The 72,089-nt window shown below is 41.8% G+C and overlaps 3 protein-coding genes across 3 annotated transcripts; 1 reads left to right on the forward strand and 2 right to left on the reverse strand.

Annotated features, from left to right (window-relative positions):
• Positions 1–1,121: 1,121 nt before the first annotated feature.
• LOC106587464 (toll-interacting protein-like) lies at positions 1,122–12,359 on the forward strand. Its single transcript, XM_014175875.2, has 6 exons — positions 1,122–1,360; positions 8,336–8,485; positions 8,612–8,794; positions 8,964–9,116; positions 9,241–9,328; positions 10,182–12,359. The coding sequence occupies exons 1-6, from the start codon at positions 1,328–1,330 to the stop codon at positions 10,400–10,402; spliced, it is 828 nt and encodes a 275-aa protein (XP_014031350.1). The 5' UTR covers positions 1,122–1,327; the 3' UTR covers positions 10,403–12,359.
• A 1,490-nt stretch (positions 12,360–13,849) lies between these two features.
• LOC106597983 (intestinal mucin-like protein) lies at positions 13,850–23,383 on the reverse strand. The gene is given in 23 exon segments (XM_045709129.1): positions 13,850–14,311; positions 14,499–14,622; positions 14,823–14,862; positions 15,071–15,199; positions 15,293–15,391; positions 15,532–15,654; positions 15,863–15,903; positions 16,049–16,153; positions 16,307–16,475; positions 16,809–16,840; positions 17,050–17,171; positions 17,261–17,330; positions 17,459–17,631; positions 17,855–18,056; positions 18,216–18,399; positions 18,607–18,854; positions 18,975–19,146; positions 19,277–19,482; positions 19,599–19,757; positions 19,760–19,816; positions 20,373–20,489; positions 22,768–22,834; positions 23,288–23,383. Coding segments are annotated over 23 exon segments (2,949 nt in total). The 3' UTR covers positions 13,850–14,097.
• A 1,830-nt stretch (positions 23,384–25,213) lies between these two features.
• On the reverse strand, positions 25,214–33,429 carry LOC106587440 (mucin-5AC). The gene is made up of 19 exons (XM_014175836.2): positions 33,306–33,429; positions 32,927–32,989; positions 31,645–31,906; positions 31,261–31,375; positions 30,886–30,976; positions 30,682–30,788; positions 29,344–29,560; positions 29,123–29,248; positions 28,591–28,708; positions 28,354–28,492; positions 27,738–27,848; positions 27,528–27,597; positions 27,171–27,308; positions 26,903–27,067; positions 26,698–26,792; positions 26,342–26,468; positions 25,978–26,233; positions 25,752–25,804; positions 25,214–25,470 (listed from the first exon to the last, which is right to left on the reverse strand). Exons 1-19 carry the CDS (start codon positions 33,385–33,387, stop codon positions 25,319–25,321), a joined length of 2,487 nt encoding a protein of 828 aa, XP_014031311.2. The 5' UTR covers positions 33,388–33,429; the 3' UTR covers positions 25,214–25,318.
• Between the last annotated feature and the right edge of the window lie 38,660 nt (positions 33,430–72,089).

Below are 72,089 nucleotides of genomic sequence, written 5' to 3' on the forward strand. Positions count from 1 at the left end.
TACGAACACACCCATTGTCTTATTAATGTTTCGGCCGTAGGCCTATATATCACAGTGGCAAGGCATATGAACTAACAGGTTATAGAGCAAACAACACAGTTATCACAACACATGTAATATGGCTGTAATATGGCTTTTTGGGGGGGGCTTGGCTTCCCCAGTGATTTTACCCATGCACCGCTACTGAGTCTGAACAGCCAAAAAGCACATGGAATCAGACATATCAAACCACATTAAGGTGGTTTGAAGTCAGATACAAATCTGATTCCTGGCCATATACCTTGTGTTTGAATGGTCAGATCTAATTTATTTTCCCTTAATGGTTTTTAGACTTATTTGGCATATCTTGTTGCTTGCTAGCTGCTTTGTTGACAGTTTACCAAGAACATGTGGTAGCTAACTAGCTTGTTAAATGTTTACAAACTAATTAGTGAATGTGCTAGAAAGCTAAACGGCTAGCTAGCTAGTTGACGACTGTGGCCAAAAATGGTTTGTTTTGAATGTTGGATCATCTTATCCTTCGAAGGTTTTAAAGTGTTCTTACACTATGATTTTGACCATTCAAAGCAACTGGGAAACGTACATGGCATGCATTGTTGTCACCTTAGCTTGCTACATAACTTCTGAGCGATAGAAAGAAGTAAGAGCACCACCACCAATCAGCCAACACCACTGCCAGTGCGCACACCAATCGTTACTATGACAACTAGCTTGGCCAAGTCAACTAATGACTGCTGTCTGAAATTCGATTTGGTCACTTGTAACTTGCTGTTTGGACAGTCAGTATTCCAAAATGGATTTGAAAAACGAAACTGACTTGAGCATTAAGGCCTGCAGTGTGAACAAGATTTGATACTCACAACTCACGTCAATCTAATAGGAGGAAAATAATGGATTTGATGGATGAACTCGGGACCATGAGTGAATAGCCTATGCCTTCCTGTCCTCATCTGCTTTTCCTCTATGCACATGTTGGGAAATAAATAAAACAGATTAAAGCAAATGCTGGCTGTCCTGTTTTTCTGTGAAAATTAAGGAGAAGAGCTATTGGCTATTATGGATAATTGAGTTGCACTATATTTTTCTCTCGCCCAAATCAGACTGAAATTGCGACTGCACGCTTACTGATGTCCTGAAACGCACCAATCAGAAGCGGAACGAAGTCAAGTCAGCTGATTAGTCTGGATTCTTGGCGTGACACGATTGGATAGCTGGCGAGCTTGAGTTGTTTACTTTTTTTGCTAGTCATATTTCCTCTCTTCTTTCTAACTGTACACGGTCACAGTAGGCTTTCGTTATTTGTGAAACTGACACACTTCAAAACGGAATGAGTACTACCATTAGCACCCAACGAGGACAGGTAAATATAACAACTAACGTCAGATAACAAGCTATAGTAGCTAGCTAGCGTTAAATTAGCTTACGAACACGGATAAACACCATTTTAGCTAACGTTAGCTTCAATAATCACTAGCTGTAGCTTGCAGCAATGTTTTAATGCAAACAACACCGTAGCGTTAGTTAATTTAACAAAGTTAACTAGTTACCGTAGCTAATTAACTTCCAGGTAGATACATTAGCTTCAACAAGCTAGCTTGCTGGGTGGGTCGTTTTTACGTCAGCCAGCAAATTTACAAGCCTAAAGTTTGGCAAGTCTCTGGATATAGCTAACGTTAGCTAGCTTACGCTCCTTAGCTAGAGCTTGCCAGGAGCAATAACCATAATGGCGTGGTTAACACTAGGCTAACTAGCTACGAAAATTAGCACGCTGCTGGTTAAATCTAAACTCAACTAGCCAGTTATCTAGCTAACTAACATTACTTGTTCTTCGATAGGGTTTAACGGCGGTTGGTATCCAATGTCAATGGTGTATTACCGCCACCAGCTGGACGGGGTATTGAATAAGAAACTAAAAAGAAAACATTTCGGGAAAGGGGGAAAGGACATACAAAATAAAACACGTCAACTAAAAAAATACATAAATCATCATATCGCAGTCCACATCAATCACAATCCACATAAAATACATCCCTACCTGTGATGGGGCTACTTTCACCGACAGGATTTATTGCACTGCCTCTGCTGTGAAATCACAAAGACAAAAAACACGTTCAGCGGCATTCACAATGATTCCAATTTTCTTAGACTTCTCCGCTTGTGCTGGACAGTTTATGACCATTGCAATAAATAATACAAAGTCCACATTTTTAACATGTAGCATTTCACTATCCCTCAGTTGATGAGAAACCTTCACTGGTCGTGGTGGCTCTACCATTGCTTCTTCCCTGCCACTTGTTCCTTCCAATTTTCTCACCGCCTCCAGATAGGAGACAGCTGGACACTACCCTTTCCACCTCTTTCTCCTTCACCCTAACAGGGCACTCCAAGAATTCAGGTGCATGTTCACCTCCACAGGTGCATAATTTCCCTTCATCTGGCATATGATATTCATCCCTTCTGCACACACTTGACACATGACACAATATTTTATATTCATGACACTGAAGGGGCTTGTACACAAAAGCTCTTACAGGGTATCTAGGGAGAGACTCTTCATCAAAGAACAGTAGGGAACTTATGTTCTCCGTACACTATACAGGTCAATCGACGTGCACCAACCACTCCATCGATGTCTTCAGTTATATCCTCAGCCTTTATTTCTTGCGCCACACCAGAAATAACCCCCTTGATAGGCGGTCTGCTACGAAAATCCATGCAGGAGACATTCCACTCTATCTTTTTGAGTCTTAACACGCGCTTCTTCTGCTCAGCAGACACACAAAAAATCTAAATAAGACCACTTCTTGTGATTCACTGATTCCACACTTTTTCCAACACATTCCAGATTTCATGGAGACGTTAAATGGATTTCCCAAGTAGTATTGATCCAGAACTGATCCAAAACCCTGACTCGGACCAAAAACCGAGTCTAGTGGTTTCCTATTTTCCAACATAGCTTTACTTCTCTTGTTGCCCTTTTTCTTCGCCGGTGTCACCCACTCATTCTCACTTTCTGTACTATTAGCTTCACTCGACTCACTAACAGTATCAAACAAAACCTCCGTTTCTGCCATCTTTCGTCTAGCTTACATGCTGACCAGACCGCACGCATGTTGATTTTGTCCCCACTCCCCAGACGCGATCAAGACACGCAGATTGAAATATCAAAACAAACTCTGAACCAACTATATTAATTTGGGGACAGGTCGAAAAGCATTGAAGATTTATGGCAATTTAGCTAGCTAGCTTCCTAGGATAGCTAGCTAGCTTCCTGGGATATAAACATTGGGTTGTTTTTTGTTGTTTTACCCCCTTTTTCATGGTATCCAATTGTTAGTAGTTACTGTCTTGTCTCATCACTACAACACAGACTCGGGAGAGGCAAAGGTCGAGAGCCATGCGTCCTCCGAAACACAACCCAACCAAGCCGCACTGCTTCTTAACACAGCACGCAACCGACCCGGAAGTCAGCTACACCAATGTGTCAGAGGAAACACTGTACACCTAGCAACCTGGTCAGCGTGCACTGCGCCCGGCCCACCACAGGAGTCGCTAGTGCGCAATGAGACAAGGATATCCCTGCCGGCCAAACCCTCCCTAACCCGGACGACGCTAGGCCAATTGTGCGCCGCCCCATGGGCCTCCCGGTCACGACCAGCTGCGACAGAGCCTGGGCTCGAACCCAGAGTCTCTGGTGGCACAGCTAACACTGCAATGCAGTGCCTTACATTTACATTTAAGTCATTTAGCAGACACTCTTATCCAGAGCGACTTACAAATTGGTGCATTCACCTTATGATATCCAGTGGAACAACCACTTTACAATAGTGCATCTAAATCTTTTAGGGGGGGGGTTAGAAGGATTACTTTATCCTATCCCAGGTATTCCTTAAAGAGGTGGGGTTTCAGGTGTCTCCGGAAGGTGGTGATTGACTCCGCTGTCCTGGCGTCGTGAGGGAGCTTGCTCCACCATTGGGGTGCCAGAGCAGCGAACAGTTTTAACTGGGCTGAGCGGGAACTGTGCTTCCTCAGAGGTAGGGAGGCGAGCAGACCACTGCGCCACCCGGGAGGTCGTATTGGGTTGTTATTTTACCTGAAATTCACAAGGTCCTCTAATCCACTGATAAAAGGGTAAAAGTTTGTTTTCTAGTAATCTCTCCTCCTCCAGGCTGCTGCTTCTTCTGACTTTATATGGCGGTTGGCAACTAACTTTAAGGTGCATTGCCACTACCGACTGGAGTGTGGACCTCAGTTAATCTTTCAATCACCCATGTGGGTATATGCTCCTAAAAACCAATGAGGAGATGGGAGAGGTGGGACTTGCAGCGTGTTAAGCTTCACAAAGTGCCTGGCTACGCAGACGCTCGCGGGCAGTGTGTGTGCAATGATTGAATAGCATGTACAGTTGAAGTCTGAAGTTTACATACACCTTAGCCAAATACATTTAAAGTCAGTTTTTCACAATTCCTGACATTTCATCCAAATTAAAATTCCCTTTCTTAGGCCAGTTAGGATCACCACTTTATTTTAAGATTTAGTTCAGCTTTTATTTCTTTCATCACATTCCCAGTGGGTCAGACGTTTATATACACTCAAACTGTATTTGGTAGCATTGCCTTTAAATTGTTTAACTTGGGTGAAACGTTTCGGGTAGCCTTCCACAAGCTTCCCACAATAAGTTGGGTGAATTTTGGCCCATTCCTCCTGACAGAGCTGGTGTAACTGAGTCAGGTTTGTAGGCCTTCTTTGTAGGCTCGCACACGCTTTTTCAGTTCTGCCCACAAATGTTCTATATGATTGAGGTCAGGGCTTTGTGATGGCCACTCCAATACCTGACTTTGTTGTCCTTAAGCCATTTTGCCACAACATTGGAAGTATGCTTGGGGTCATTGTCCATTTGGAAGACCCATTTGCCATCTATTTTGTGAAGTGCCCCAGTCCCTCCTGCAGCAAAGCACCCCCACAACTTGATGCTGCCACCCCCGTGCTTCACGTTGGGATGTTGTTCTTCGGCTTGCAAGCCTCCCCCTTTTTCCTCCTAACATAACGATGGTCATTATGTCCAAAAAGTTATATTTTTGTTTCATCAGACCAAAGGACATTTCTCCAAAAAGTACGATATTTTTCCCCATGTGCAGTTGCAAACCATAGTCTGGCTTTTTTATGCCAGTTTTGGAGCAGTGGCTTCTTCCTTGCTGAGTGGCCTTTCAGGTTATGTCGATATAGGACTCGTTTTACTGTGGATATTGATACTTTTGTACCTGTTTCCTCCAGTATCTTCACAAGGTCGTTTGCTGTTGTTCTGGGATTGATTTGCACTTTTCGCACCAAAGTACGTCCATCTCTAGGAGACAGAATCCGTCTCCTTACTGAGCGGTTTGACGGCTGCGTGGTTCCATGGTGTTTATACTTGCGTACTATTGTTTGTACAGATGAGCGTGGTGCATTCAGGCATTTGGAAATTGCTCCCAAGGATGAACCAGACTTGTGTAGGTCTACATTTTTTTATTTTTTCGGTCTTTACTGATTTCTTTTGATTTTCCAATGATGTCAAGCAAAGAGGCACTGAGTTTGAAGGTAGTACACCTACAATTGACTCATGATGTCAATTAGCCAGAAGCTTCTGAGGCCAAACTATAGTTTGTTAACAAGACATTTGTGGAGTGGTTGAAAAACGAGTTTAAATGACTCCAACCTAGGTGTATGTAAACTTCCGACTTCAACTGTATGTGTACATTTATTTTGCAACGCACGTGACGTGAGTGGTGTGGTCAGCATGTGAGGCAAATGGCTGTAGCTAGTGTCTATATGGCCAGCTTAGCTAATGTTACTCGCCCAGATTTAAACTTGCTTGAGTTTATCCGGACACAGCTAAACCACTGTCGTCTGTTAGCCAATTTGAGCTGAAGTCTAGGCAAGAGATATTAATCATAATTTTACTGAACCACCTCCAATAGGGCAGTGATGGAGAGGCATGGCCAAGCTAGATCTGATGATGTTAGACTGGTTTCCCAGACTGATTGAACCCTGGACTGAAAAGCCTTCTCAGTATAAGGGACCAAGTCACCTGACACTTTTTGTCCAATAACTAAAGATAGGGTGGTCATATTGTTATGCCATTTTCAGGGTTTATGTAGAACAGAGATGATTCAAATAAAATTACATGTATGAAATTAAAATGCCATATTATGAAAATTAGGCACTTAATACACAAATGAGTCAGTATGGAAAACACAATTACAGTAATTAAAGCCCAATAATTAAAAGTAGGGATGGTCATATTATTAGCAAATCTTAATGTTTTATGCAAAACTGAGAGTTTGTAACAATTTTAAACAATTTATGAAATTAGAATAATTTTTTGTACAATTTATAAAAATGTGATACAGATCAATTAGCATATTAAAGTATGGAATAAACACAAAATACAGCAAGTTAAGACCATTCATTTAAACTAAGGTGGTCATTGTTAACATATATTGATGTTTTATGCAGAACTGGTAGATTACACTGAGGAGTAAGGTGGAGCCCATGCCCGTGTACAAACACACACCAGGGGTGTTAAGAGTACATATGATTGGGATTAATTACATAATTATGAACAAAAAGCAGGCTTACAATTTAGTATTTACCAATTAGCAACTGTTAGGCAGTATATATCACAGTTATGTTGTATTTAGTTGTCCAACTGAATAGGCCTAGAGTGCCAAATAATAGGCCCAACCCTGTGCCACCTGCATACACACTCTGCATATCCCACACACACAGCATCCCCACACACTCAAACAGCACCCCCACCAACACACACACACACACAGTGCTAAACACAGACACACATTTCTCTGAATCCTCACACAGCACCCACCAACAAACACACACACACACACCACATCACACATAGCCTAACACAGACACACTTCTCACTAAGTCTGAACTGTTACACAGAAGTCTACTAGTCTAATAACATAGCTTACTTCTAAGGTAGGCCTACGCCTGAGTTTTGTTACATTGTAATGTTATTTGTTGGTGTTGATGAATTTTTCTGGTGAAGGGAGTATAAACTGCACCATTTCCAGCAAATAATTAGCCTAGGCTCAGAAGAGACAGTGAGCTGCCTGCTAGCCAGCTGCACAGAAGGATAGATGGGACACATTTTCAATTCACTTAGCTATGTTGTTATCGATTGTGAGCCTGTCGCCACTGAATTCTTGTAGTTTTTACTTGAAAGAATAAAACCATTAATCACACAAAGTGGCATAATACTGCCAATGCTGCACAGTGCTCCCTCTCGCCCCAGTTGCCTCAGGGAACAGTGTCAAGCACTCCCACACAGCTGGCAAGCTAGCACTCATCATGGAAATGTGAGTGGGGGAACAAGAATTTGGAGCAACCCCTGACAACCCCTACATCAAATTGTAGCTACGATGCTATGTTGCCAATTTAGTGACTTTGTCGCTATATTTAGCAAGTTTTCAGACCCCTCCAGTGACTTTTATTGGTCAAATATTCTAGCGACAAATTCAGCTACTTTTCAGGCTGCCTTTTGGGGAGTTTTGACACGGTGGGTTTCTACATTTTTGATAGCCTTTAGTGACTTTTCCAAATCAATTCTGCAGAAAACAAAAGTGGGAGAAGAAAATGCTTCGTCGGGGACCGCAGCTGTGCCGCAAGGCAAAACGTAATCTAGCGACAAATCAAGGAGCCAATAGTTGGTCTCACTGAAAAATAGTTGGCAACACTGGCTATGAAGCTCTACTTTGTAACCAGCTATGTGTTATTGTGTCTCTGAAGAAAAAATGTAATGATAGAGCCGAAAGAATATAGTTTTACCTTATAGTTCAGTCCAAGGATGTCCAATACCCATGAAACACCCTCAGGACTTTCCAATACTTCTTAGCAATACAATGTCACACAGATCTTACTCTGGTAGGTTGAGGAATACCTTACGCCAAAAGCAAATATGAACACACTGATTTCGCGGGTTTCACAAAAAGGGCTGTCCCAGAGAATTCTTAGCACTTGCTTTAGTTTGTCTCATATTGCGTAAATATCATAACATTACAGTATTGGGAGTTTTAGACATGGGTAACAACTGCCACATTAATGTTTTCAAATGATTAATGTATTTTGACGACCATATTATTGACATTTAGTGAAAATAGATTTGTTTACTCCTGTTCTTTGTAGAATTCTCACATAGCGTCCGTTTGTCGCGTCACCTAACATGCTATCAATGGTGTGTCCGAGAAATCGCTGCATATTGTGACCCTTTTCTTCCTCTAGTGTGGTTTGCCTGTCCTCACTCACAATTCCTCCACTCCTTTTGTCTTTTTAGGTATACATTGGGGAGTTGCCCCAAGACTTCCTGCGTATTACTCCCACCCAGCAGCAGCAACAAGTTCAGTTGGATGCCCAAGCAGCGCAGCAGTTGCAGTATGGGGGATCCCTGGGCACTGTAGGACGGCTTAGCATCACTGTAGTGCAGGTAGGGTGCTTTTAACTGCATCTGCTTGGTCTTTCCCTAGAATCAAGACTTATTGTGGAACACAAGTATATTAATGCAGTGGGAATGTTTTCCTCTGAATCACTGTTATGTCCCTGTTCTCTCCAGGCCAAGCTAGCTAAAAACTATGGTATGACACGCATGGACCCTTACTGCAGGGTCCGACTAGGGTATGCTGTTTATGAAACACCCACAGCCCATAATGGTGCCAAGAATCCACGATGGAACAAAGTTATCCAGTGCACTGTCCCACCTGGAGTAGACTCCTTCTACCTGGAGATCTTTGATGAGGTGAGAAAGAAGGAATTAGGGGGCGGTGGGTGAGGAGAAGATCATAACTTGTTATTGGCTCGACAACTAGGCCTGTCTAGAGTTATTGATAGCAATCTACTTTGAGTATTTCTTCTCGATGATCATCCTTGTTACTGATTTGAGGTGTTTGTGCTGGTCACTTTTCCAGAGGGCATTCTCCATGGATGACAGAATTGCATGGACACACGTCACCATCCCAGAAGGCCTGAGAGAGGGCAGTGTGGTTGATGAGTGGTACAGCCTCAGTGGCAGACAAGGCGATGACAAGGAGGGCATGATCAACCTGGTCATGTCTTATGCTGTGAGTTCATAAAACACACATGCTCACATTGTACATTGTCATTGTAGTACAGTTTGAAAGTGATTGATTGATGTTATCTAACAACTTGCCCCTTATCTCTTCCTCTTGGCTCTCATGCTTTCAGAACATGACAGCAGGTATGCATATGTCTCCACCCGTTGTCCTCATGCCCACAGTCTATCAGCAAGGGGTAGGATACGTACCCATTGCAGGTGAGTAGAACCAAACTCTCCACTGTAATGTAGTGTTAGGTTTAATTTTTGATACAATAATCCAAACGGACTCCAAGAAAACTCAAGTTAGATTAATTCACCACACTGGGTGTTGCAGCTGCAAAAGCACACATACAGGTCATAACACGACTACAGGCTACTGCAATCCACTAGATAATTACACTCCTCATACACAAAGAGCCTAAATCTAACACTACTTTTGATCACTAAGAATATATAAAAACTGTATATTCATATTCAGAGTATATAAAACAGTAAAGATACAAGACAGTGTTATAGAACAGTAATTATGATCTATCAGCTCAAACTCCATCAGCTCTATTCCACCCTTATGGAATCATTCTTGCCCTCAGAGACAGGCCCCCTTTCCCTCTTTCCAAATACAATGCACATAGATCTTTCCATCTAACCCATAACATAATAATTACTACTGCTAGGCTAATTATACAATTATAAACAGATTAAAAAGGGCTCAAGTCAGTCTTCAACTGTTGGCAATCTTGGACAGAGACACTGCAGCCATCTAAGGCCCAGTTCTATTTTGATTGCTAGTCTACTTTCCAAATGGAAGTGGTCATAACTTGCCTTATGTAAGTGAAACTAAAGGACGAAACAAACCACGCCTCTGATTGACCACAGAACATTGTCATTTTCTGTTCATTTTCCCGACTATTCTACATGTTGAATTGCCACTGCTCATCGGCACCCAGCAGATGATCTACTTACTGTGCAAGGCTGATGTTTATTAGTGTGTGTTGCCCTTAAGAACTGTTGACCTGTTTAAATTATACATTTAATAGGAGATTGATGCTCTCTGGTTTGCTCTTCTCAGGAGTGCCCACTGTATACAACCAGGGAATGGTGCCCATGGGTATGCCTGCAGCACCCACAGTCGCCCCACAAGAAGCTCCCTGTAGTGAGGAGGATCTTAAGGCACTGCAGGACATGTTCCCCAATCTGGACAGGGAAGTGATCCGCACTGTAATTGAGGCCCAGCAAGGTAACAAGGATGCCGCCATCAACTCTCTGCTGCAGATGACAGAAGAGCTGTAACAGTGGAGCCACAAATAGAGCCACTGTGGCGGCCAGAACATTGCCCATTCACAGCAACAGCACCCTGCACAGTTTGTAAATATGCACTCAGGCCTCCGAGCTCTCAACTGTCACTCACACTAAATAAAATCCAGCCGTTTTCAACCATAAGCAGATGTCCATATCTGAGGTGTCACACATGTATACATCTGTATACATTACCATCCGTATTATGAACCAATGTATAGCTTTGTTCCCAGTCCACATCTGGGATTGGGACAAATTGGTTTCCCTACTGATAAGTGCTGTGATGGCTGGTTGGCTTCTCAATTTTACATTCCACTTTACTCAGAATTATGTACAATTAATGTTGATGCAGTGCGATGTAGGGGTAATGAAAGGAATTGATCCTCCAGAAGCTTTAGATCTTTGAGATAGCAGTTGTTGTGAGACATTGTTGAGAGCTCCCTAGCCAGTCTTCTCTGTATATGTGTATTCACCAGTACTGTCTTGAGCTTATCTGTGTTTGATAGATTGATATATAGATATATCTCAATCAATCTGTATAAATATAGTTATATATATTCAAAAGATGATACATTATGAAGACAAGAGATTTAGGTATGCAGCGGTTCAGAGCAGAAAGAGGACTTATCACAATATAACAAACCGCGATGACTTAGATGTCCAAATCCTCACATAGCCACACAGCCAATGCCTATCAACCTCTCAAATGTTAAGGTTAATTTGTCACCATTCCACTACTCTAGATAATGCCAGATGATTTTGTACTTCTCCTACCAAAAATGCCTCTCCAAATGTTTCTATATCACTGGTCAGTGGTTGTTAACTATGATGGAAGAATATATCATGGTAATCCAATATCAAATAATGACATGGTAATATAAAGTTATTGAAATCAGTGAAGAAATAAACATATTACTGATATCATCCTTTCCCTTCAACCTATCTGAATTCACTGGCTTTATTGCAAATTGTTATAGGCTGTGAAAATCCCTGCTGGATTAATAAATACAATGGTGTGCAGAACCAAGTAACATGATATTCAGAAAATTGATATACGTTGGTATGATTATCATACAGATAAAATGTAATGTCCTCCCACCACCTTATATAGGCCCACACATAAAGTGGAGACTTGTAAAGATCCATTGACATGAGGAATTGAATGTTTGCGTCCACACAAAAAGGTCTGATTTTAACATGGGGTTTTCATTTTATATTTGTATTCCCTTAATCTTCAAAGATGTGCATATATTTTTCCAAGGAAAGATCCTCTGTTTTGGTGTGATTCATTAAAGAATATATATAGTTATTTTCCTTTATGCCTAGGCCATACTCCATGAGTGTCATACAATATGTCAAAATTCTTCAGGTTTAAATTTCAAATATATATTTTTCAGTGATCCCAATTCTGTGTGCACTTATGTTTGATTGATTGCTCTATCCCCTCTTGATTTAACAAGTTCCTGTTTACCTTCCACTTTCGTGAAGACACAGCAAATACTTTCATTTTAAATGTTAGGTTTTCTTCTCTGTTTTCCCCCGTACTTGTCCCATTCTCATAGACCTATTTTGAACATGATTGTGTCATGTTTAGCCAGGCATCTGTATAACTCCTAACACTTCCAACGTTTAGCCATGCTACTTATTTGTTGGTGGTAGTCCATAAGTAAATGTACCTTCCTAAGCTAAAGAGACCATAACATTTCTTTCACTTTTACAGTGCTTTTAGATCAATGTGCACAAGGATGTTTGAAGGCACTCTAGCGGAAGTTAGGAAGGTTGTTCTGATTCTGTTGCAATGGAATGGCAAGGCTACGTGCTACAGCAGTTTAATGGGTTATTTGGTTTGAATGTACAAAACTTTTTTGCCATCAAATTATGTTTCCAATTTGACATTTGCTGTTGTTTCTTTTACTCATGACACATTATGGAAATAAATGTTTTATCTGCATTTGTTTGGTCTTGTAGTGTAGATCTCAACCTGGTTTGTTTGCCATGCCATTTTTGAAATATACCCATTGACTTTTGAAGAATATAACTTAAAAATGACTCATGAGCTTAGTTCAACTGTTATAACCCAAAATATAAACTTGTTTTACTTCTTTGTAAACGATGTAATTGTAAACAAACACATGATTTAAGGCCAACATTCAATTTGGACTGTGGAAGATCTGTGTTACAGCGCAATTGACATATCAAGGTCATTTCCGATTGAGCCGACGTGCTGCGTTTACCGTTAATGTGGTCTCTGCTATCACTGGAACATTGCCTTTAAAATGTGCATATAGTGGACAAAATGCGATTGGATTGAATCATTTTGATCTCATGGATGGTCGGTCCTTACATCAATAGAGATAGAGACTGGGTGACACTGTCTGATCCGCAGATTGCCCCATTAAACCCCACCATGTTGTCAATGACACAAGAACGTCACTACCCTATTCTAGCTACATATTTTATTATACCTTTACTAACTTGTGATTGCTTGGCAGGTTTTGTTGAGTCAATATATTTTCAAAAGCCACTAGTAGCTAGCTACAGGTAACTGCCAGAATAATAGAAAATCTTGAGTAAATGAGGGTTCTGAGGGCTCTGTTATGGTGTGTGGTGCATTTTCCTGCCATGGTTTATGACCACTCAACCCATAGAGTAGTGGTATTCAAACTTGTTTCAGCCAGATTTTTACATCAACAAATAACCTTTAATTCATTGCATTTTCGTCTCTTATCAAAATGAAAAGAAACCAATAAATACATTTACTCAAAATGTAATCTTTCTAATGATCTTTCTCCAAAAAGTTTGTATATTGTCCCATACAACAATCAGTACCCTATTTTTTTATTATTTTGGCGACCCCACTGCAGTTACGCCGCAACGCCGACTGAATACCACTGCCCTAGAGGGCAAGATAAACACCAGTACTGTACATACAGAACCATTCTGAGTGATCGCCTTCAACTTATGGTGAATCATTTCTATCCTGATGGGAGTGGATGACAATGCCCCCATTCACAGGGCACGAGTGATCCCTGAATGGTTTGATGAGCATAAAAACTATTTAAACCATATGCCATGTCTGTTTCAGTCACCAGATCTCAACCCAATTGAACACCTACGTATGGGAGATTCTGAAGCAGCACCTGAGACAGCATTTTCCACCACCATCAACAAAACACCAAATTATGGAATTTCTCTTGGAAGAATTGTGTCGCATCCCTCCAGTAGAATTTCAGACACTTTGAGAATCTATGCCAAGGTGCATTGAAGCTCTTCTGATGACTCTTGTTGGCCCAACGCCCTATTAGGACACTTTGTTGTAACTGTTATTTTGGCAGTTACCTGTACATACTTCTAAGTAGCATAATGTTACTGTTATAGTGGTCACTGAATAGCTTGAAGGATTGTGAGAATTCCTCAAAGAGCAAAAGGAACATGCAGATGCACATGATGCTGCTGTTGTTTATTAATTACTACAAATGAGAAAAGAGATTCTCCACTACATTTATCATAGAAAATACATTCATTTTACAATGAAGGTATAAGAACATAATGCTAAGTGCTGCCGATTGTAGAAATACACTGGCATGACAGATTTAATTAAAACGTAACAAGAAAACACATTTGGACTAAAACATTCCTTGTCATGAGGATAATTCCTATATCAGTGTGCATGTTGTCTCCCTAGACGTTTAGCGCCTCCTCCTGCGCGGTTTCGTCGTCCCCGGGGCGGCGGTCGTGCCTGCATCACAGTCTGTGACATGGCATCCGCACGACTCAACGTGGATGTAGGAGTGCTTGACCTTTGACCCATCAGGGCACATCAGCTCCACCTCTTTCTGGCTAGTGGTCGCCTCTTGGCAGCAGGAGCAGTAGTGCATCATGGTGTTCGCCTCTGCTGAGTACCTGCACATTCACATAAACACAAGATAAGTTGAAAAGAGGGCTTGAATTCCCTGGGTTGTCTTGACAAGATTAAATAAGTCAAATTGTTTCCTTGTTCATAAAGGGCACACTAGACAGTGAATAGGTGATCACTGACTGGGCCTGCATGACATTGACTAGTGCTGCATTCAGCATCTGTAGTACTTACATAGAAGAGGTTCCACAGTTTCCTGAGCAGGAATTGATCTCCACAGGCTCAGCAGTCGCACAGCCACTGATGACAATGCTAGTGGTGGTGTACTTCATCTCACAGACATTGCTGCGTTCTGTGCCTGGTCAGGGAAGATGCATCAAGAGTTAGGCTATTGTTTGGTATGACACAGATGAAGCAGAAACAGCCAACATATACATTTTTGTCCAGTATGTAGTCACACAATGTTTCCGGTTGGTATTGTTTAGGTGACATAGCATGCTATTATTAACCAGTAGATAGGTGGTTATTAGGAATGTTTTGGCTGGACGTGTTACTTACAGGTCTTGCAACATCCATTTGCGTCTGTCTTTTCTGTGCCCTGGGGTGAAAAATATGAGAGATGATTTATAAGTGGCAGATTGTATACATTATGTGAGCTCCCTTCCATTCTAAATGTTACTGAAACATCTATCGTTATGACCCAAGAGTGCTAGGATTGATAGTAACATTCTGAGAGAGAATGGAAAACAGTGTAACTGCAGTGTTGATTGTCCCCACGATGGAGGTGAGATAGGACAGAAACTCACTGGGACACAGTTCTCTGGGCTGAATGCAGGGCACACAGTCTTCACCTCCACTGGTATATATTGGCCACCAGGTTTCTCACATGTGTACTTCACACATTTGTCACCAGGTGGTGACCATGTTTCGTTCACCTATCGCACAAGGACAAGATGATGAAGAATTATGATGGAGTTTCAGATCATGTAGACAGATTATGCATCCTCATACACTCTTGTTGTACTCACCTGAATAGTGTGTTTGGTCTCATCTGGCATAGTAACCACACAGCTTGTCTGTACACACTTCCCACAACACTGACCAGGTATGGCCTGATACTGGAAGCCCTAAGATGAGGATGGAGAGCCATCATTGAATCATTGTTCACTTATTGTATAAGCATGCAGTAGCCTCCAGAGTAGGCTACTGCACGTTTCTTATAAATATGTAAATGAATTGATCATCTTTGTAAGAGAGACATATTTACCTGTGAACATGTAGTGTCGCAGGAGATATTTGTGCACACAATGTTGTTGAGCTTGGTGCTAGGATCCATGATCGAGCTGCAGGTGCAATTCTCGCATGTTCCTTTAGGAATTTCAGCACCAGGCTGGAGTGAAAGAGAGAGACAAAAGTTATCATCCACTATAACAGACTGTTTGAATGGAGGAGGTTCAGAGTGCAAAGGTAGCAGTTCTGTAGTAGAATGTGACCAATTATGAGGGCAGCAAACACAATATAGCTTATCTTAAGCTATTTGTGGTTGTATATTTCAGAAGCTTTTTTAATATAATTTATTTTAAATTATTTATTCTTACCTGGTACTCAATGTTATTGTAGACACATACACCCTTAGGAACTGAACAGACACACATTGAGAAGAAATCAGTCAGTGATACCAGTGACTCATGTCAGAGTTAACACAAATGTAACCAGTGATACCTGGGAATTACAAAGTCAATGAACTAACTAAACCACTGATGAAGTAAATCAAGGGGACTTACCACAGGTATACTCTGGACAGCAGCTTGAGATGGACGTGCTTATAATTGCCTCCCACCCTGGCTGGCAGTCCATCATGACTTTGGGGCAAAGCAGTGCATCGCACTCTGTTACAGAGGTAACCAATGAGAAGTGATTAAAAGACAAGCCGATAGAGGGTCAAATAACCTCTATGACCCTACAGATAATCTTGGTCTAGTACTGTATGAATAAGAGTTGGCTTTCTAATGATTTACTGAAGGGTCTGCTCCATCACTCACCACATGTATATTTCTGGCAGCAGCCTTCTGTCTTGTTCACCAATCTGTATCCAGTCTCATTGCAGATGGGTATGGCTGGTGTGGGGCAAGTGATAGGCTGGCACTGGACAATCATGGAGTCCATGTCACAGGTGCACTGCTGGCAACCACTCTCCCATGTATCACCAGGCTTAAGAAAAAAACAGGGCAATGTCAGGTCAATACAGAAACAGAAAAGAGTAACTCAACTGTTTTTGTTCTGCAATGAACTGGATTTAACCATGGCAGTTAATATGAACCATCATTAGCTGAGAAGAAATGGTTTGGAGGCAGTTATTCAGAGATTTAACGTTTTCTTCTGGTCAGTTCATTGGAAGGAATAAAGAGGTCAAGACCTATACTATGTCAATGAAAAGTATCCATCCAAGTATGTAAGTTTCCCTGACTCATGTGAAATGCATCTCATGATATGTCTATGTGAGATTGAATATCTGGAGAATATTTAGATGGAGGAAATTCTTACCATTTTGGGGTTGCCATCAGGTCCGGTGCAGCCTGAAAAATAAGGGTGTGTTTAAAAGTTTTGTCTCACATGGTTGGCGTCAAATTCTTAACACCTCCACATCAACACATTTTGTTAACTGTACCATTACAAATAAAGCCTGTAAACCATGATTCATGATTCATTTAAGGTTTAAAGGTACAGAAAGGGCTAATTTTCATATTGATAGCTACCTGCAAAATGACCCATAACCCATTCTTACCACAGGAGACCACACAAGTATCAGAGTAGGTGCTGAACAGGACGGTTTTAGATGGACAGAAGCAACCCTCCTTCGTCTTATTGGTCATTTGGGTTTGGTTGTTCAAATACTTCTCATTATATCTGCGTACAAAAGAGGTTTGGGATTATTTATTTAAAAAAAGGCTCAAATTAAGGAAATTCATATAACATCCAGTCAGACTAAAGCTTACCTGGTATTACATGTTGGTTCAACTGCTGGACCACATGGCATGTACACCTTAGTGGCTGGGCATGTATGCTCTGCAGGACAAAAATAGGTCACAGTTATGCTAAACACCAGCAAAAACATTTTTTAAGTAGCTGCCTATGACAAAAGTAGCTTCCTATGAATTTGTGGCATGACTACTATGCTTGGATTCATAGCTCACCACATTTTCCATCGGTGGACTTCCTCCAGTCAATGCAGATCCCTTTATTTGCACATTCAGATGCATACGCCTCCAGACTAGAGCAGCTAGAATTAGCATTGTTGCAGACATCTGATCTACAGGCCTGAATGAAGGCATCAGGAGAAACCGCTTTATGGCATTCCTCAAAGACCCTTTGAAATAAAATAACATAGAGAGTGATTTAAAGAGATGCATGGAGTGCAACCTTTAACTAGAAATGCCAATGGAACAGTACCTGTATTATGATAAACCAGGTGAAATGACAAGCAAATTAACATTACAATTGATAAAACTCATTAGGAAGTGAATTGTCATTTAGGCATTCCTATTGTGTGCTTGTTCCCTTTTTCAAACTTAGTTTGATATGTTCCTTACTTGCTGTTCATGATTTCACAAATGACTGTCTTGCAGGGGGTAGGGGATGTACTTGGGGTTGCTGTGGTGGTAGTGGGTGGTGCTGTTGGAGGAGTTGGACAGTCCTGGTTTGGAATCAGCCACTGGCTAGCTGCGACTGAGCAGCTCTGTATCTGACCATTAGGTGACTGGCAGTCATTCTTCTGGGAATTATCACAGGTACCTTGAAAAATATGGATATTAAGTAGGGTGAAACCTAGTAAGCAAGGACAAGTCATAGTTGTCTTGTTGTAAGCAATTTCTATAGGGTGGTGTAGATAGGAGCATATACTGAAAGTTTGAAACTGTGAAATGTATATTGACCCTCTTTAATAATACTCACCACACTGGCCCTCTGTGCTGCTTTGGAAGAGGGAGTAAGGAAGGTTTATGCTAAATGATGACCCCTTGTAAGACACCTGAACCTTAAGATCAGTGATCTCCAGCACGACCTCCACACCAGTACTTGTTAGAGCAATGTCACCCATTCTGTAAGCTGGGTAGATTCGTTTACTGTTGACATATACCTGTGTTTGTGTAGAAATGAATACACATTTAGATGGTTGAGTCACGTGTTATCTTGAAAGTAGTAACATGACAATGTTAACCCCATAATTGGTTTTCATTTAAAGTTATGGGATTTAAGTAAAGCATGATAACGCAGCAACATACATAAAACAATTATGGATATTAAAAAAAAAAAGCAATGAGAATTATATTTTTTAAATAGTTACCACATTTTCTGTTGTTTCACCAGATCTCTGCTGGGTTAGAATCACTTCATTGGATTTGTAATGAATGATAAGGGACTGAGGACAGAATCCACTGTCAGCGTTTCCACAGTAGTGATTATCAACAATAATAGTAAGGTTGTATTTGAAGTTGATTTCTTTCACTAAGGTGTATGAGCAGTTCTCCTGGAAATTGTAATATACTCCATCAAATGTCATGTAGTGAGATCCACCCCATCCACTGCATACACCTGCAACATGTTAAAATATGAGTTGATAATAATCTAAGCTATTGACAGAGGACATTGAAAACTAATGAGCAATAATGTCTTATTTTCATTCAGATTGTTGGGTTGTATGTTGTCACTTACATTCACATTCATATGTAAAGCAGCATCCAGTTGAATCATAGACCTTGACAGGTGGACGGCCATTCTCACACTGTAGTGGCTCCACTGGCTTGCATTTTACTGGTAGCTGGACAACAATGCCGTCCTGGCAAATTGCTGTGGTACAGCTATTCAGCTGCCAAGATTCTCCATTCTGCCATTGATTTGATAAGGGAAAGCAATTGCTCAAACATGCACACACAGGGTTGAACATACAAGCATTATACCACAAAGACAAATATACCCATTCACCCATTGTATTATTAGAAACCTTATTAAATTACCTTTCTTGGTGGCTGAACGCTAGTGCAGTCTGGCGAGGATTGAGTTGTTGGTTGTGTGGTCGTGGTCTCTTCTGATGTTGTGGTTGATACAGTGGGTGGTGTGGAGGAAGGACATGGATTTGATTCCACTTCAACTTGACATGTTGCTTTGCAGTAAGCGGTAAAGCACCACCCTGAAGCATCAGTCACATTATACACTAGGTTCCCTGATTGTTGAGAAAGGCAAGTGTTAGAACATTTCATTTCGCAAATGAAAGTTAATTGAAAGATTAGTGAAATGTAAGTTATTTTGATTGTCTGAATGACATTTATAACATGTTACCTGGTAGATACTGTGTCCCATTAACATTGCAAATACACTGGCTGGTGGTAACTGCTTGTGATGTAGGTGTAATAATCACTTGTGGCGATGCTGAAGGAGTTCTTGTTGTTTCTAATGGGCCTGTGATGACAACTGGGTAGTTGATACTTCTTGTTGTTAAGGCTGTGATGTTGAAGTTGAAGTTGGAGTTGTATAAGTTGTAGAAGATTGTAGTTGTGCTTCGAGGGTTAAGATTGTAGTAGTGGGTGTAGGTGTAGTGGTCGATGGAACTGTTGTTGATGTGGTAGCTGGAGCAGTCGATGTCAATATTGAAGTAGGTGGTTTTGTAGTGTTGGTAAGAGTTGTAGTTGTGGTCAGAGGTTGAGTTGAGGTTGGAGGAATAGTGATTGTCATTGGTTTACTTGTTATTGTAGTTAATGTGGATGTTGACATTGTTGTAGTTGTGACAGTAGGTGTAGTTGTAGTTTCTGGTGTTGTTGTGTGACATTTCACAGTCTTACAACATTTGACCTTAATTTCATAGTCAAGGCATATTGGAGGAATACTTTGATCTTTGTTCTGGCATATTAATCCAACCTTCGTATTACATTCTACCTTCTGTCCTAATTCAGACAATGGGACCCCTGGATATCGCACTGCTTGGCATTTGACATCTACTGGTTTTTCACAAATATCTTTCCCAGATTCTCTAATCTTTTTAATTGATTCATTGTCGCCACCCCCAGGACCAAATTGAGGATAGTCCACATTATACCAAGGTGACCACTCACAAACTGTGCAGGTAGGGGTTTTTGTATTCAATGTGGTCGTTGATATAGTGGAGGTGATTGCTGTTGTAGTTGTTGTTGTCGTCGTAACAGGTGGTCTTGTTGTTGGTGAAATGGTTGTAGGCTTAGATGTGCAAAGATTTTCATCACAGCAGAGGACTCGAACTTGGTAGTTAAAGCACAGTGGGAATGGGCCTGACTGGTCTTCATTTCTGCAAGTCAAACCTTCTGCTACATTACACTGCACCACTTGACCCACTTGGCTTATGCTAACATTTGGGTACTTCTCGGCTCTGCATTGGATCTTGCTTGGCATCTCACATATATCGTGTCCCTTTGCTCTTATGTTTTTGTAGGTTTCAGAGTCTCCTCCTGGAGTTCCAAGTGTAGGGAATGTGGTATCAAACCATTGTGACCACACACATGGATATCCACATGTAGTAGTAAAGGTTGTTGGAGACGCTGTTGTCTCTGTTGAAGATGTGGCTGGCTCTATAGAATCAGGGTATACATTACAGTTAGTCAGTTAAATACAAAAATATAAAAATACCTTTTCTTCTTTTAGATTGGTGGTAATGTAACACAATCTAAGGAAGGTGCCTAGTTAGCAATGTCTTCAGCCAATTTGATCATAAGAGATACTTGCTTTAGTGTTTACACTTCATATGCAACAATGTTGGCTGGTGGCACTTTAAACAGAGAGGATGGGCTCATAGTAATAACTGGAATGGAATGGTCTCAAACACAAACACTTGGTTTCCTTGTGTTTGACACCATTCCATTCACTCTTTTCCACTCATTATTATGAGCCGTCCTCCCCTCCTCAGCCTACTCTGATATATAACCAAGTCATACTAGTCACTAGTCCCTCAAGCCTCAGTCTCAGGTACCCACCAGTTGGCGTTGGTGTTGAGAAAGTGAAAACATTTGTTGTCACTGTAGAGAATGATGTAGAGGTAGGAACATTCGTAGATGGAGTTGGGTGAGATGGAATAGAAGTTATTGGCGTTGTAGTTGAACAAGGGTACATGTCCCTTTGAATGGTTCCATTCTTCCCACAAACTGCTGTCATACAGCTGCTATGTCCATCCGTTGTATCGTATATGATATGCCCATAGGGGTATTTGTTCCCATTGTAGGTGCAAGTGCAAGCTGAAATGATAAGATATATTTTAGGGTACTGGAAAGTTGAAAACATTATTAATGTGTTTTTGTTTTTGTTGAGGGATGCATTCATACCTTGTACATCGTATTTGCAGTCCACTGTCACGGAATTACAATAGCTTTGGAAAAAGAAACATTTACAATTCTACTTAGTTTCATTCTTGATATTCAAACAAAGTTACGGTGTTCACAATTTTAGCCAAGACCAAGATTCTCTGTATTACTAAAGACATACCATGTCTGGCAGTTTTCTGTGGTCGGTACTTTTTCTCCATTATTGTAGTGTTTTCCATCTCTGCCATAGCAGCCACACTGCTCCTTCTCCACACACTTCATTATATCTTCATCAAAGAAGGGTTGAGCAGGAGGACATTTTGGATAGCAACCTAAAGAAGAAGAAAAATATTCAAATATTAATGATCAAAAAGCAACTGATTGATAGAGGTAATTTAAAGCTAGAATCTTTTGTTGCTACAGCAATTTTTTTAACCTATAAATGAATAATATATACCCATTCATTCTTGAAGAATATAACTTATAAATGCTTCCTGAGCTTAGTTCAACTGTCGTACCCCATAAGAACCCAAAATATACGTTTGTTTTACCACAATGTTTGTAAACAATACAAATTAAGTCAAACACTGTGTAGCCTCAAAACATGGTTAAAACAATCATTTTTATATTATAAATGGTCAGCCCTTGCATCCATAGCCCTCTATGAATTTGAGAGTGGTTACAATTATCCTGGGCCTTCCCTCAGCTTTTTACCGAAACAGTGGCGGGGTGACGACTTTGTTACTGTTTCAATTAAGGACTCTAGCTTTAACATTAAAGAAATACTAAGTACCTGTTATGGAAAATTGTTTTTGCCCAAAATAGATCCTAAATGAATGTCTACTGTACCTTCAAGAGGTGGTATCTGAGTGGAGCAGCTCCCGGAGGGATTCCTGCAGGTCTTCATACACTGAGCTCCACATGCCTTGTAGTGCCACTCACATTCTCCAGGGGAGTTGTAGTAATCACAGAACAGTGCTGTATGTGGTGGACAAAAGCTCTCTGTAAGTATTATCTTCAATTCGGTTTATACCGACTGAATTAAGCCTGTTTTTATGTCAGCACTTAAATGAATTGAACATTTAGAAACTCACGGCATATTTGTGGGCTTCTCCAGGCTATGCAGGCTCCAGCCTCATTACAGGCCTCTGCATAAGCTGCCACAGCGGTACAGAAACACTCACAGTCTCCACCACTGTCGCAAGCACATGAGTCTGTTACACAAGCATCATAGAAAGGAGAGGGGTCCACCTAGTTGGAGAACATAATTTAGTCAACATGATCATATAAAATTCCAAAACATTCAGTGAACGACTAAAGTCTAAACCTACTTTAGAATGGCAGTCTGTAAAAACTTTGCTCTGTATGATGCTGCACTGCTTCTGCGACCAAGACTGCCTGTAAGGGTTGGCAGTACAGGGGCTCCTTTTGCTCTTTGCATCGGGGCAGCTTGCAGAGACTTTCCAGCTGTTTCCAAAGTCTAGAGGATTGACAACAACTGCCTGGCTCCTGGTAGTGAAGTCATTGTTTGCGTTGCCATCATAGTTTCCACACAGACCACAGACATGTCCCTGAAGAGGACATAGCATTAGATTCAGTTGAGTGATAAAAATGGGTCATAACAGACTTGTGAATATCAGTTGATGGAATACTAGAAACATATTTTAATATCTAATTTGTCATCCAATCAAAGTTGAAATGTACCTTGAACTGTGGGTTAAGTTTGATGAACATGCTTGTTTTCCTGTCCCACATGAGAATCAAACCATTATTGGCTTCAATCACAAGGTAGATGCCCATTGTGCGAATCTGGTAAGGAACCACCTCCCCTGTATTTCTCTCAATGACTTGGTAGTTCCCTTCTGTCAGGATTAATTCATTGTTCTGAAAGAGATTTTAAAAAATATGAATTTATCTAATTACTTATTATGTTATAATCTCTGCTATAATGTTTGTTTTTTTGCCTAGCCTCATGAAGCTAGTATGTATGTATGTATGTATGTATGTATGTATGTATGTATGTATGTATGTATGTATGTATGTATGTATGTATGTATGTATGTATGTATGTATGTATGTATGTATGACTAAATAGTAGTAGTCTTTGCTTCAATAATGGTATGTTCCAGGCAGGATGCAGGAATCTAGTTACCCCCAGGAAGAGCTTGATGGCCTTGGAGCAGGTGGTGCCTGTTGTTCCACAGGGAATGTTCTCAGTGATGACTCTGAAGCTGCCATTGGCATTGTTGTTTCCACAGTAGTCCTGTTTAAGGTAGACTCAATTTCAGTCATGAATGAAACAACAGCCAACACAGTATTATGGTGGATGGTACATTATCTCCAACCATACATGTGGTAAGTCAATCATTGAAATAATGAAAAGGTTCATCTCGTTGGGAATGCTACAGCAGCATTCACAAAGCAACAGCAGATAATGTCCAAACAGTTTCAAATATTGCTTTTCAGACTCCCCAGAAACACCTACAGTATATACCTTAAAAGAATGAACACAAACCCTTATTGGTCATCATGTATTAATACTTAATAAAACAAATAATACTGCTGTTGATCACTTAGACTATCATGTTACCCTGCAAGCATACCTTTGTAAGAGTGTATTCACAGTCTCCTTCGAAAGTGAATCGTTTCCCGTCAAAAGTAATGTAGTGTCCATCTCCATAAATGGCACAGGTTCCATGGCACAGGTTAGTTGTGCACTGCCATTTTCTGTCTTTACAAGTGCTGAAAGTGGCAAAAACAGATATCAGACTGAAGTCTTAATTGGTTTAAAACCCCAAATGAGGCAAGATGAGCTTACCAGGTATTGCAGTCGACCTTGATTCTGTCTCCTGGTTGGTAAGTAGCTGCATTGTGAGAACAAGGACAAAGGTCTGGCTTGATGCAGCCTCCTTTTCCATCGGATACCAGTCCAGAGGGACACATACAGCCTGAAATGCACTCTGTGCTGATCTGTAAAATGAAAATTATTTATTTGAAAATATGTTGTGTAAAAATGGTGTTAACTATAAGTTCATCTGGTTCCCAGAAAGTTCAGCCCAAATGCGTGAAGAGTCTTGTGGACCAAAAGGTCAAACTTGGCCTTCGTTAGCCATTAGTCAATACAGAGAGACCAGGAGAAACTCCCAGCGCATAGATATTGGTTTATTCGGCTTAATCTACCAAACAATCATCTCCCACAAAACCTTCCCAATAACCCTCCCCCATACACTAGCACACCACAAGCACAGAGCCACGCCTCGCAGTCGTGTGATTCGCTCAAATTAAATGATGACAAATACTATACTCAATAAGGAAACTACCATAGAATTATATGATCACTCCCACTAAGGACAAAATTGAATCGTTGATGTACCAGGCTTATATACGCTGTGCACAATAGCTTGGAGACTATGTTAACTTTATCAATATATAAAAAACTGAAAGTTTATATTTTACACTCGATTTTTTATTCACAATCCTTTGGGCATTAGATGACTATACACTGAGTGTAGAAACAATAAGAACACCTGCTCTTTCCATAACATAGACTGACCAGGGGAATCTAGCTGAAAACATTGATCCCTTATTGATGTCATTTGTTAAATCCACTTCAATAAGTGTAGATGAAGAGGAGGAGACAGGTTAAAGAAGGATTTTCAAGCCATGAGACAATTGAGACAGATTGTGTATTAATATCAATATTAGGAAGGTGTTCTTAATGTTTTGTACACAGGTTTATATCCGCTGTGTGGAACGGTCTGGAGACGAAGTAAATAGGGGACCTACACAGGCCATATCCAGAATATTGCAGCTCTTCTGACACTCTAACCCTCTCACTCCTGGGCTTGCATTGGAGCAGTTGAAGAAAACCATTGGTGCAACACATGCTGTGGAAATAAAGGGAATTCATGTATCATGACTCTGTTGTGTCTTTCACAAAATCAATATGCTCTATAAAGTGTGTACTAGGATGGAGAGATGATAATTCAACATGCACATTGCCTGGTTCTGTTGCCAATAGCATACTACTACCACACACCACATGTGTATATAGGATTGGACAGAGTGCCATTAAAAGAATAGACTTGTTTCAAATTCAGTGTTGCCTAGCACAGTACAATATCTAAAAATTGTGAGATGCTTTGACAATTTATATACATGAACTTACATGGATGATCAGATGAATCTCCAATACAATGGAGTTTGCCCTCCTTGCAGGTGCTGAAATAAAATGGTGTTAATGGTACTTGAATGTCCCTATGCTCACTACAGGAAAGCAAGGCCCAAGGCCCTTGGTTCATAAAGTCCCAAAAATATACCTTTAAAATAAAATGTGTTGTGAATTACATTGATATACAGTTTGACTATAGGTAAGTAAATAACTCGGTCCATACCACATGGTTCCATCCTTGCTGATGACCTCTCCAGGGGACACCACTGAGCCCTTGTAATAACAAGGGCAGCTGGCTGGTGGAACACACTTGCCCTCATCATCCAGGTAGGTTCCCTCAGAACAGACACACCCATCCACAGACTCGAAGGTGATTGAACAGGTAAAGTCAGAGTCGCTGTAGCAGCGGCAGGAGCGATCACTGTTTTTTATGCTGTAGCTGTAGACCATGGTGCTAGGGCACGAGGTGGAGTATTTGTCTGGGGATGGCAACAATTACTATTAGATGTAAATATTTATCATATTTGTATCTTATTCTCCCACAATTGACACATCTTCTTAGGTATTATGGTGTGATTGTCACTTACTGCAGATAGTGTCTCTCCAGCCGCTGAGCTGGATACCCTCGGCAGCACAAGCGTGGACATAAGAGGAGACGGCAGCACACATGCAGTCCTCACTCTTCTCACAGTTACAGCTGTCATACATGCAGTTCTGAATAGAAAACCACAGTCAGAACAGCATCCATATTATACTGTACAATAGTTTTAATTAATTGTGTGTGCATAATATGCACGAACACTGCGCAGAAAACAATATTTAACAGCAAGCAAAATGATTCTCAATTGCCCCATAACAGCTGTAATCACATGATACATACATCTGTGTATTAGCTATGCTCATGAAATATTCAGAAATGAATAGTATGATGATGGAGTCTCACGTCTTTGTACATGTCTGGGCTTATCGCTGCGTGGCATGGAGCAAACAACCCTTTAGGATCAGCCAGCTGAGAGCACCAGTGCTGGGCATACTTCTCTGAAATAGTGAAAACCACAGGAATTAGTTAGGCCAACTTTAAGAAACACTTGCACCATTCTCCATAACATTTAAAACTGACATGGAAAGGTGATAAACCATGCAGCTACCATTGTCAAGACTTAAACTGCAGGGGCTTTCAAAGCTACTCTTGATGTCAGGGCAGCTGGCTCGTGTTTTCCAGGTGTTTGCAAAACCAATGGCTGTGCCCTCAGTCACTCCACTCAGGACCTTGAAATCATCTCCTTGGTTGTTGTTGAAGTTTCCACAAAGACCTGTAAGGTGAACATGTATTTATATACAGGGAAAATAAATCATTCCCAGAACATGAACACCTCAGTGGACTGTGGTGGTTGGTCAAAGGATGATTTGACATACCGCAAGTTCTCTGTTGCCAAACGGTGCTTGCAGCAATATAGACCTGCATGATTGGTGAGAGTTGGATTTCCAACTGGAGGCCAAAGGTGGTCTGGACGATGATGAAAAATGAGGAGGCTCTGAAAATAGTTACTCCAGCTATAAGGAACAAAGTGGGAAGAGGAAGGAGTATGATGCAGCATTAAAATATATGTGTCAGTGTTGAATGATAAAGTTCCATCGCCATCACGACATTCCCAATAATCATTATGTATTCCCCATACAATGATGTGCTTACCTGTAGGACACAAGTTTCATGTATGCCTAGTCATGACTACATTGATAGTACGGTATGTTTATTGTGCAACTCTAACTTACCAACAGAAAAGGGCAGCTGAGAATAGATTCCATTTACAAAGGCTTTTCCATTGGGTTGTATGTTGATCACCTGCATAGAGGGGCATTGCGTATCCATATTCTTATTCATGATATTCAAATTATACATTAAAGTCTAAAACCTAACAATATTAGGGGAAAAACATCTACTGCAGTCAAAGGCTGAGAGCATGTCAGTCAAAGAATACTTACAGTGGCTCCTTCTGAGAGGGACAGGGTAACAGCCTTTAGACAAGTCTCACTGTCAGAAAGCCCACACTGCACCAGATCACCCAGTACAGTAAATTGCATCCCATCACAGTCCTGAAAAAAACATGAATAAGTTGTTACAAATATTTGCCTTAATAAAAGGAAAAATCAATATCTCAGTGTAAAACAAGAGACAGAGTAAACATGAACAACCCAGATTTCTCAATAGATAAACGTATGAATACAAGATGAATAGTATTGTTCCAACTCTGTTCCTGGAGAGCTACTCTCCTGTAGGTTTTTGCTCCATACCCAGTTGTAACTAACATGATTCAGCTCATCAACCTGCTAATTTGTAGAATCAGGTGCCCTAAATTAGGGTTGGAGTGAAAACCTACACGACGGTAGCACTCCAGGAACATTGTTGGAGAGCCCTGTTCTATATAGTTTGATAACAATGTTCATCATAAACCTGGATTTGTTAGAAGAAAAGTAAAGAAGCTGTAGACAAAGCTGTAATACAGACATAATAACTACAAAAAAGTTGACAAGTTTTAAGATGTCTTATGTGGATGAGATTGATGCACACAGATCTTAGGTGAGGAAACTGCATATTGACCTTGGTCAGAACATAAGAGCAGTCCCCATGAAAGGTGTATGCTTTTCCATCATAGGTGTTGATGTGGGATCCTCCCTCCACAGCACAGGTGCCAGGACAGTCCTTGTCCACACACTTCCACTGACCACCACCACAGGAGCTAAGGGCAACATATCAATTATTCAATGGAACTTACAAATTGTCACTGCGGGAATAACTTTTAGTCTCAAGTCAAAATTCTTAGCCAGGTTCTCTTACCAATCTTTACAAGTGCTTGAATAAGACTCTCCGGGTGCGTAGGTTTTTCCATTGTGGCGGCAGGAGCATTGACTCAAGGCGATACAACCATTCTTGTTGACGTCATCAAAAACGGTTCCTTTGGGTGATAGCATACATGTGTTTATTATGTCTCCATCCCAACATACTGCCCTACAAAGGCAAAACGCAGTAACTATGTGTTTTCTTTTACTCCAAAATCTGAATTCAAAGTATTTTTCTGTCTAGACAGACAATCATTTCTGACACTCCATAATATATTCTGATCAACTGGCTTGTTTGTGTCAGGAAATTAAATACCACATGAATCAGATAACATACCTGGCCATTACAACAGATCAAATATTTTTGACCAAATGTGTAGTTGCCTTTGTAACGCAACATAGTCCGGTCCACAATATGGAATCAATTGCTTTGCATTCTATCAGTATGCAGTCTGCTACATTCCAATGCATTTTATCACATCTCTTTGAAGAAGAGGATGTGCAGAGAACGTTTAAATATGTCTACCTACCTGGAGGACAAAAGCAGCCATCTGAGCAGTGTTCCTCACACAACTGGCCTCTCTCAGGGTTGGAGCAGGTGTCAACACAGGGGCTTCCACACTCCTGGTACTCCATGTTGAAGGGGCATGTCTTATCTGCAAAGATAAGGTTATTTCAAAATATTAGTATACTGTTGCAACTAACCAATGTGCGATTAGATTTTTGATATGGGGAGTAATGGCATGCTTACAGCAGAACTGTTCAGTCCTCCATTGTTGTGGCTTCCCGCCTGCATGAACACACTGGCGGGAGTACTCTGAGATGGTGTTGCACAGGCAGAAGGAGTTGGTGCTGTTATCACAGTGGCACAGGTCAGATACACAGGCCTCAACAAATGAGTCGATGGCCAACAAGTCCTTACAGCTGCTGAAGGCAGGACCGGAGAGCAACTGCTCACAAACTGGTTTCTATCAAACAAAAACAGAGAGATGTTATAATTAGGACACATACAGTGGAGTCTGAAATGATTGACACCCTTGATAAAGACGAGTAGAAAGGACTGTATAAAATAAATAATTCAAAAATGTAACTATATTGTATGCAAAACAAATTTGGGAAAATATTTAATTTTATATTAATACAATTGCTTCTAGAAAGAGACTTTGTCTAAAAAGTAATACAAAATAAATCTCTAAAAGGTAGGGGTCAAAATTATTGACATCGTTGTTTTCACTATCTTTCAATACCTCACCTTGCGAGGAAAACTGCAATAATCCTTTTTTAAAATGTTTTATGAGTTGAAGAACATATTAGGAGCACAGGAGATTGGTGGGAACTTGATTGGGGAGGACGGGCTTGTGGTAATGGCTAGAGCAGAATTAGTGGAACGGTATCAAATACATCAAACACATGTTTTCCATGTGTTTGATGCCATTCCATTTGCTCCGTTCCAGCTATTATTACGAGCCGTCTTTACCTCAGCAGCCTCCACTGATTAGGATCCTTGATAATCGTAGTCTGTTCTTATGGACTGCCCTCTTTAATTCAAACCACAGATTTTCAGTGGGTTTCAAAGAGAGACTGAGATGGCCATTGCAAAAAGGGGTTATTTTCCAGTCTCTGAACTTGACACCCATTGAAAATCTGTGGTTTGAATTGAAGGGCAGTCCATAAGCACAGACAAAGGATATCAAGGATTTGGAAGGATTCTGTATGGAGGAATGGTCTAAAATCCCTCCCAATATGTTCTCCAACTCATAAAACATTTTAGAAAAAGGCTCAGTCCTATTATTCTCTCAAGGTGTGGTGTTGAAAGGTTTTGAAAACAGGGGTGTTTGACCCCTGACTGGAGAGAAAGAAAATATGACTTTTAAACAAAATCTCTTTCTCAGAGCAATTGTATTAGTATAAAATAATATATTTTTCCAAGAAATGGAGCATATATACTGTAGCAGTATACAGTATAGTCATTTTTGCTCATCTTTATCAAGGGAGTCAGTAATTTCAGGCCCCACTTTAAATGTTGTTAAGTACACAGCAGCGTAGCCAATATCCCTATTCTTATCATAAGCGCTAAAGTTTAACCTACCAGATTGGGGCATTTATGATTCGAAGGCAGTGTATTTTCAGTACAGCTTTCAGTTGGACCATCCAATTTCCAGAAGTTTCCGAAGTCGACAGGGGACAATTTCATACCTTTGGCATAAAAATAAATCAAATTATTGTTGAATGTCAACTGTATTCCAAATAATAGGCTATGGTTGACGTGTTGATAATGTCAGTGAAAATGTACCATGGCTATAGAACTCATCAAATTGTTGAACTCCATTAAAATCTCCACATAGACCACAGGTCTTATTTCTGAATTTGATGTCCATCTCCACCTGAAATAGAAGACCATTAGACATTTTAGGGCGACATTTTACCTCCATCACCGCATAACACTCGACAAAAACGGGAAATGACTGTAACAAAACGAACATTTAACCGCAGTGACAACCTATTCCTTAAAATAACTTTAGATTAGTACTACCTATAGTCATTCCAAGTGCCTACATTCATTCCAAGTGCCCACCACAGCACAGGCCTTCAAATGCAGACATTGACCACACTGCAGAAACCTAACTCCACAACAGAAATATTCATAAATGCATAATTGTTGTACTACCAAGAAGGAATCCTCCTGGTTCCAGATGGCTACCAATCCCAGTTTTGCTTTGATCTTGATGTAGGAGGGAGTCTCTTCAATGAGAATACCAGACTGGCTGAATGGTAAGGTGGCACTGGAGGAAGAGGAAGACAAAGCACTAGATTCAACTAGAACTTAGTCAGACCAACCAATCAATTGACTTCATTTTAAGACATTTTCATTGGTAGTATAAAAACAGCAATCTCATCTCAATCACTGTAAATATGTGCTGGAGCATAATTACACAGTATAAGGTTGCGTCTAATCTTTTAAGTCAAAGCGACTGGGACAACAATATGACATCCAACTACTTGAGCACTGATTGAGAAATACTGCTACATGAGAAATTCTTGACGAACTTACTTCTTCCCATTAACAACAACGGAACCCTTGGATAGCTCCACCACTGCGCCATCCAGCTTCATGGTGATCTTGCTAATGGTGGGCTGGTTGTCCACCACCTGCCGCCTCATCTGGATGTTGAAATCCTCATAACTGCTATGGCACAGTGAGGTCACAACATAGTTGCAGGTGGAGGGGAGCTGAAAGATGTCTCCGTCAAAGGTCTTGAAGTGGTAGTTACCCCATGTGCTGCAGACCTGGCCATTATGTATAGGACTCACTCCTGAGGAAATGGATAACCAATTCAGCTATGATAGCATACAATTCAGCAGGTTTTATCTTTAGATACAGAGAAAGAAATGAGTAGACAACGGGGAACAGAATTATTTCAAATTTGTGCCCCTTGTAAGATCTTGCTTTTAACTAGTAGTCCATTGGTTGACTGCTAGATTGGCCTCACTCACTCACCATAAGAGTCTACTGACGCACCCGTGTGTCAATCTAATTAACATCATGAAAACATCATCATCAAAATCTGTCAGTTTAAGCTAAAGATATCAGTTTTTTTGCATGGGTTGCATCTCAATCCACCATATCCACCTACAGTATGTCGACCTTCCGCATCTGCAGTTGAAAGTGGTAGAGCTACAGAGCTGTTTGTCACACCAGGGGACATCTTGAAAATTGGTATTCTCACGAAAACTTCTTTAGCGTCCGAACGATTTGGCCTACGAACTAATATCACCACTCCATGGTGTCACGGGACTCGTCTGGTGTCAGTACCACCGATGTGCTAACCTCTGTCTGTAGCGTCCGAAACGTTTGGTCTACGACCCCCACAAGTGTCACTTAATGGAAGCATGGCGGTAGTTTTGTGCCAACAAAAAAAGGGGTTAAATATGTGTAAAAAAAACTAATATTTCCTGAGCTTTCTTTTATCTCCAGACATTTCAAAACCTTATTCCTTAGGATACATTTTCTTGGCATTTATGAACGTGTTATTCAAGGCGTTTCTATGGGCTATATTAGTAAACGCCAAATTCAATATTTGATCAACTAAAAACCAAGAACTTTCAATGTACATCCAAACTCTATCATGTTTAGGAACTGAATTATTTAGGCTACTTCATGCTTCTCAAAAACAGCTAATCCACAAAACCTGTTGCACAACTTGCTATGACTGTCTCCATCATGGTTATTGTCCTTTCACCATTGTCTGTGGATATGTAAGGCTGCAGTGTTAATCATTGTCATCATCCTCAGGGCTCACACATCTGTATAGCACATGTATTATGAAGCTTACCTGCAATCTCAGGCATCCTTGACATTGAGGGGATGATGTTAACTGTGGCCTTTGATGTATCCTCTGAAATCAAAGTGTATGTTAATAAGTTGCATGAAGTTTTACTGTAAATCGTTGTGGAATCCTGTGTATTTCGGGCTCTGTTTTGTAGTTCTCTTGCCAATCCTACATTTACCTAATCATCAATCATAACTCGTGCTTAAAAGCACTTAAAAGCAGGACTTAGCATTGTCAAATATTCCCTCATTGTTAGGCTGTCCAATTAGATAAACATTGGAGCTATTGTGAGAGTGCTATGACATATGGTAACATACATTTTAGCCCTGTCAACACTAAAGTACAAGGTTTCATGTAAAACAAAATCATGGATTCTACCTACCACTTTGAGAGGCAGTTAAACCAATCGCCAGAGCCATCCATATTAACACCCATGTGGGTGTCTGTGTTGTCCCCATGGTCATCCTCTGGGTAGTGAACACAGGTGGTATGAGAAAGGTACTTGTTGGTTCTTGGCTTTATACCACCTGAGTGAAGGGAAGGTCCTTGGTTCTTCTGGACGTGAAGGTGTGGCAGAAGGGCTGGCTCCGTTCCAAGCATTTTATGGCCATCTCATACCAATATGAGAGGTTTAAACCCCATTTTCTCATTGCACAGAAAAACGTGTAATAAACAAGTTGCAGTAGTTAATCTATTAGATTCATTGTATTTATTAATTCATATATATATATATATGGACTAAATAAAGCATCAAAACAGGTCATAAAGTGTTTGTGTTCATTTGTTTATCTCTTATGACTCATTTAATAGACCAACATAACACGATGCAGGTGTGTTCCTATGATAAGAGTGATTACTGATTCAATCTATTGTCCTTACACTGAGGCTGAAATGTCTTATTGTTTCTCATGTCACAAAGAGTTTTTACACACAATGGCAATATTGCTCATGACTTGATATGAAGGAAAACCCTTGTTTACTTTACTAATTAATTGTTTTATAAACACGAAACATTTTCAAAATGCCATTAGTATTGTTGCAATGCACAATGTGGTTATGTGGTGTTGTGTAATGTAACTCCACCATCTCATGTCCTTATGTCAATATTCTTGTAGAAGGGTCGTTCCATTTGATTTCATTAACTTTTTGACTGCAAACCTTTTAACTTGAACAAAACTTTCTAGACATTTTTGCCCATCATAGAAGTAGTCGGCAGGTAGCCTAATGGTTAAAGCGTTGGGCCAGTAACCTGAAAGTTTGCTGGATTGAATCCCCGAGCTGACAAGGTAAAAAACTGTCATTCTGCCCCTGAACAAGGCAGTCAACCCACTGTTCCACGGTAGGCTGTTATTGTAAATAAGAATGTGTTCTTAACTCACTTGCCTAGTTAAATAAAGGTTAAGTAAAATAGTCAGAAACAAACTTTTTGGACCTGAATGCCAAAACATTTAGGAGACATAGGTGCTCACAGTTTACCCATTTCGCATCCATGTCTTTGTCACTGGAAAAGACAAACGGCATGAGTTTGATATAATTGAAAAGCTTGCAAACAGGTTAGTCAACAACAACAAAAAATTATAATATCTTGAAGAATTTTTAGTTTTTAGAAAAATTGACATTTTTTTACCTTTAACATCAATTATCCCAAAATGCATGAACTGATTCAAAAAATATTGTTCTGCATATTTTGTAGCTTAGACCCTATTTTACATCATCTGAGGTTTTTGTGTTGTGTTCGACATCGGTTTAGACACTGCACGCTCTTGAATACAGGTTGTGTGTCATGTTTTGGCTGATAAAATCAACATTTTAACTTTTAAAGGACAGCACAAAAATGGTTGAAGTTCCACATATCACAGAATGTTGAAATGAATGGGAATATCAGTTGTTTTAAATTATGCTGTCAATCTTCCACACAAAACCTATTGAAATCATAGAAATATAGATAATAGAATAGCCATTCCTATTTAAGTTGATTTCTGACAGTGTGTGGACCGGAAGCCTTCTTTGTGGATAAAAAAAATAATCTAGTTTTATTTAAAAATATATTTTCAAGATTTTATCAAATTGTTTTACAACCCTGTTTGTAAGGTTTTAAATGATATCAAACTCAACCGTTTATCTTTTTCAGTGCTGAAGACATGGATGTCTCATGGTAGGGTGGGGTATGCAAAATGGGTCAACTTTGAAAACCTCTATCTCATAAATGTTTCTGACAGCTTCTACCACGGCAAATAAGTATGGAAAGTTTTGTTCAAATCAAAAGGGGTGCGGTCAAAAATGGATTGAAATCAAATGGAACGACCCAGAACTAAAGTTCAAAAAGAGTGCTTTGGCATGAAAACCCCTTTTTGGCTTCAAAATACGTCCATTAAAACTGTGAATTAATAGAATGTATTGTTGAAAGCTGTGTTCCATTTGCAAAGCATCACTTGACTTGAGATTAGAAAATGCAATTGTTACTGAGCTTTTCATTCATTTCACACAAGGGTTAGAAAGATTAATAGTCTTTGACAAGACTATTTATTTAGTTATTTTTTCACCTTTATTTAACCAGGTAGGCTAGTTGAGAACAAGTTCTCATTAAGGATATTGGATACCATCTTGTGATTTAAACATATAGTCATATCCTTGAAAGTAAATAAATTGTAACATTTTATATGTTGGTACACATATTAGCCACTAATGTGTAGTTCATCTGCATGTACAGTACATACGCATCTAATAACAATTAGCAACTAAACTTCTTTCCATAGTATCTTTAATTAGAATGACCACTATGTATTATCACTTGCTGCTAGTATACTGTACAGTGGTCTCCATGTGAATTTGGACAGTGATGCTCTCCATATGAATGTAATGTGTCAAATGAGGTAATTTCTGGACAATATCTCTGCAAGTATCTTTAAATATGAAAGGCAACTATGTATTAGCACTTGCTACTATTTCTGTAAATAACACACTGTCTTTATTAGTTCCACACTGAAACAGCTACTAAGAGTTATAAACTAAAAACAAGTGGTTTATACTGTATGTGTAGCCTACCTTAAAGTAAAGTGTTACCAAATAAATCCGTTTGTATATTATACCAGTATTCATGTTTAACGCCACAAGAAGAATAATGTGTCATTTTTCCATAACATGTTGCAAAATAATTGGCTTTAGTCATTTACCCACAGAGCCATGGAGACTACACACTAGAATAGACACCAAAGGGCCATTCACACCTGGACACAACAACCAGAGAGCTCTATGCCATATATCCCTATAGCCATGAATTAGCTTAATAATGTTGTGTCATTGGTACAGATGTCCAGTACTGTACATATACCATGCATCAAAGGTAGTTGGGTCAGAGTTGAAGCAAGAAAAATACCAGACCTGGGTCAAATAGGAGGGCAGTCATGCATACTAGCAAGTCAGAGGTCCTGGGTTTGAGCCTCGGTGTGAGCCGAATCAGGACGTGGCACTCGCTAAGCAAGCAGTGTGACGTCCTTTACATGTGCATGTTTTAAAAAATGACTTAATCGCCTTTTAGTAACATCAAACCAAATATTAAGTTTATTTGAATTTATTTGACATTTTGACAATTGCACACCTCCCCCCATCACTTCCATAGATGTTTACCTAGCAGTGGCTAAAGTTAGCTGACATTTGTAGTGGCTGTTTAGAGAACTGATTACAGTTTCTCCTGGCCCACAGACTACTTTTAGGATGAGGAACCATCTAATGACAAGTTGTAAAATCCTGAACTTCCCCTTTAATAAAGCCTGTCTTGCTTTATGTCTTGCTGTATGTACTGTATAGCAGCTTTCAATCCATCTTGAAATTAGGAGGAAATGTCAGCCCGTCTAGCCATATAAGACAAGAGAAATTGGACTCTGCACTGATGCCTCAACCACTTCACTTAAAAAGACGCATTTTGATGGGTATTTTTTTATTATCTTAATTTGATTTCTGTGGGGGCACAGAAATTGTAGGCTAAGGGTTGAAGGTGTGGCAATTGAATCATTCCATAGTTCATTAATCACCTGAAAAATGTGCCATTGATTGGTCATTCCCAATTCATTCACTGCCACTCCTTAGACTCACCAAATGGTTGCACTGCCAAAATTAGTCAGCATTACACTTTCAAGATTAGGATCTGGATCCCGGCACTCATGATATGCACCCATTTAAAAAGTAATACAGCTGTATTTGATGTCCTTGACGTGATAGAATTATCATATAATTATGATTTGAAACGAATCATTTGATGGGGGACCTCCCTGAGAGGTCAGCAGGCCTTACATTTAACAATGAGTGATATCAGAACAACAATTTCTCAAGCGTAGCGCAAAGGAGTATCACTCTGGCAGTCTCACAGGGACTTAGCTATTCAATCAATCCTGCAAACAATCCTGCTATACATACACTCCCCTTCGTATTTATTTGGACAGTGAAGCTGTGGTGACATGGTGACATTCTGTACTGTTGCCTCATATAATACATTTGATCTCACATCCAAAATGCTGGAGTATAGAGCTAAACATTTTAGCTTCACTGTCCAAATAAATATGTAGGGGAGAGTACATACATAATTGCATGGGATTCAACGTTTCTTAAGTCTCTGTATATATGTTGTTTTAGACTTATTCAAGTCAAAAACAACATTGGTAACTTAGACAAGGTCCCAAAGATGCAAAATCCCCAAAAAGTAAAGATGCAACATTAGAGCGAAAAGTATTTATTTCTTTAAACCATAAACTGAAGGTTTGTGAATGATTTATAATCTCCGACTCCATTTAGAAGAAGGAAATATACATGCATCAAACAATACCTACCAAAAATGACTACCACTTCCTCCTTCCTGATTTGGAAATGTCTCAATCCATATCTGCGACAGGGCTATTTAGTCCAAAGGGGAAATGCACAGCCCATGCCAGTGAGGATGACGTCTAGCTAAGGCTGGGTTTATACTCCACCAAACGTTCACCGTAGCAAGACACCAAGCTTTAACTTACAGCATGCAACATAATCTCTGTACTTAGCCCTCTGTGTAGTGCATGGTGATGTCACAAAGCCTCTACTGAGTATGTCTAGGGGAGTATAAATTCAGCCTAATACAACATTTGCTCAGTGAAAACCCTGATCAGTAACGTGTCCCTCTCTCCACACCGTGTCGATATTTTACACACAGAGATTTTAATTTTACAGTTGGAACCCACAGGTCTGTGGTTAGAACTCCATGAGTGGAGTAGGGATTTCTTTCTGGGACGAGATTGTCAATGTACATGGTGTGTCACTGAGAGACAAACAAACCTGGGCGTTAGTCTACGTCTTTATTGTAACCAAGCAGACAAAACAATATGTAAACATAGCTAAACAAAGTGGGGTAACTACATACTGTATACTCTACATTTGGTGTGATGTTATGATGCAAACAACAACAAAAAATGGTTCCAAAATAAATGTTTTTAGTTATTTCGTTTGTATGTCAAGCAAATTTCTGTTTGCATATAATAACTTTACAAGTGGAAGCTTTTCATTCCCACTTGATATCTTAATTCTGTTATCTATATTAGTTCAGATCAAATTAATTAATAATACTATGCAAGGCTTGGTTAATCTACCAAACTAACAATATCCTTCAAATGTTTTTTGAAGAGTTTTTCTATACATACATGTAGCAATAAAGAATTCAGAAACCTCAAAAAAGTGCTTGATGAATTGTGGAATGTTCGAGCATCAGTTTGTACTTTGGGTTCTATCACCAATGACAAGGTACTGGTTCAAAAGCCCTACCCACCTCTAGATACACAGGTGGAGCGGCTGCCCGCAGGGAGCTTAAGGAAGCAGTGACTCAGATTTGTGAAAAAAGTTCTGGATGGAAAGACCTTATGTGGTGAAACACAGGCGCATAACATATGCGTCTGTTTGCGTATGCAATTATACAGTCCCTGCTGGGTGTCCATACCTCAATACTTGTCAACCCTTCTGCAAATATTTGCAAGTCATTGGTGCCATCCAAGTTACACATTGGTAAGCAACCAAAAAAACTGCTAGTCTTTCTCACGCGAATATTAGCATACAACCACTTTGCCAAAATTACAGTCTAGCATTATCTTAAAATGTATAACAGGTACCTAAGTTGTAACAAATGCACAGACAGATAGACCGACTGACAGACAGATCCCACCCCCAACCCTGGAGCAATCTGGAAGTCAGGGCAAGGGTCATGTGGCTGAGACCTCAGATAATGAGAATCAAAACCTCTCTGCCTCAAGTGTATGTGGCTGCACCTACGTATGTACGGTAGAACAACAGTCTAATGTTGTAAATCGAACGTCAAATATGATTCATTGCTACAATTAGCCCTTTTCTATCTTGATATGTGGAATTTACATCATGCTGGGATTTTCTCTCTCAAGCTCAGTTGGGACAACATCAGGTTACCACATTACCAAACAATGATAAACTCCTTCAACCAAGTCATATTGGACATGGGACATTATTGTTTGTGTTGAACACAGAAAACTACTTATTGTGATTTGAAATGTGTGGAATTTTGAAAAAAGTACAAATAAAGCACTAATATATCTTGACTAGATACAGTATTCACCCCCCTGAGTTAATACATGTTAGAATCACCTTTGGCAGCGATTACAGCTATGAGTCTTTCTGGGTAAGTCTCTAAGAGCTTTCCACTGCTGGATTGTGCAACATTTGCCCATTATTCTTAAAACATTTTTTGGTTGTTTATTATTGCTAGACAACCATTTCCAGGTCTTGCCATAGATTTTCAAGTAGATTTAAGTCAAATCTGTAACTCGGCCACTCAGGAACATTCACTGTTTTCTTGGTAAGCAACTCCAGTGTAGACTTGGCCTTGTTCTCCAGTGTAGGTTATTGTCCTGCTGAAAGGTGAATTCATCTCCCAGCAGACTGAATCAGGTTTTTCCTCTAGGATTTTGCCTGTGCTTAGCGCCATCCCATTTCTTATCCTGAACAACTCCCCAGTCCTTGACAATTACAAGCATACCCATAACACTATGCTAGAAAACAAGGAGAGTGGTATTCAGTGATGTGTTGTATTGGATTTTCCCCAAACATTATTGCGGTATTACTTTAGTGCCTTGTTGCAAACAGGATGCATGTTTTGGAATATTTTTATTCGGTACAGTGTACCCTCTTTTCTCTCTGTCAATTAGGTTAGCATTATGTCGTAACTACAAGGTTGTTGATCACTGACCCAAAAATCTAAAAATAATAAATGTTTAATTCATGCTGTGACACAACAAAATGCGTAAAAGGTCAAGTGGTGTGAATGCTTTCTGAAGGCACTGTACATCATTAGTAGGCTTAGTAGACAAATAGCCTTGTATAACCACCATTGTTATGTAGGCCTGAGAGCATGCATTTCACAGCCTATATGGCCTATAAAGTATAGCCTACCTAAAACAACCATTAATACATTTCAAGTCCCTAAACTCAGCAAGAGTCTATTGTCCTGCTAATAGCCCATCAAGGGTGGATGACTTCTTTTGTATTCCAATTTATTGGAAAGGCTGCCAAACCATTTACACCTAGCCCACGGCTTTTTAGCGTACTTACAGTTCACATTCACTCCGTTCTCCACCTGCCTCTACGTCCATGCCACCAGATGCTTCATTCTATTGTTGTTATCTATTTAAGTGATAATGCCCTTGAACCTGATGTTTGGAGGATATATTGGCACGGGTGTTGGGCAACCATGCCAATATATCCTCCAAACACCAGCTTCAAGGGCATTATAACTTTTATACAACGGGTTACCAACATATTGGCCGGGGTGTCCTGGAATGACATTGACCTCATCCCATCAGTAGATGATGCCTGGCTATTCTTTAAAAGTGCCTTCCTCACCATCTTAAATAAGCATGCCCCACTCAAAACATTTTGAACTAGGAATATATATAATCCTTGGTTCACTCCAGACCTGTCTGCCCTTGATCAGCATAAAAACATCCTGTGGCGTTCTGCATTAGCATCGAATAGCCCCCGTGATATGCAACTTTTCAGGGAAGTTAGGAACAAATATACACAGGCAGTTAGAAAAGCTAAGGCTAGCTTTTCAAACAGAAATTTGCATCCTGTAGTACTAACTCAAAAAAGTTCTGGGACACTGTAAAGTCCATGGAGAATAAGAGCACCTCCTCCCAGCTGCCCACTGCTCTGAGGCTAGGAAACACTGTTACCACCGATAAATCCACTATAATTGAGAATTTCAATAAGCTGGCCATGCTTTCCACCTGGCTACCCCTACCCCGGTCAACTGCCCAGCACCCTCCACAGCAACCCACCATTTCTCCTTCACCCAAATCCAGATAGCTGATGTTCTGAAAGAGCTGCAAAATCTGGACCCATACAAATCAGCCGGGCTAGACAATATGGACCCTCTCTTTCTAAAATTATCTGCTGAAATTGTTGCAACCCCTATTACTAGCCTGTTCAACCTCTCTTTCGTATTGTCTGAGATTCCCAAAGATTGGAAAGCTGCCGCGGTCATCCCCCTCTTCAAAGGGGGTGACACTCTAGACCCAAACTGCTACAGACCTATAGCTATCCTACCCTGTCTTTCTAACGTCTTCGAAAGCCAAGTTAACAAACAGATTACCGACCTATTCGAATCCCACCATACCTTCTCCGCTATGCAATCTGGTTTCAGAGCTGGTCATGGGTGCACCTCAGCCACGCTCAAGGTCCTAAATGACATCATAACCGACATCGATAAGAGACATTACTGTGCAGCCGTATTCATCAACCTGGCCAAGGCTTTCGACTCTGTCATTCACCACATTCTTATTGGCAGACTCGACAACCATGGTTATTCAAATGATTGCCTCGCCTGGTTTACCAACTACTTCTCTGATAGACTTCAGTGTGTCAAATCGGAGGGCCTGTTGTCCGGACCTCTGGCAGTCTCTATGGGTGTGCCACAGGGCTCAATTCTCGGGCCGACTCTCTTCTCTGTATACATCAATTATGTTGCTCTTGCTGCTGGTGATTCTCTGATCCACCTCTACGCAGACAACACCATTCTGTATACTTCTGCCCCCTCTTTGGACACTGTGTTAACTAACCTCCAGACGAGCTTCAATGCCATACAACTCTCCTTCCGTGGCCTCCAACTGCTCTTAAATGCAGCTAAAACTAAATGCATGCTATTCAATCGATCAATGCCCGCACCTGCTCGCCCGTCCAGAATCACTACTCTGGATGGCTCTGACTTAGAATACGTGGACAACTACAAATACCTGGGTGTCTGGTTAGACTGTAAACTCTCCTTCCAGACTCACATTAAGCATCTCCAATCCAAAATGAAATCTGGAATCGGCTTCCTATATCGCAACAAAGCATCCTTCACTCATGCTGCTAAACACACCCTCGTAAAACTGACCATCCTACCGATCCTCAACTTCGGTGATGTCATCTATAAAATAGCCTCCAACACTCTACTCAACAAACTGGATGCAGTCTATCACAGTGCCATCCGTTTTGTCACCAAAGCCCCATACACTACCCACCACTGCGACCTGTACGCTCTCGTTGGTTGGCCCTCGCTTCATACTCGTCGCCAAACCCACTGGCTACAGGTTATCTACAAGTCTCTGCTAGGTAAAGCCCCGCCTTATCTCACCTCACTGGTCACCATAGCAGCACCCATTCGTAGCATACACTCCAGCAGGTATAACTCACTGGTCACCCCCAAAGTCAATTCCTCCTTTGGTCGTCTTTCCTTACAGTTCTCTGCTGCCAATGACTGGAACGAACTGCAAAAATCTCTGAAGCTGGAGACTCATATCTCGCTCACTAGCTTTAAGCACCAGCTGTCAGAGAAGCTCACAGATCGCTGCACCTGTACATAGCTCATCTGTAAACAGCCCATCTATCTACCTACCCCATCCCCATACTGTATTTATTTATCTTGCTCCTTTGCACCCCAGTATCTCTACTTGCACATTCATCTTCTGCACATCTACCATTCCAGTGTTTTAATTGCTATATTGTAATTACTTCGCCACCATGACCTATTTATTGCCTTGATTTACCTCATTTGCACTCACTGTATATAGACTTTTTTTGTTTTCTTTTGTTCTACTGTATTATTGACTGTATGTTTGTTTATTCCATGTGTAACTCTGTGTTGTTGTATGTGTCAAATTGCTACACTTTATCTTGGCCAGGTCGCAGTTGCAAATGAGAACTTGTTCTCAACTAGCCTACCTGGTTAAATAAAGGTGAAAAAAATAATATATATATATATATATTCAAATAATGATTGACATATTTTAATTAAAACGTTATTTGATTAATTTATTCATGCTATTTAATCTTTCCACAAGATATAGTCCCGACACAAATCTAGGGTTGCTACCCATGCCGGCTGGTCGTTCATTCTATTGTTTCGGTTGCCAGAGAGGCGACCCAGACGCGACACAGTCGTTCGTTCTAAATGTTCCATTGCCATACTGGCTGGCAACGTTCTTATCCCTTGCTTGCAAGCTAGCCAACTACGGCTAACTTACAGTCACGTCAAACAGTGCAGACAGAATAACAACAGTAGCTGCATTTGCGTTTGTTTAAGCTCTTTTCTAGTGACATTTATTTGGATACATCCCAGGGGCGAAAATCCCGGGGGGGAAGGGGGGGACACGACCCCCCCATCCTGGGAAAAATATGATTTGTCCCCCCCAATATATCACTGAAACATAACTATGTAATTTAAATAATATTAATAATACGCAATGAAAGCAATTGTGCTGATTATAGACACTTAATAGCGCGTTTTTAAGTTTCAAAAGATTGCGACCCCCCCACCCTTTGCCTCACAATGGTTTGATCCACTGCCAGTTCCTTAGTTGGCAAGGTAACAGAGGGGTCGTGTCTACTGTCTGAAAGGTACTCAATGAATGTAACTGACGTGAGGTTAATCTAGTCAATCGCGCACACACACTAGCTGAATATGCAGAGCTAGCGCGCAAATATGAACTATTAAGCTAGCTAGTACCTATTCCATTTACGTGGCGTCGTCAAAGATGGAACCTTTGCTATCGTCAATTTATTCCAAGGTCAGCATGCAGATGATGTAAGTTAGTGCTTCAAAGTCCCTGTGATAAGGTTAGCAATAAACTGAAGTCCAAACTGAACAGAACTACACTCTCTTCTACCATTGTCTTAAATATATTTAATGGTCTCGTTGCAAAAGCTAAATTGTCGCAAGGGAACTTTTATTTATTTATTTTATTTCACCTTTATTTAACCCGGGTAGCAAAGATTATAGCAAACACCACTGAAACTGAATTGGTGCTCGCTAGCTTTGCAAATTCAGCTATTGTTGGAAGCCAGCCAATATGAAACAAACTATTAAAATTACAAAAGGTTGCAGCATATGTTGTGTAAATGGTGAACTCATACAGCTGTCAACTCTTGTCATTTTAATCCGTTTCACATTTGCTAGCTACCTTTTAGATCGAAGCCCAAATAGAATGATAGAAGATGATAGAAGCCCATCTCCTACTGTAAATAACCTACACACTGTGTGTGTGTAGCCAGCCAGCCAGCCAGCCAGGTAGAAAAATGGCAGAAAAATAAAAGACGGACATCAGAGTATTTTTCAATACACCAAAACGCATAGTAAGAACCCTAGTAGCCTAATATCTCAAAGACTAGTTGATCAAATGTTCATAAGAAAGAAATGAAATTCTAATGGAAATGTTTCACAATGATGTCATTAGGCAGAGCAGGCAACAGATGGCACACAGACAGCAGAGTTGGGGACAGATATGCAGGGACAGACTGGCAGAGACAGGGAGTCTCAGGTAACTTTGTTGAGTCTTTGTTTGGCAACATTATGAAAGGTTCTCAATTTTTTTGACTTGTAAAATAGGAACATAATTGGAAAATGCCATGGATACCCCCACTCTCAACTTAAACTGGTGACTGAACTAAGATTTGTTAAAGGCAATGGTATTGCTGTTGTGATTATTGTGTAGTTTTGGGTACCGGTAGTTAGGAGTACGGCAAACACCTTATTTCTTTGGTTCCTCAATATACATTTACCATATTACAATGTAGGCTATGTGTTACAGCACTACTTCTGGTGTCCCCCTCAGGAATTGCTCTTGAGAAAATTGCATGTAATTGTCCCCTCCAAAGTTGATATCAGATTTTCGCCCCTGATACAAGCATAACACAGCTAATCAGGTGTGATTTCGCCTGGCATAGAAAATATGCTCTCTCATCAGGACACTGTTGTTCAGAGGAGCTAGCCATCAACACAGCTAACACAATAACTTCAAACTGAAGCTTGAAAGACTGCAAACTAGCGACACTTCACTTCACTTTTTCAATTGACATTTCTTTGTACGTATATATACATAACAATGATGCCAGGTGATTCATGATTTCGACGGGCAAAGAAACGCTTCCTTCCTGCCTCTCTGTCTCGTCCCGACTCCCGACCCCTACACATTCATTACTATGGGACAGCTGGAGATCGAATTTGAATATTGAAACAATGTAGCAAATGTTGGCGAGACATACAGCAATGTTTATACAAATCTCTGCTGTTGAAAACGAAATGTTAGTCTAAAAGAAATGTTAGACAATGTCTATATACTTTTTATAGTGGCGATCAAGTTTATAACTTGCCTGGCTCGGCTGATGACAGTATATTGCGCAGTCAGATGGAACAGAGTAAATAGGCATTTTAATGTCATAGATTTATCCGGAGGTTACTTGTGGAATAGACACCGGCTGGAATGTGCTTTTAACCAATCAGCATTAAACCCACCCGTTGAATAATTGGTAACATTCCACACGTAAATGTAATAAATAAAACAAATCAATTAAATAGCTCAGGTCTTGTAAATATGTGAAACCTTTTTTATTTATTTTTGTATTTATCTGTGCTCAGTTACCGAGGCTACTTGTTAATTTAGCAGACATCACTTGCGTATATTCAGTCAACCCATATATTTTAAGAATATAATGGAATATAACAGAACATCTTAATTTCTCTTAGAATTAAAACATTTCAGAGTAACAACAGTTATAGCAAGTAATAGACCACAGTTCAGATACAGCTTCTTCTGACAAAGTAGAAACAACAAAAATAGGTGTATTTTTCCAGGTGTGCACACGGGACAGAGGAAGATCAATCTTCCGCTATTGTTCTAAATTCAAATCACCCTCTTTTTCATCCTCATCATTCCGTTAATTCAAATTCAATCGTGAAGTCAAGTGCACAATTGTCAGTTTCTATGTGTTTTTTATCACACGTTCATCAATTCACGTCATTCCTCCAGTGAGGAGAGAAAACCATTAGCGCCTGGGTTCCAACGCTTTACACTGAACCCAAAAGCATAATCAGCGTTCTAACTTCCCCTTGTGGTGACATAATTTATTGTACTATACCACAATCTACCTGAATGCACTGTTGTATAGACTCAAAACTATTCATTAAAGAACCAATGTAGCAAATGCTTTTGTGTTATTTACAGTAAAAAAATACCTTTAGACACTGCTAGTTTCCAGTGACCTGCTCCCGTGTCTTTCATTTCTAAGGATTCATCCCAATGTTTCTCTGTGTGGAACCTGCTGATGTCACGTCCTGACCTTAGAAAGCTGTTATTTTCTATGGTAGAGTAGGTCAGGGCGTGACAGGTTCTTTTTTCTAGTTTCGATTTTCTATGTTGTTATGTTCTAGTTTTGTATTTCTATGTTGGGTTTTTGTTTGGGATGATCTCCAATTAGAGGTAGCTGCTCATCGTTGTCTCCAATTGGAGATCATACTTAAGTAGGTGTTTTTCCCACCTGGGTTTGTGGGAGATTAATTTTGAGGACGGGAATGTTAACTCTTCGTCACGGTTTGTTGTTTTTGTTTATTCAGCTTATTTTGTATGTATTGCATAGTTTCACAGTTCAATAAAATATGTGGAATGATAATCACGCTGCACTTTGGTCCGCTTCACCCTACGACAACCGTAACAGCTGAGGCACTGTTAGGTATTTGATTACAATGGTATAATTTCCCACAAAATGTATTTACATTCATATTATTTACAGGTTCACTTCAAAATGTGTCAAAACATTTGATATAAACAAATCCATAAGTAACTTAGGCTTCTAATGTGAACTAGTTAACCCTCTAGAGTCCAAGCCCTGTCATATGGAATTTGATTTATTTATTTTATTTCGCCTTTATTTAACCAGGTAGGCTGGTTGAGAACAAGTTCTCATTTGCAACTGCGACCTGGCCAAGATAAAGCAAAGCAGTTCGACACATACAGCAACACAGAGTTACACATGGAATAAACAAACACACAATCAAAAATACAGTAGAAAAATCTATATACAGCATGTGCAAATGAGGTAGGATAAGTGGGGTAAGGCAATTAATAGGCCATGGTGGCGAAGTAATTACATTATAGCAATTAAACACTGAAATGGTAGGGTGTGCAAGTAGAGATACTGGGGTGCAAGGTAAATAAATAAATACAGTATGGGGATGAGGTAGATTGGATGGGCTATTTACAGATGAGCTATGTACAGGTGCAGTGATCTGTGAGCTGCTCAGACAGCTAGTGCTTAAAGCTAGTGTGGGAGGTAAGAGTCTCCAGCTTCAGAGATTTTTGCAGTTCGTTCCAGTCATTGGCAGCAGAGAACTGAAAGGAGAGGCGGCCAAAGGAAGAATTGGCTTTGGGGTGACCAGTGAGATATACCTGCTGGAGCGCGTGCTACGGGTGGGTGCTGCTATGGTGACCAGTGAGCTGAGATAAGGCGGGGCTTTACCTAGCAAAGACTTGTAGATGACCTGGAGCCAGTGGGTTTGGCGACGAGTATGAAGCGAGGGCCAGCCAACGAGAGCGTACAGGTCGCAGTGGTGGGTAGTATATGGGGCTATTTGATTTTGAATTTTAAGACCCCTTAAGGTTAAAAAATTATGGGATGAAACATGGAACAACAGATCCCCAAAAAATCCAAAGGAAGTTTAAACTTTACTTTTTTTTTTACATGTATTTATCCCCTTATTTTAGGCACTAAACTATGTCCATATACAGTATATATTGCATCAGCAAAATGATGTGGACACCCCTTCAAATTAGTGGATTCGGGTATTTCAGCTACACCCATTGCTGATAGCTGTATGAAATTTAGCAAAATGCCATGCAATCTCCATATTCAAACATTGGCAGTAGAATGGCCCATACTGAAGAGCTCAGTGACTTTCAACGTGGCACTGGCATAGGACGCCACCTTTCCAAAAGTCAGTTCATTAAATTTCTGCTCTGCTAGAGCTGCCCCGGTCAACTGTAAGTGCTGTTATTGTGAAGTGGAAACGTCTAGGAGCGAAAACGGCTCAGCCACGAAGGGGTAGGTCACACAAGCTCAGAGAACGGGACCGCCGAGTGCTGAAGTCTGTCCTCGGTTGCAACACTCAGTACCTAGTCCCAAACTGCATCTGGAAGCAACGTCAGCACAATAACTGTTCGTCAGGAACTTCATGAAATGTGATTCCATGGCCAAGCAGCCGCACACAAGCCTAAGATCACCATACGCAATGCCAAGCGTTGGCTGGAGTGGTGTAAAGCTCGCCGCCATTGGGCTCTGGAGCAGTGGAAATGCATTCTCTGTAGTGATGAAACATGCTTCACCATCTGGCAGTCCGACGGACGAATATGGGTTTGGCGGATGCCAGGAGAATGCTACCTGCCCAAATGCATAGTGCCCACTGTAAAGTTTGGTGGAGGAGAAATAAGGGTCTGGGGCAAGTTTTTCATGGTTTGGGTTAGGCCCGTTAGTTCCAATGAATGGAAATCTTAATGCTACAGCATACAATGACATTCTTGATGATTCTGTGCTTCCAACTTTGTGTCAACAGTTTGTTTCAGCATAACAATACCCCAGTGCCCAAAGCAAGGTCCATACAGAAATAGTGTGTCGTGATGATGTGGAAGAACATGACTGGCCTGCACAGAGCCCTGACCTCAACCCCATCAAACACCTTTGGGATGAATTGGAACGCAGACTGCCAGCCAAGCCTAATCGTGTGTCTCGGTGTGTATGTGTTGATTTACAGTGTTGTGAAAGAGATCCATTGGCAGTGAAACAACACAGCTCCCAACCAGGAAGTGATTTATTTATTCATTAAGGGTCTCTGGCTTTCACTCCCTCTTTCCCCTCCAAAAATTGGAGAAGGATGATGGTGCAAAGAAGCAGAACCCTAACCCTAAGTGAAAACTTGTAAAACAATGAGCTGTTTTATTTTCAGTTGGTGTATCAACATAGTGATGAGGTGTGTTTTGATCTAGTAAGACAGCTTTGAGCTTTTTCAAAGTGTTCACTTCCAATTTAATAAGGATCAGACCCTTTTTTTCAATGTTCGCCTAAAATAACATACCCAAATCTAACTGCCTGTTGCTCAGGAACTGAAGCAAGGATATGCATATTCTTGATACTATTTGAAAGGAAACACTGTAAAGTTTGTGGAAATGTGAAATGAATGTAGGAGAATATAACACATTAGATCTGGTAAAAGATAATACAAACCAAAAAAACATTGAGATATGATCCTAGGTGCAATTTAGATGTTGTCCTAAAGATGGCAACAGTGTGTGTGTGCAAAGTTTCAGACCAATCCAGTGAATAATTAAACTTTGTATCTTTGACGGCCAGGAGTTTGCCCAAATGTGCCGAATTACATATCAAAATTCTATGATAATAAAAAATTAAGTTTACACACTCCCAAGAATGTCATACATGATGGATAATTTGCTTCCCTACAGAAAATACACTATCCTTCACATATCTAAATGACTGGGTGGGGTGGGTGTGGAGCCAGAGACAGCAGTGTGGTCAAACTGTAGAACCCAGTTCCTACATATGAATATAAAAATAGATTTTTTCAAACAAAACTAAACTACATTTTATCACTGGGACCCTCAGAATGACAAATCAGAGCAAGATTACTGAATGTAAGTACATTATTCAGAGGTGAATGTATCAAACCAGTTTCTGTGATAAAAGTGTTTTGTTGTTGTGCACTATTCTCAAACAATAGCATGGTATTATTTTTCTGTAATAGCTACTGCAAATTGGACACTGCAGTTAGAGTAACAATAATTTAAGCTTTCTACCCATATAAGACATGTCTAAGTCCCGGAAAGTTGGCTGTTGATTACAACGTTTTCTAGTCACATTATCGCATATTGAGCAACAATATCCTTTCGGCAAATCCGACCACGACTCCATTTTTTTGCTCCCAGCCTATAGACAGAAACTAAAACATGAAACGCCCGTGCTCAGGTCGGTTCAACGCTGGTCCGACCAATCTGATTCCACGCTTCAAGATTGCTTTGGTCATGTGGACTGGGATATGTTCCAGATAGCCTCAGACAACAACATTGATGTATACGCTGATTCGGTGAGCGAGTTTATTAGCAAGTGCATTGGTGATGTTGTACCCACGGTGACTATTAAAACCTTCCCCAACCAGAAACCGTGGATTGATGGTAGCATTCGCTCAAAACTGAAAGCGCGAACCACTGCTTTTAATGATGGCAAGGCGACCGGAAACATGACCGAATACAAACAGTGTAGCTATTCCCTCCGCAAGGCAATCAAACAAGCTAAGCATCAGTATAGAGAGAAAGTAGAGTCGCAATTCAACGGCTCAGACACGAGACGTATGTGGCAGGGTCAACAGTCAATCACGGATTACAAAAAGAAAATGAGTCCCGTCTTGGACACTGATGTCTTGCTCCCAGACAAACTAAACAACTTCTTTGCTCGCTTTGAGGACAATACAGTGCCACTGACACGGCCCGCTACCAAAACCTGCACTCTCTCCTTCACTGCAGCTAACGTGAGTAAAACATTTAAACGTGTTAACCCTCGCAAGGCTGCCGGCCCAGACGGCATCCCTAGCTGCGTCCTCAGACATGCGCAGACCAGCTGGCTGGTGGGTTTACGGACATATTCAATCAATCCCAGTATGCTGTTACCACATGCTTCAAGAAGGCCACCATTGTTCCTGTTCCCAAGAAAGCTAAGGTAACTGAGCTAAACGACTATCGCCCCATAGCACTCACTTCCGTCGTCATGAAGTGCTTTGAGAGACTAGTCAAGGATCATATCACCTCCACCCTACCTGACACCCTAGACCCACTTTGCTTACCGCCCCAATAGGTCCACAGACGACGCAATCGTATTCACACTGCACACTGCCCTAACCTATCTGGACTAGAGGAATACCTATGTAAGAATGTTGTTCATCGATTACAGCTAAGCATTTAACACCATAGTACCTTCCAAACTCGTCATTAAGCTCGAGAACCTGGGTCTCGACCCCACCCTGTGCAACTGGGTCCTGGACTTTCTGACAGGCCGCCCCCAGGTGGTGAGGGTAGGAAACAACATCTCCACCCCACTGATCCTCAACACTGGTGCCCCACAAGGATGCGTTCTCAGCCCTCTCCTGTACTCCCTGTTCACCCATGACTGCGTGGCCATGCACGCCTCCAACTCAATCATCAAGTTTGTAGACTTCACTACAGTGGTAGGCTTGATTACCAACAACGACGAGATGGCCTACAGGGAGGAGGTGAGGGCCCTCGGAGTGTGGTGTCAGGAAATGAACCTCACACTCAACCTCAGGAGGCTGAATACATTTGGCTTGTCAACGAAACAGTCACAAACTTTTACAGATGCACAATCGAGAGCATCCCGTCGGGCTGTATCACCACCTGGTATGGCAACTGCTCCGCCCACAACCGTAAGGCTCTCCAGAGGGTAGTGAGGTCTGCACAACGCATCAGCGGGGGAAAACTATCTGCCCTCCAGGACACCTACACCACCCGATGTCACAGGAAGGCCAAAAAGATCATCAAGGACAACAACCACCCGAGCCACTGCCTGTTCACCCCGTTATCATCCAGAAGGCGAGGTCAGTACAGGTGCATCAAAGCTGGGACAGAGAGACTGAAAAACAACTATCTCAAGGCCATCAGACTGTTGAACAGCCATCACTAACATTGAGTGGCTGCTGCCAACATACTGACTCAAATCTCTAGCCACTTTAATAATTAAAAATTGGATGTAATAAATGTATCACTAGTCACTTTAAACAATGCCAGTTTATATAATGTTTACATACCCTACATTACTCATCTCATATGTATACTGCTCAAAAAAAATAAAGGGAACACTTAAACAACACATCCTAGATCTGAATGAAAGAAATAATCTTATTAAATACTTTTTTCTTTACATAGTTGAATGTGCTGACAACAAAATCACACAAAAAGAATCAATGGAAATCCAATTTATCAACCCATGGAGGTCTGGATTTGGAGTCACACTCAAAATTAAAGTGGAAAACCACACTACAGGCTGATCCAACTTTGATGTAATGTCCTTAAAACAAGTCAAAATGAGGCTCAGTAGTGTGTGTGGCCTCCACGTGCCTGTATGACCTCCCTACAATGCCTGGGCATGCTCCTAATGAGGTGGCGGATGGTCTCCTGAGGGATCTCCTCCCAGACCTGGACTAAAGCATCCGCCAACTCCTGGACAGTCTGTGGTGCAACGTGGCGTTGGTGGATGGAGCGAGACATGATGTCCCAGATGTGCTCAATTGGATTCAGGTCTGGGGAACGGGCGGGCCAGTCCATAGCATCAATGCCTTCCTCTTGCAGGAACTGCAGACACACTCCAGCCACATGAGGTCTAGCATTGTCTTGCATTAGGAGGAACCCAGGGCCAACCGCACCAGCATATGGTCTCACAAGGGGTCTGAGGATCTCATCTCGGTACCTAATGGCAGTCAGGCTACCTCTGGCGAGCACATGGAGGGCTGTGCGGCCCCCCAAAGAAATGGCACCCCACACCATGACTGACCCACCGCCAAACCGGTCATGCTGGAGGATGTTGCAGGCAGCAGAACGTTCTCCACGGTATCTCCAGACTCTGTCACGTGCTCAGTGTGAACCTGCTTTCATCTGTGAAGAGCACAGGGCGCCAGTGGCGAATTTGCCAATCTTGGTGTTCTCTGGCAAATGCCAAACGTCCTGCACGGTGTTGGGCTGTAAGCACAACCCCCACCTGTGGACGTCGGGCCCTCATACCACCCTCATGGAGTCTGTTTCTGACCGTTTGAGCAGACACATGCACATTTGTGGCCTGCTGGAGGTCATTATGCAGGGCTCTGGCAGTGCTTCTCCTGCTCCTCCTTGCACAAAGGCAGAGGTAGCGGTCCTGCTGCTGGGTTGTTGCCCTCCTACGGCCTTCTCCACATCTCCTGATGTACTGGCCTGTCTCCTGGTAGCGCCTCCATGCTCTGGACACTACGCTGACACACACAGCAAACCTTCTTGCCACAGCTCGTATTGATGTGCCATCCTGGATGAGCTGCACTACCTGAGCCACTTGTGTGGGTTGTAGACTCCGTCTCATGCTACCACTAGAGTGAAAGCACCGCCAGCATTCAAAAGTGACCAAAACATCAGCCAGGAAGCATAGGAACTGAGAAGTGGTCTGTGGTCCCACCTGCAGAACCACTCCTTTATTGGGGGGTGTCTTGCTAATTGCCTATAATGTCCACCTGTTGTCTATTCCATTTGCACAACAGCATGTGAAATTTATTGTCAATCAGTGTTGCTTCCTAAGTGGACAGTTTGATTTCACAGAAGTGTGATTGACTTGGAGTTACATTGTGTTGTTTAAGTGTTCCCTTTATTTTTTTGAGCAGTGTATATACTGTACTCTATACCATCTACTGCATCTTGCCTATGCAGCACTGCCATCGCTCATCCATATATTTATATGTACATATTCTTATTCATTCCTTTACACTTGTGTATATAAGGTAGTTGTTGTTAAATTGTTAGATTACTTGTTAGATATTACTGCACTGTCGGAACTATAAGCACAAGCATTTCACTACACTCGCATTAACATCTGCTAACCATGTGTATGTGACCAATACAATTTGATTTGATTTGATTTGAACTGTCCCAGTTTAGGGACACCAATCCTGTGGCATAAGGTTCTAAATACAAACCATTTATTATGAGGAGGAGGGGAAGTGGGAGGTGTGGTGTGGGCCTAGGGAAACTTTTTAATGAGATCACATAGGAAACTGTCATGTCCTGACCATAGAAAGCTTTTATTTTCTATGGTAGAGTAGGTCAGGGCGTGACAGGGGGTTTTGTCTAGTTTATTTATTTCTATGTTGGTTCTAGTTTCTTTTTTCTATGTTGTTTTTTTTGTCTAGTTTCTGTATTTCTATGTGGGGTTCTAGTTTCTGTATTTCTATGTTTTTTGGGGGGGGATGATCTCCAAGAGGCAGCTGGTCATCGTTGTCTCTAATTGGGGATCATATTTAAGTTGTTGTTTTTCCCACTAGGTTTTGTGGGAGATTATTTTGAGTAGTGTATGTTGCACCTCTTCGTCACGGTTTGTTATTTTGTTCGTTAGTTTATTTGTATGTCTTGCATAGTTTCACAGTTATAATAAAATGTGGAACGATACACACGCTGCGATTTGGTCCCATTCATCATACGACAAACGTGACAAAATCTCCCACCACCAAAAGACCAAGCAGCGTGGTCAGGAGGACTGGACATGGGAGGACATCCTAGATGGCAAGGGATCCTGGACGTGGGAGAGGATCCAGGCCGGATGGGATCGCCTCCCATGGGAACAGGTGGAGGCAGCGAGAGAGGTACGGCGACGATATGAGGAACTAGCACGGCAACGACGGAAGCACGAGAGGCTGCCCCCAATGTTTTTTAGGGTGGGGGGGCACACGGGTAGATTGGCAGAGTCAGGGTGGAGACCTGAGCCAACTCCCCGTGTTTACCGTGGGGAGCAGGTGAACAGCCAGGCACCGTGTTATGCTGTGATGCGCACTATATCTCCAGTGTGCATTCATAGCCCGGTGCGCGCTGTGCCCGCGCCCCGCATTTGCCGGGCTAGAGTGGGCATTCAGCCAGGACGGATTGTGCCGGCTCAGCGCTCCTGGTCTCCAGTGTGCCTCCCAGCTCTATGCACTGTGTTGCCAGTGCGCCTTCACAGCCCAGTTCATCCTGTGTCAGCACCCCACACTTGCCTGGCTAAAGTAAGCATCCAGCCAGGACAGGTTGTGCTAGCCTTACGCTCCAGACCTCCAGTGCGCCTCCACGGTCCAGTATATCCTGTGCCTGCTCTGCGCACCCGGCCTCCAGTGCGTCTCCTCAGTCCGGTGAGACCTGTTCCGGCTCCACGTAAGAAGCCTCCAGTGATGATCCATGGTCCGAAACCTCCAGTGATGATCCATGGCATGAAGCCTCCAGTGATGATCCATGGCCCAGAGCCTGTAGGGATGATCCATGGCACGAAGCCTCCAGTGATAATCCATGGCCCGGAGCCTCCAGTGATGATCCATGGCACAAAGCCTCCAGTGATGATCCATGGTGCGGAGCCTGCAGTGATGATCCATGGCATGGAGCCTGCAGCGACAGTCCCCAGTCTGGAACCTCCTGAGACGGTCTACAGTCCAGAACCTCCTGAGACGGCCCCAGGTCCGGAACCTCCTGAGATGGCCCCAAGTCCGGAACCTCCTGAGACGTCCCCAAGCCCGGAGCCTCCAGCGACGTCCCGCAGTCCAGAGTCTCCAGCTACGGTCTGCAGTCCAGAGTCTCCAGCGGTGATCTGCAGTCCAGAGTCTCCAGTGGCGGTCTGCAGTCCAGAGTCTCCAGCGGTGGTCTGCAGTCCAGAGCCTCCGGCGATGATCCACGGTCCGGTGACACAAAAGCGGAGGGATCAGCTGGCGGAGCGGGGGCTACGCCCCAAACCGGGGCCGCCTCCTATGCTGGCGGATAAACAGGATGTGAGGGTTCTTCGTCCCGCACCAGAACCTCCTCCGATGCAGGAGGATCCGCGGGATGTGAAGGTTCTTCGTCCTGCACCAGAGCCGCCACCGACATTAGACACCCACCCTAACCCTCCCTGTTTTTTGTTGTTGTTTAAGGTTGTGCGTTCGGAGTCCGCACCTTTGGGAGGGGGGGGTACTGTCACGTCCTGACCATAGAAAGCTTTTATATTCCATTGTCAAGTAGGTCAGTGCGTAACAGGTTTTTTTTCTAGTTGATTTATTTCTATGTTGGTTCTAGTTTCTTTTTTCTATGTTGGGGGTTTTGTCTAGTTTTGGATTTCTATGTGAAGTTCTAGTTTCTGTATTTCTATGTTGTTGTTTTTTGGGATGGTCTCCAATTAGAGGTCATCGTTGGCTCTAATTGGGGATCATATTTAAGTTGATGTTTTTCCCACTAGGTTTTGTGGGAGATTATTTTGAGTAGTGTATGTTGCACCTCTTCGTCACGGTTTGTTGTTTTGTTCGTTAGTTTATTTGTATGTCTTGCATAGTTTCACAGTTATAATAAAATGTGGAACGATACACATGCTGCGATTTGGTCCCATTCTTCCGACGAACGACGTGACAGAAACAAACTGCAAGTATCCTTGAGACTGAATCATTAAGAAAATGATTGACAGCACCATTGTTCTCTATGGAGTGTAACGGCTGGATATATTTTTCCTTTCATATTGTAAAGTGGTGGAATTCTGATAACTCAGCTTTCAGTGCTCCATCTAAGCTTGACTATCGTGCTGGGAAAAGGCAGGACCAAATGCTCTAGAACACTTTTTAACAGGGACAGAAAGAAGTGTGCAATCTATCAATTTGGGGGAAATAAGCAGGGAAAAGAAAGAGGAGAAGAGGAAAGTACGAGAGGAGATGGAGGGAGAGAGGAGAGAAAAGTCACGGAAGCTGGGGATCGAGAGAGGCATGCCAGATTCTGCTGACTGCTCCACTTTCTAACAGCTGCTTGGGGAACCTCACAGTGGCCATTTGAACAGCACAGACACAATGGGCAATTTATATTTTACTTTTATTTAACCTTTATTTAACTAGGCAAGTCAGTTAAAACCTGTTAGGGACAGATGTTCCGCTAGCGGAACGCCTCACCAATATCCAATGGTATAGCGTGGCGCGAATTACAAATACCTCAAAAATGCAAAAACTTCAATTTATCAAACATATGACTATTTTACACCATTTTAAAGACAAGACTCTCCTTTATCTAACCACATTGTCCGATTTCAAAAAGGCTTTACAACGAAAGCAAAACATTAGATTATGTCAGGAGAGTACCCAGCCAGAATTAATCACGCACCCATTTTTCAAACTAGCATATATGTCACAAAAACCCAAACCACAGCTAAATGCAGCACTAACCTTTGATGATCTTCATCAGATGACACTCCTAGGACATTATGTTATACAATACATGCATGTTTTGTTCAATCAAGTTTATATTTATATCAAAAACCAGCTTTTTACATTAGCATGTTTTGTTCAGAACTAGCATACCCACCGAAAACTTCCGGTGAATTTACTAAATTACTCACGATAAACGTTCACAAAAAGCATAAATTATTTAAAGAATTATAGATACAGAACTCCTTTATGCAATCGCGGTGTCCGATTTTAAAATAGCTTTTCGGTGAAAGCACATTTTGCAATATTCTGAGTAGATAGCCCGGCCATCATGGCTAGCTATTTTGACACCCACCAAGTTTGGCACTCACCAAACTCAGATTTACTATGAGAAAAATTGGATTACCTTTGCTGTTCTTCGTCAGAATGCACTCCCAGGACTTTTACTTCAACACCCAATGTTGTTTTGGTTCCAAATAATCCATAGTTATATCCAAATACCTCCGTTTTGTTCGTGCATTCAAATCACTATCCGAAGGGTGACGCGCCGGCGCGTATCGTGACAAAAAATTTCAAAATATTCCATTACCGTACTTCGAAGCATGTCAAACGCTGTTTAACCTGTTATGGCTAGGGGGCAGTATTTTCACGGCTGGATAAAAAACGTACCCGATTTAATCTGGTTACTACTCCTGCCCAGTAACTAGAATATGCATATAATTATTGGCTTTGGATAGAAAACACTCCAACGTTTCTAAAACTGTTTGAATGGTGTCTGTGAGTATAACAGAACTCAAATGGCAGGTCAAAACCTGAGAGATTCCTTTACAGGAAGTGGCCTGTCTGACCATTTCTTGAACTTCTTTGCCATCTCTATCTATTACAAAGGATCTCTGCTCTAACGTGACACTTCCTACGTCTTCCATAGGCTCTCAAAGCCCGGGAAAAACCTGAATGTCGTCATTCCAGCCCCAGGCTTAAACACATTATCGCCTTTGTCAAGTGGCCGATCAAGGGACTGTGGGCTTAGGCGCGTGCCCTGGCCGCCCCCGTCTTTGTGATTTTTCCTCTGTTTGCCGAAAAGGAGATTCCCGGTCGGAATATTATCGCTTTTTTACGAGATAAATTGCATAAAAATTTATTTTAAACAGCGGTTGACATGCTTCGAAGTACGGTAATGGAATATTTAGATTTCTTTTGTCACGAATTGCGCCATGCGCACGACCCTGATATACCATTTCGGAGAGTTTCTGGAACGCACGAACAAAACGCCGCTATTCGGATATAACGATGGATTATTTGGGACCAAACCAACATTTGTTATGGAAGTAGCAGACCTGGGAGTGCATTCTGACGAAGACAACAAAGGTAATAACATTTTTGTAATAGTAAATCTGATTTTGGTGAAGGCTAAACTTGCCGGGTGTCTAAATAGCTAGCCCGTGATGGCTGGGCTATGTACTTAGAATATTGCAAAATGTGCTTTCACCAAAAAGCTATTTTAAAATCGGACATATCAAGTGCATAGAGGAGTTCTGTATCTATAATTCTTAAAATAATTGTTATGCTTTTTGTGAACGTTTATCGTGAGTAATTTCGTAAATTGTTAGTAAATTCCCCGGAAGTTTGCGGGGGGTATGCTAGTTCTGAACGTCACATGCTAATGTAAAAAGCTGGTTTTTGATATAAATATGAACTTGATTGAACAAAACATGCATGTATTGTATAACATAATGTCCTAGGTGTGTCATCTGATGAAGATCATCAAAGGTTAGTGCTGCATTTAGCTGTCTTCTGGGTTTTTGTGACATTATATGCTAGCTTGAAAAATGGGTGTCTGATTATTTCTGGCTGGGTACTCTGCTGACATAATCTAATGTTTTGCTTTCGCTGTAAAGCCTTTTTGAAATCGGACAGTGTGGTTAGATAAAGGAGAGTCTTGTCTTTAAAATGCTGTGAAATAGTCATATTTTTGAAAAATTGAAGTTTTTGTATTTTTGAGGAATTTGTAATTCGCGCCACGCCTATCATTGGATATTGCAGCAGGTGTTCCGCTAGCGGAACGTCTAGATGTAAGAGGTTAAAATCAATTTTTATGCGATATTTCTCGTAAAATAGCGATAATATTCCAACCGGGAGATGTTGTATCCGTTCAAACACTGAAAGAAGAAAATGGAGTCGTCACATGCATGCGCGCGCCAGTGCCATTGTTCTCAGAAGTACCACTCTCCAAAACCCCTACTGTTTTTCGCCCAGAGACTGCAGAGTTATCATTCCACGTTCTGGCGCCTTCTGAGAGCCAGTGAAAGCCTTAGAAAATGTCACGTTGCAGCGGAGATCCTGTATTTTCGATAAAGAGGCTACAGAAGGCCAAGAAATGGTCAGACAGGGCACTTCCCATATAGAATCTTCTCAGGTTTTGGCCTGCCATATGAGTTCTGTTATACTCACAGACACCATTCAAACAGTTTTAGAAACTTTAGGGTGTTTTCTATCCAAATCTACTAATTATATGCATATTCTAGTTTCTGGGCAGGAGTTATAACCAGATTAAATCGGGTACGTTTTTTATCCGGCCGTGAAAATACTGCCCTCTATCCCAAACAGGTTTTAAGAACAAATTCTTATTTACAATAACGGCCTACCCCGGCCAAACCTTCCCCCAACACTGGGTCAATTCTGCGCTGCCCTATTTTCCAGTTGTGATACAGCCCGGGATTGAACGCGGGTCTGTAGTGATGCCTCTAGCACTGCGATAAAGTGTCTTAGACCGCTGCACCACTCAGGATCAATAAATCCAGAGAGAGAGAGAATGAAAGTGGGGAGAGAGAGGAAGAGAAAGAGAGGGATGGAGAATGAAGGACAAAAAAGGAAGAGCATCAGTCAGCGTGGGAGAGGGAATACAGAGCAGAGAACTTAACACTCATTAATCCCCAAAAGCCAGGTGTGGAGGAAATGAATCCTGATAGGGGGGCTGATGAGATTTGCCAGTTTCCCTCTCTACTATTGTCCTCTCTCTGCTCTCTCTCTATATCTCTTTCCCTGCTTTATCTCACTCTGTTTTCGCACGCTCGCTCTCTCCCTCTCTCTCCACTACTCAAGCCAGTGGTTGATGCTCTACAGATCCAGCAGAGCAGAAGAGGCAAGACAGACTCAATAAGAGCCAGAGAGAGCAGAGGAAGTTCAGAGGGGAGGAACAATGGAGAGAGAGAAAGAGGAGAACACCAGAGGCAGGAGCCAGGATGAGAGGGACTGATTTCTGCTGTGCTCTGACTTCACTATCCCCACAGATGGCTGATCCTCTATGATAGAGGGCAATAGACAGACACTACACAAAGTTTAGAGGTCTGGCTTAGAAAAGTGTTACATTACAATAAGTTGTAGCAGAGGGTGTTCTTTGATACAGTACCAGTCGAAAGTTTGGACACACCTACATCAAGGGTTTTTCTTTATTTTTACTATTTTCTACATTGTAGAATAGTAATGAAGATATCAAAACTATGAAATAACACATATGGAATCATGCAGTAACCAAAAAAATCTAAATATGTTTAAAACAAATGAAAATATTATTTAGATTTTAGATTCTTCAAAGTAGTCACCCTTTGCCTTCATGACAGCTTCGCACACTCTTGGCATTCTCTCAACCTGCTTCACCTGGAATGCTTTTCTAACAGTCTTGAAGGAGTTCCCACATATGCTAAGCACTTGTTGGCTGCTTTTCCTTCACACTGCGGTTCAACTCATCCCAAACCATCTCAATTGGGTTGAGGTCGGGTGATTGTGGAGGCCAGGTTACCTGATGCAGCCCTCCATCAGTCTCCTTCTTGGTCAAATAGCCCTTACACAGCCTGGAGGTGTGTTGGGTCATTGTCCTGTTAAAAAACAAATGATAGTCCCACTAAGCGCAAACCAGATGGGATGGCGTATCGCTGCGGAATGCTGTGGTAGCCATGCTGGATAAGTGTGCCTTGAATTCTAAATACATCACTGACAGTGTCACCAGCAAAGCACCCCCACACCATCACACCTCCTCCTCCATGCTTCACGGTGGGAACCACACATGCGGAGATCATCCGTTCACCTACTCTGCATCTCATGGCAGTTGGAACCAAAAATCGCAAATTTGGATTTATCAGACCAAAGAACTGATTTCCACTGGTCTAATGTCCATTGCTCGTGTTTCTTTGCCCAAGCAAGTCTTTTTTTCTTATTGGTGTCCTTCAGTAGTGCTTTCTTTGCAGCAATTCAACCATGATGGCCTGATTCACGCTGTCTCATCTGAACAGTTGATGTTGAGATCTGTGTTACTTGAACTCTGTGAAGCATTTATTTTGGCTGGTGACTCTATTGAACTTATTGTCTGCAGCAGAGGTAACTCTGGGTCTTCTATTCCTGTGGTGGTCATCATGAGAGCCAGTTTCATCAAAGTGCTTGATGGTGTTTGCGACTGCACTTGAAGAAACTTTCAAAGTTCTTGAAATGTTCCAGGTTGACTGAACTTCATGTCTTAAAGTAATGATGGACTGTCGTTTCTCTTTGCTTATTTGAGCTGTTCTTGCCGCTATATGGACCTGGTCTTTTACCAAATAGGGCTATCTTATGTATACCACCCTTACCTTGTCATAACACAACTGATTGACTCAAATGCATTAAGAAGGAAAGAAATTAGACAAATTAACTTTAACAAGGCACACCTGTTAATTGAAATGCATTCCAGGTGACTACCTTATGAAGCTGGTTGAGAAAATGTCAAGCGTGTACAAAGCTGTCATCAAGCCAAAGGGTGACTACTTTGAAGAATCTGAAATATAAAATATATTTAGATTTTTATTAACACTTTTTTGGTTAGTACATGATTCCATATGTGTTATTTCATAGTTTTGGTGTCTTCACTATTATTCTACAATGTAGAAAATAGTACAAATAAAGACAAACTCTTGAATGAGTAGGTGTGTACAAACCTTTGACTGGTACTGTATGTCTTAAACATCCAACATGGGAGCTGTCATGTTGGACACTAAGCCACTGTGTAACCGATGTGAAATGGATAGTTAGTTAGCGGTGGTGCGCGCTAAATAGCATTTCAATCAGTGATGTCACTCGCTCTGAGACTTGAAGTAGGGTTTCCCCTTGCGTTGGGTAATGATGCTTCGTGGGGTGTCAGTTGTTGATGTGTGCAAGGGTCCCTGGTTCGAGCCCAGGTTGGGGTTAAGTGAGGGACGGAACCTACACTGTTACAATTGCAGAGAAAGGAGGCTGTCAGCCCACAGACAGTATGGCTCATTGTCTGTATTTGGGGCCGTTGTATAGTATCAGGTTGGTTGCCACACCTCATTACTCAGAAAACACTTTGGATTTTAAGATTCGTTCATATGGACTGACATTTTGGGGAGGGAATGTGTTTTTGTGTGTCTGTGCGTATGTGTGTGTGTAGTGTACTGCAATGATGGCTGATAAGACTCTCCTCAGTCCTTTGATTAAATTACTGGGAACATAAATTGATTTCCAGACAATCAAGACAGCTTTGCTCTGATTGGGCGGAATACTTCCTCAAGTGTTTGTCAGCCAATTGGGCCCATTACCCAGTAAAGTGAATTAAGACTCCTGGTGAGTCCATCACAGACCTGTCCAGCTGCCAAGCAATAGCACTGGGACAAAAAATATTGTCCTTAAAGAGAACTTTGGCATTTACCACCATAGCAACATGAGAGATAAGAAGAGTGATGAGAAATGACCCAGTGCAAATACATATGTATGGCAATAGATTAACACAACACTCTGGGAGCACTTGTAGCATACCACCTTTTGAACATTTTTAGATTTTTTGTTACTTATCTCATTGACATTCAATTATATCCACTCAAATAGTTTCATTTTACTGTATTTAACTAGGATTAAATAACTACTATATAAAGTTGTTCATTTAATAAAGAATGATTGGAAGCCATGTGCTTGTTATTGTTGCCATTCCATATACATTACAGTATGTGCCTTGAATCACTTGAAAGGTCATCATGTTCTCCTTCCTCAGTGTTCCAGGTGGAAGTTCTCAGGAATAGTGTAATTGTATCCTCACTGCTCTACTGACAAAAATCAAACAGTGTACATTTCCTTGTTCTTATCAGGATGTAAATTCGTTCCTGATTGGATCTTTATCAAATACCAAATACCAAAGATAAGCTCAGACTCCAGGACACACACACACACACACACACACACACACACACACACACACACTACCCTACAGCTTACATATAGAACGATCAGAGAATGGGTAGATATTGATGGATAGACTGTCTCTTGTTTTCACTAAAACACACGCACACGCAGACACACACACATACACACAGCCATTCAATTTTGGCAAATTAGCAAAAAGTGTTCAGCGCTCTCTTATTTCAAATCTAAAACTACACTATAAATGCAAAACTATGTGGACACCTCCTCAAATTAATTGTTTCGGCTATTTCAGCCACACCCATTGCTGACAGGTGTATAAAATCGACTTTGGCAGAAGAATGGCCTTACTGAAGAGCTCAGTGACTTTCAACATGGTATCGTCATAGAATGCCATCTTTCCAACAAGTCAGTTCGTCAAATTTTTGCCCTGCTAGAGCTGCCCCGGTCAAATGTAAGTGCTGATTTTGTGAAGTGGAAATGTCTTGGAGCATCAACGGCTCAGCCGCGAAGTGGTAGGCCACACAAGCTCACAGAACGGGACCGCCGAGTGATGAAGCGTGTAGCGCGTAAAATCACAGAGTGCTGAGCCTTGTGCAACATCAGCACAAGAACTGTTTGTCTGGAGATTCATGAAATTGGTTTCCATGGCCGAGCCGCCGGACACAAGCCTAAGATCACCATGTGCAATGCTAAGCGTCGGCTGGAGTGATGAAAAGCTCACCGCCAGTGGACTCTGGAGCAGTGGAAACGCGTTCTCTAGAGTGATGAATCTCACTTCACCATCTGGCAGTCCGACGGACGAATGTGGGTTTAGCAGAAAAGTTTGGTGGAGGAGGAATAATGGTCTGGGGCTATTTTGCATGGTTTGGGCTAGGCCCCTTAGTTCCAATGACATTCCAGATGATTCTGTGTTTCCAACTTTGTGGCAACAGTTTGGGGAATGCCCTTTCCTGTTTCAGCATGACAATGCCCCCATGCAAAGTCAGGTCCATACAGAAATGGTTTGTCAAGATCGGTGTGGAAGAACATGACTGGCTTGCACAGAGCCCTGACCTCAACCCCATCGAACACCATTGGGATGAATTGGAACGCTGACTGCAAGCCAGGTCTAATTGTCCAACATCAGTGCCGACCTCACTAATGCTCTTGTGGCCGAATGGAAGCAAGTCCCCGCTGCAATGTTCCAACATCTAGTGGAAAGCCTCCTAGAAGAGTGGAAGCTGTTATTGCAGCAAAGGGGGGACCAAATCCATATTAATGCCCATGATTTTGGAAAGAGATGTTCGACGAGCAGGTGTCTATATACTTTTGGTCATGTAGTGTATTTTGAGAGCAGAGAAATAGGACATGTTCACTCACAAGCACACATGTAGAGGATGATAAATGTGTCTCTCCATCTTGCAATGTGGGATGAGGCTGAGTTATCCTCTCTCTTTCTGCCTCAATGCAACCTGTTACTGCTCAATGTACGACAGATACAGGAGCGCATCCTAAAATAACTCTGCAAGACAGATACCCACATACTGCTGGGTGGCAGCCTGGTGAAGCCTGGGCCTGGTTTAAAAAAGAAAGGAAGGAAGGAAGGAAGGAAGGAAGGAAGGAAGGAAGGAAGGAAGGAAGGAAGGAAGGAAGGAAGGAAGGAAGGAAGGAAGGAAGGAAGGAAGGAAGGAAGGAAGGAAGGAAGGAAGGAGAAAGAGAGAGAGAGGGGGGCAGAGAGAGTGAAGGGACAGAGAGAGAATAGTAAAATAAACTGAATGAGAAAATATATCTTTGGAAGGGATGTTGAGAAGTATAAGGGAGGAAAAGAGAGTACATTAGATATTTCTGAGCAGTCTCTAACAGCCTCATTAAAACAGCAGTGAATCACAACTGTCCCTGCGTTTTCACAACCATTCAACTTTTTTGTTGGGTTAGAATTTGTGGATTCCATCTTGAGTCTCAATTTCTCTGCCATATTTCACTAAATTAACGGGCTTGCTGGTCTAAATCACTCATCTCTCTCTTCACTCCACTCTGTCTTTAGAATACACTCACAATCTCCAGCCCAATTTTCTAAAGATTTGATTCAGAAGGTAATATCCTCTTTTCTGACCTTTAAAATACAGTAAAAAGGCAACGTTATTCTTTCTTTCTCTCTCGCTATGATTTTCCCCAGTCTGATTCTAGCTGAGCTGGAGTAAGAGTAGCGAGAGCAGGGTAAAACTTGGCTCTGTGTGTGTGTGTGAGAGCAGTGTGTGTGTGTGTGTGTGTGTGTGTGCGTCCCTCTCCCTATCCCACTCTTCTCTGTGTTTCTCTTCCTCCGTTTCTTCTGCAGTGACCCTTTTCCACCCTTCTCCAAGTGCTGAAGAAATGTACTCTCTTATAGTTTACCCTGGTATATGTTATTATGAGGACAATGGCTTGTGAGCAAAGGAATGATTTCTAGGTCTAGTAATTCTGTTATTCAATGACTCTCGAAGGGGTAGAGATAGAGAAGGTGAGGGAGAGATTGGGATGCAGTGAGTGGGCTTTCCTCTATTGGCCTTCTCCCTATGGTTTCATTATACAGTGAGGAAAAAAGTATTTGATCCCCTGCTGATTTTGTACGTTTGCCCACTGACAAAGAAATTATCAGTCTATAATTTTAATGGTAGGTTTATTTGAACAGTGAGAGACAATAACAACAAAGCGCATGTCAAAAATGTTATAAAATGATTTGCATTTTAATGGAGGAAATAAGTATTTGACCCCTCTGCGAAACATGACTTAGCACCTGGTGGCAGTCAGAGGTCAGATATTTCTTGTAGTTGGCCACCAGGTTTGCACACATCTCAGGAGGGATTTTGTCCCACTCCTCTTTGCAGATCTTCTCCAAGTCATTAAGGTTTCGAGGCTGACGTTTGGCAACTCAAACCTTCAGCTCCCTCCACAGATTTTCTATGGGATTAAGGTCTGCAGACTGGCTAGGTCACTCCAGGACCTTAATGTGCTTCTTCTTGAGCCACTCCTTTGTTGCCTTGGCCGTGTGTTTTGGGCCATTGTCATGCTGGAATACCCATCCACGACCCATTTTCAATGCCCTGGCTGAGGGAAGGAGGTTCTCACCCAAGATTTGACGGTACATGGCCCCGTCCATCGTCCCTTTGATGCGGTGAAGTTGTCCTGTCCCCTTAGCAGAAAAACACCCCGAAAGCATAATGTTTCCACCTCCATGTTTGACGGTGGGGATGGTGTTCTTGGGGTCATAGGCAGCATTCCTCCTCCTCCGAACACGGCGAGTTGAGTTGATGCCAAAGAGCTCCATTTTGGTCTCATCTGACCACAACACTTTCAACCAGCTGTCCTCTGAATCATTCAGATGTTCATTGGCAAACTTCAGACGGGCATGTATATGTGCTTTCTTGAGCAGGTGGACCTAGCGGGCGCTGCAGGATTTCAGTCATTCACGGCATAGTGTGTTACCAATTGTTTTCTTGGTGACTATGGTCCCAGCTGCCTTGAGAGCATTGACAAGATCCTCCCGTGTAGTTCTGGGCTGATTCCTCACCGTTCTCATGATCATTGCAACTCCACGAGGTGAGATCTTGCATGGAGCCCCAGGCCGAGGGAGATTGACAGTTCTTTTGTGTTTCTTCCATTTGCGAATAATCGCACCAACTGTTGTCACCTTATCACCAAGCTGCTTGGCGATGGTCTTGTAGCCCATTCCAGCCTTGTGTAGCTCTACAGTCTTGTCCCTGACATCATTGGAGAGCACTTTGGTCTTGGCCATGGTGGAGAGTTTGGAATCTGATTGATTGATTGCTTCTGTGGACAGGTGTCTTTTATACAGGTAACAAACTGAGATTAGGAGCACTCCCTTTAAGAGTGTGCTCCTAATCTCAGCTCGTTACCTGTATAAAAGACACCTGGGAGCCAGAAATCTTTCTGATTGAGAGGGGGTCAAATACTTATTTCCCTCATTAAAATGCAAATCAATTTATACAATTTTTGACATGCGTTTTTCTGGATTTATTTGTTATTCTGTCTCTCACTGTTCAAATAAACCTACCATTAAAATGATAGACTGATCATTTCTTTGTCAGTGGGCAAACGTACAAAATCAGCAGGGATCAAATACTTTTTTCCCTCACTGTACTCACTCCATCTTTCCATCTATCCATCCATTGCCTTTTACCCCCTTGCTCTCTCTCTTCCCTCTCTCCATCTCCTCCTCCTGGATTTACCCAGACTGATGAGAGACACCTTGGAGGGGCCAGCAGACCCCTTCAGCTGAGCACAGACAGTCAATTACCCCCTGGTTGAACACTAGTGTGTGTGTGTGTGTGTGTGTGTGTGTGTGTGTGTGTGTGTGTGTGTGTGTGTGTTTTGTTGGGCGTGTCTGTGAAAGGTTAGGGGTGGCTCCGCAGATGTCAACATAATCATTCTCTCACAGTATAAAGGCATAGACACATGGCCTTGTGTCACTTAAATATACCAGATACACCATAATCTCATGGAGTTAATCAGAGAGCTGTATAAACCTAAATATGTGCATAACACTGATGGAGGACCTTACTGTGGAACTGTGCAGATTACAGAGACTACAGAGAGATTGGAGGAGGTACAGTAGGGGACAATCACACACGCTTCCTATCCAGGATTGATTTGTTTACCTGTTCTGAACACACACTTGAAGAGAATCCCTGCTGCACTGCATGCACACACTTCTTCTAAAGCAGAGTACACACACAAACTTGCTACACTGGTTCTACTCAACTCCCAGTGGAAAAGGCACTTATCACTTGAACAGATAAAAATATGCAAAACTCTGGATTTCTAGTGACTCATAGCTCCACCTACTGGTTATAAAGTGGAAGTGTAGTTCCACATGTAGCTCAGAGTAAACCTTTAGCGGAATGCCAATACCAGTACCAGTACCCACAGCGAGAAATCACATTTTCATGCAGATTTGCGATTTTAATATGCTAAACTATGATTAAGTGAAGTGATTACACCAGCACAAGAAACTCTGTACGTTTCTATATCCATCCCTCCCCTGTGCCGGGTTACGACAAAGTCAACAAAATAGCCTCCTGAGGCTAGCAGATCAGAGATGTCAAGGTGGTACCCAAGCATATATGTCATGTGTATATATGACACACAAATATGTATGGTCATATTTTGTATGTTTTATTTAGTTTGTTATTTTATGGAGCCATCACTTGTATCATTTCCTAGGTTTCCCAGGTATTTGCATTAAAGTAATGTGTGGGAGCGTTAATGAGATCGTGAGGTCTGGCAGGTTTCTTCTTCAATCTTGGAGAATGTCTACTACTGAAAACTACTAACTTTTCTCTGTCTTGTCATTTTACCCTATTAATTCAGGTATGTAATGTGTAAATGTGCAATTAAGCTGGTGCCCCTCCTGGCTGCAATAGAGAGAGCCCCAAATAGGGCAATTCTCTGTATACCACCCCTACCTTGTCACAACACAACTGATTGACTAAAACGCATTAAGAGGGAAAGAAATTCCACAAATTAACTTTTAACAAGACACACCACTTAATTGAAATGCATTTCAGGTGACTACCTCATGAAGCTGGTCGAGAGAATACGAAGAGTGTGCAAAGCTGTCGTCAAGGAAAAGGGTGGCTACTTTGAAGAATCTAAAATATATTTTGATTTGGTTGACACTTTCTGGGTTACTACATGATTCCATATGTGTTATTTGATCGTTTTGATGTCTTCACTATTATTCTACAATGTAGAAAAGAGTAAAAATAAAGAAAAACCCTGGAACTACAATGTGGCTATTGTTGACCTAAAATCCCACAATCCCACATAGGACCAAGTTGCGAAATCAAATTACAGTTGAAGGACTAATCAATATTTATCATATACATGCCATGTTATAGATGGGTGAACACACTTAAAAAAATGGACATATATATCACTAAGTTGAGTAACTGACCTGAAGCAGCGTTCGTCTTCCTGACCATCTTCTGGAAATTTGGTGCAAGTTGGCAACAGGAACAAGGTTAAAAACCTCACACATACAGTACGTCCTTTTACAAGCTGCAAAGATCTCATTATCATGGTGCAGGTCTGTAGATGTTGTAGAAACAAAAATTGTGTCATTTGAAACTTTGCACGTTCATGCGCAAACATGGAAGTTTGGACATGTATGTCAGATATTGTCTAAAGACGGCAAAACTTACCACCACAGATCAAATCAAAGTTTATTTGTCACGTGCCGAATACAACAACTGTAGACCTTACAGTAAAATGCTAATTTGCAAGCCCTTAACCAACAATGTAGTTAAGTAAAAAAATCCATAAGTAAAAAATCTCAAATTAAAGTAACAAATAAAGAGTGCAGTAAAATATCAATAGTGAGGCTATGTACAGGGGGTACCGATACAGAGTCAATGTGCGGGGGCACCGGTTAGTCGAGGTAATATGTACATGTACTGTAGGTAGAGTTAAAGTGACTATGCATAGATAACAACAGAGAGAAGCAGCGGTTATAAAGAGGGGGGGGCAAATGAAAATAGTCTGGGTAGCCATTTGATTAGGTGTTCAGGAATCTTCTGGCTTGGGGGTAGAAGCTGTTTAGAAGCCTGTTGGACCTAGACTTGGCGCTCCGTAACTGCTTGCCGTGCGGTAGCAGAGAGAACAGTCTATGACTAGGGTGGCTGGAGTCTTTGACAATGTTTAGTGCCTTCCTCTGACACATGCCTTGTATAGAGGTCCTGGATGGCAGGAAGCTTAGCCCCAGTGATGTATGTACTGGGTCGTTCGCACTACTAAGGACAAAGGTCTCAACGACATCATGGTGAAGAACTGCTACCCTCTACGTCTCATCTCCTCGGCCTACGAGCCGCTTCAGGGAATAAACTGTGTTCTCTAAGCTGGACCTACGGAACACCTACCACCTGGTGTGGATACGGGAAGGGGACGAGTGGAAAACTGTCTTAAACACAGCCAGCGGTCACTACGAGTATCTGGTCATGCCTTTTGGCCTCACCAACGCCCCTGCTGTGTTCCAGGTTATGGTTAATGATGTTCTCCACAACACGTTGAACCGGTTCATCTTCATCTACCTCGATGACATCCTCATCTTCTCCCGCTCCATCCAAGAACACGTGCTCCACGTCCAACAGGTTCTCCAACGTCTTCTGGAGAACCAGCTTTTTGTAAAAGAAGAAAAGTGCGAATTCCATCGCTCCACCATCCCCTTTCTAGGTTAGATCATCACTGCAGGGAGCGTACAGCTGGATCGCGGGAAGGTGAGAGTGGTGGTGGATTGGCCCCGGCCTACGTCCAGAGTACAGCTGCAGCGTTTCCTGGGATTCTCCAACTTTTATCACCACTTTATCCGAAGCTACAGCACCCTGGCTTCCCTCCTGTCTGCACTCACCTTTCACGAGGTTCCGTTCACGTGGTCCCCAGCTGCTGACTGGGTGTTCCGGGATCTCAAACACCACTTCACAACAGCTCCCATCTTGGTTCATCCTGACCCGTCCCGCCAGTTCGTGGTGGAGGCCGATGCTTCGGATGTCGGAGTGGGCCTGTCCTGTCCCAGCGGTCGGCCCTGGACCTCAAGTTACATCCCTGAACCTTCTCCCACCGCCTCAATGCCACGGAGACAAACTACGATGTGGGGAATCGTGAGCTTCTCGCGGTGAAGATGTCGTTGGAGGAGTGGAGGCACTGGCTGTAGGGGGCAGAATATAACTGGATGTTCGATAACCGGATGTTCGTTCCTGACAGGGTTCCCTCCTCAGTCCTGGTGTGGGCTCACTCCTCCAGGCTTGCCTGTCACCCGGGCTCCCAAACTACCCTCTCCCAAATAGACAGCCCAGCTCATGGTGCAGCACGTCTTCGTGATCCATGGACTACCCGTGGACATGGTCTCCGACCGGGGGCCTCAGTTCTCGTCCCGGTTCTGGAAGGCGTTCTACACCCTCATTGGGTCGTCGGCCAGCCTGTCCTCCGGGATCCACCCCCAGTTGGAGTGAGCCAACCAGGACCTAGAGACTACTCTGCGCTGCCTGGTCTCTGCCAACCCCACCACCTGGAGCCAGCAGCTGGTGTGGGTCAAATACACCCGCAACACTGTTCCCTGCTCTGCCACAGGCAGAGACCACCTCGAGGTATCGACGACAAGCGGATGCCACCGGACCCCGGCTCCCCGGTATCGTCTTAGGCAAAAGGTATGGCTGTCCACCTGTGATCTACCCCTGCGGGTGGAATCCCACAAACTCTCCCCCCAGTTTATCGGTCCGTTTCCCATCTCCAAAATCATTAGCCCCTTTGCTGTTCGTCTTCTGTTGCCCCGTACCCTTCGTATACATCCTACCTTTCATGTGTCCAGAGTTAAACCCGTGTCTCACAGCCCTTTGTCTCCTGTTTCCATTGATTCCCCTACAGTTCATGGTCTTTGAAAGATCATGGGAGATTGTGTTCCATGATCCTCCACACACACTTTCACATCACAGCCACGGTTCAATCACAAATAGTCAATCTGTAACCACATAGACAAGAGAAAAGCGACCATAACATATGGATACTGTATGTCAATATTAAGTCATTTACCAAATGTTAATTGCTACTGAGAAACATTTTTTTCTCCTAAAACACAAACATTATCTTAGTTTTTGGATAACTAAGGCTCCATACAGATCTGGATTTTGGTTATGTCTCAGCTAATAATACCACAAACTTTTAAAGCATAATTAT

This window comes from Salmo salar, chromosome ssa26 (assembly GCF_905237065.1).
Source record: "Salmo salar chromosome ssa26, Ssal_v3.1, whole genome shotgun sequence".
NCBI classification, from domain to species: Eukaryota; Metazoa; Chordata; class Actinopteri; order Salmoniformes; family Salmonidae; genus Salmo; species Salmo salar.

Coding starts and splice junctions, on each gene's coding strand:
- LOC106587464 (XM_014175875.2), top strand. CDS start 1,328: ATGAGTACTACCATTAGCACCCAACGAGGACAG. Junction 9,117..9,240: donor ACCTGGTCATGTCTTATGCT/GTGAGTTCATAA, acceptor TCATGCTTTCAG/AACATGACAGCAGGTATGCA. Junction 9,329..10,181: donor AGGATACGTACCCATTGCAG/GTGAGTAGAACC, acceptor TGCTCTTCTCAG/GAGTGCCCACTGTATACAAC.
- LOC106587440 (XM_014175836.2), bottom strand. CDS start 33,387: ATGACCATGGGGACAACACAGACACCCACATGGGTGTTAATATGGATG. Junction 31,376..31,644: donor GTTGTTGTTAATGGGAAGAA/GTAAGTTCGTCA, acceptor CTCTTCCTCCAG/TGCCACCTTACCATTCAGCC. Junction 27,598..27,737: donor CCCTCTCAGAAGGAGCCACT/GTAAGTATTCTT, acceptor CCCTCTATGCAG/GTGATCAACATACAACCCAA.